This window comes from Triticum aestivum, chromosome 7D (assembly GCF_018294505.1).
Source record: "Triticum aestivum cultivar Chinese Spring chromosome 7D, IWGSC CS RefSeq v2.1, whole genome shotgun sequence".
NCBI lineage: Eukaryota > Viridiplantae > Streptophyta > Magnoliopsida > Poales > Poaceae > Triticum > Triticum aestivum.
In genome coordinates this window covers 182,126,477-182,198,156 of record NC_057814.1, presented here as the reverse complement: position 1 = coordinate 182,198,156, position 71,680 = coordinate 182,126,477, and the positions used below count along the sequence as shown (strand labels likewise).

The following is a 71,680-nucleotide window of genomic DNA, read 5'->3' as shown; positions in this document are numbered from 1 at the left end:
CCCCGACTATTACTTTGTGGCGGAGCGACAGGACAGGTTGAGACCACCTAGGAGAGAGGTGGGCCTGGCCCTGGTCGGCGTCCGCGGATACTTAAAAATAACACGCTTAACGAGATCTTGGTATTTGATCTGAGTCTGGCCACTGGCCTATACGCACTAACCAACTACGCGGGAACAGTTATGGGCACTCGACGTCGTGGTATCAGCCGAAGCCTTCGTGACATCAGCGACGGAGCGGCGCGCGCCGGATTGGATTGGAACGCCTGCTAGGCTAGGTCTGCTTCCGCCCGCCCTCGCAACGTGCAGGTGTGCAATGGGCGATGGGCCCAGACCCCTGCGCCATAGGATTTAGACCGGCGTGCTGACCTCTCTGTTGTGCCTAGGTGGGGCTGCGACGTGTTGATCTTCCGAGGCCGGGCATGACCCAGGAAAGTGTGTCCGGCCAAATGGGATCAAGCGTGTTGGGTTATGTGGTGCACCCCTGCAGGAAAGTTTATCTATTCGAATAGCCGTGTCCCTCGGTAAAAGGACGACCCGGAGTTGTACCTTGAACTTATGACAACTAGAACCGGATACTTAATAAAACACACCCTTCCAAGTGCTAGATACAACTCGGTGATCGCTCTCTAACAGGGCGACGAGGAGGGGATTGCCGGGTAGGATTATGCTATGCGATGCTACTTGGTGGACTTACCATCTACTCTCTCCTACATGCTGCAAGATGGAGGTGGCCAGAAGCGTAGTCTTCGACAGGATTAGCTATCCCCCTCTTATTCGGCATTCTGCAGTTCAGTCCACTGATATGGCCCTTTACACATATACCCATGCATATGTAGTGTAGCTCCTTGCTTGCGAGTACTTTGGATGAGTACTCACGGTTGTTTTCTCCCTCCTTTTCCCCTTTCCTTTCTACCTGGTTGTCGCAACCAGATGCTGGAGCCCAGGAGCCAGACGCCACCGTCGACGACGACTCCTACTACACCGGAGGTGCCTACTACTACGTGCAGCCCGCTGACGACGACCAGGAGTAGTTAGGAGGATCCCAGGCAAGAGGCCTGCGCCTCTTTCGATCTGTATCCCAGTTTGTGCTAGCCTTCTTAAGGCAAACTTGTTTAACTTATGTCTGTACTCAGATATTGTTGCTTCCGCTGACTCGTCTATGATCGAGCACTTGTATTCGAGCCCTCGAGGCCCCTGGCTTGTATTATGATGCTTGTATGACTTATTTATGTTTTAGAGCTGTGTTGTGATATCTTCCCGTGAGTCCCTGGTCTCGAGCGTACACGTTTGCGTGCATGATTAGTGTACGATTGAATCGGGGGCGTCACAAGTTGGTATCAGAGCCGACTGCCTATAGGAATCCCCCTTTCCAACTCCTTGGCCGAAGTCGAGTCTAGTCATTGAAAAACTTTTACTAACATGGTTGTGCGGCTTACGGGCCCACGTCGCCATTGGGCGGTAGTAGGATCTTTTATTCCTCGACCTTTACTCTGGGACTCTAAACTCTCTTCTATTCGGGTTAAATGATTTTTCTAAAATCTAACTTTAGGTTCTCGAGAATACTTCTCCCGGAGAGCCCCTTCCGTCTAGATGACCGCCCGCTGCACCAGAAAATTTTGAAGATACTCTCCGATGTTTCCCCGAGACCCTGGTGCCCTTCGCCTTTGCAATCCACTGTCACCGATATATCCCTATGGATATCTATATGCACTTGTCATTCTCTTGATCATCCCTTGTCGCTCTTGTTGTTACAAGATGCCTTGAAATGTTCGTCGTTGCCCCGAAAATCCTTGGAGTTTACTGTCTTGCAGTTTTATTTCGCATGAAAACCCTTACGGGTTTTTCCTCACATTTAGCGAGGATCCGTTCTTCTCAATTGTTCATGTGTCTCACATAATTCTTCGGAATACTTTTCGATCTTTCGAAAATCCTCTGTAGTCGGTTATTCTTGAAATTCTTGCCTGCTTGCATTATGGTTAATTCCATATGACTAGTAGTCCTCGATAACATCCCTTGTCTTAGTCATTTTGAGCCTATTGATTCAATATGTGTGTACGCACGCAGTCATCAGATTATCCTTTTAAAATTTTCTTCCCGACTCAGACGTCATTCCGGACATGAGTTGGTTCTCGGCAATTCAAACCTTTATTGATTGTCCAACTAAGTGTTTTCAACTTATCCATCCTTGATCAGAGCGTCTGCTTCTGATTCTTTGTTTTGGAAACCATAAATTCTTTGTATTTAAGCATCAAACTAATCAGGTGATTCTTGAATCTGATGCCTCTGCATTCTTTCTTCCTCTAAGTGAGTACCGATACTCACATTAGCTCCGTTGCGGATCGCCCGATCGATTGTTGGATTGTTATCTGATAGTGTCATTCATATTCAATCACCTTGTGAGTTCTTCCCCTGATACATAGTGCCTTTGGTAAAATTGTATCCTCTGCTTGGCCAACCATGCTTTGCTTTCGAGCTTGTGTATCTACTTTTGAAACTTGTGGTATATGTTTCTAAGATGCCCCGATGGGTTGAACCTACGCCTTCCCTAATCATTGTGAACCCGAAAGATTTCACGGGTCATACTTATCTGGTATTGCATCAGGTAAAAACTTTCAACAACTAATGTCATTTTCGAATACGAGAGGTGAATGAAAGGTTATGCGTTGAACAAGTGGGAGTCGACCTTGAACCCTGTGTTCATGCCCATGGACACGATGTATACCTTATCATGGAAGCTTCTCCTAAAATAATTATCCCCTTGTTATAAGTTCATCTTGTATCCGTGGTTCGATCATTTATGATCGTGGTTTCCGACCATGTTCTCCTTTAAATACCATTTCTTGGACAAGTTAAATCACTTGTCTTCTGCAGGTCAATACGCCTGCCCAACCTCTATTATGATCTACCTTTGAGTATTACCCCTGGTATCTCGAGGATATCTTACCATTGCACTACATCTTACAAACTTTGATGAAGTACTACCTTACCTTGTCTTTGTCACTTCATGGGTTCTGGGTTTTTTGTCAACCGAGAACACCGAATAGTGAATCGAGTCTGCACTCTGATTCAATAACTCTAAGTTATTTTTGTTGCTTACGCGTTTAATAATCATTTAAGTCATTCCTAGTCTGATCGGCTATATCATTAGCGTGCTAAATTTTAACTGTGCTACCTGGTCCTTAACCCCGGAGCACAACTTTCGATGATGAGCTAAGCTTATGCCGATCTTCCTCTCATACCATTTCACCTTGAACAACAAGCTTGATTTCAAGTTTGTGTCCTACCCATGGTTCCAATAACCGTCTGCTTCATCATTCCTTTGACTTGATGTCGTCGCTGATTGATTACATCTTCATGAAACCTCTCGACAAATGTGTCATGATCATCATCAGCATTCAGAGCTCTTCCAGGATATCAATTGAATTCATGATGAGAAATACCATCCTTGCCCTCGATGATTTGGGTTATCATCGACAACATTATTGCATTCCCCCCCAACACAAAAACTTGTTCTTGTTTTGTGTTGTACCTTGAGTTCCTTGCTATCCAACTTATGTTATGTTCTACCGTGGAGTATTACCATCTTTGAAGTCAAGAATGTCGTGAGCATTTCTCCACCTCTTAGAAATTCTCGGTATGATGATACTTCTCACCATCACCATTCTTCCATGGTCCCCATGTTGTTTTTAACTAGGATACCAATATGCTAACGATGTTGTTTGAGTTCTGTACTTCTAGCAAACCTATTGCTTTGAAGTTAACGATCGACAGTTCGTTCTTAGACTATTGGTTATTGAATCATCACTCTAACATTGATCTTGCTGCCTAAGGTCATATTCCGGGCACACCTTTCGACTAATGATTGATGGTGTATGTTTTCCTAGAGCATACAACATTATATCATTTGAATTGACAAGTGTTATCTCCTTGTTCACATAATTGTGGAAATCCATCTTTTGGAAATTTCGATGAATTGTCCTTAGCCCATCAGCCACCTCCTTGTCCTCTCCTTGGGTTAATCATGAGCTCTTGTTAATGGAAATCACTTCATAGTTCATTTCCCGAGAATCTTACAGTGTCATCCCGTCAATTTGTCTGGCACCATTTCTTCTCAGGCATCCTGAGTCTAAGGTTTCCTAACACCGATTAGATCTGAATCTCGGTCAGCTATGATGGTTGGAGCATATTTTCAAGAGTTATAACATTGGTCTTTATATGACCCGATAAGGTGATGTCATGCCTAGCACACTTGACTGGAGGACCTATTGTTATAGTTCTTCCTTTCAGCAAGGTTGTCCATTCTTCCATGAGGAAATTGTAAGACTTATTCTACAAGTTATTCCTGATGCATCCATTGAGTATCCAAAGTCCGACCCTTGCTTGAAGACCATGTCAATGCTATCCCGAAGCATGTCTGTGTTACTCCGATTTTCGACAAGAACATTTGAAGCCCAATGCTAAATGTTTTCTTGCTCAATTATCCAAACACCGCTGTATGGGTAATGTCATGAAATTTCTCTCCCCTTACCTAAAGAGTTTTCTACGTTATATCCCTTCATGGATATCATGCTTTGCTTGCCCTTGGGAAGGATATACCCCTGAAATATGTGCTTAAACACATTTTCCTTTCCATTGTTTTGTTAATCTGATAAACACCTTTTCCTTTCCATTATTTTGTCTAACCTTTCTGGTGATCATTATGATCTAAGCAGTATTAATTCCCTGCTTATGTTAACACCTCAGTGTACAATTCTGTCAGTAAGACCCTGTTGCTTTTGTTGATGACATTCCGGTAACCACCGATGGACGAGAACCTTGCCTATTGGTCCGCCTCGTTCAACGAGCAGGAAAATGGTTCTCTTCGTCCCTCGCCCTTGGTACCGACGTTGTTGCCGACATAATCGACAGGCTACCCTCTGACATGCCTTGCTTGCATGATCACAAAAGACGTCTCCGCCCTTCCTACTTTTAACCCACATGGTGGGCCCATAACCCACAGTTCCACAGGATCGAAACCTGACTCTCCTATACCCCATGTTTCCAAACTTATTCCTCGCGCTTGGCTTCGTATTTAATTCACGGGACACCTTCCTAGTGCTCTATTCTGGTATCAGACGCAATACTTACTCTCGCTACTTTGAACCCCTTTCTCACTCTGGTTCAGACTTCGAGCAACTATCTATCCGCTTGGAACCTCTTATTGTACCTTTGTACCTTACTCTCGATGTATTTTATATGTTCAACTCGAGAGGTAATCTTATGCTCATTCTTGGGTTAACCCCAGATTGTTTCCCTCAAAAGCATTCTGTCGTAGCTGAGCTGCCCCTTATCCTTTCGTAAGTACGATGGAGTTCCCGAAGAAAGGACGACAACTTTATCATGATGCATTGGAATAAAGAATTGAAGACATCAACGAAAGGGATTAACTTCTTCGAGAAGATCCGTTAGAATATCGTAACCAGAACTTTCCCCCTTACTCCCCTCTTAAATCTCGGGACGAGATTTCTTGTAGTGGAGGAGAATTGTGACGCCCGGATAGTTAAGCTACAGTAATTCCCTGCTAATGATGCCACGTCACCACGGTTACTGTTGTCGATCTCGTGATGGTTCAAAATTGATACAAATTTAAATTTAAAATAGAGGCAAACAATAAAAGTTTTCAAATAAAGAAAACTAAACTAAAAATTGAAAACTAAAATGTTCAAAATTTAGAAAATAAATCATGGATGATTGTGGTGGAGAAACCACATTTTGATAAAATGTTTAGATGCAAGAAATTAATTAAAACAGGGGCTAAACAATTACTTAAATGCTTTTAAAAAGAATAAACTATTACAAACCATTTTATTTTGAAGAGCTAAATTAATAGTGGCAAAGGCACAATTTGTAACACTAAGTTAGGTGCCACTTTTGTATTTTATTAAAACTAAAATAAATAGAAACTATAATAAATCGAAAAAGATAAATAAAAACAAAAACTTAAACAAAAGAAAAGAAAAGAAGAGAAACCCCCTCCCACTGGGCTTCGGCCCAGCAGGCCACCAGCCCAACTGGGCAAAGGCCCAACCGGCGAACCCCACTCCTCTCCTTATCCCCTCACCCCCCGCAACCCTAGCCACCACCGACACCTCCCACTCGTCCCCACTCCCCCCATGTTTTCCCTCACCCCTCCTCTGCCCCCCGATCCAGATCAGGGGGCATCGACCCCATCGCCGTTGTGGCCACTGGCCGCGACTCGCCGCACCACCGTGCCGTGGACCTCCGCTCGCCTCGCCTTCGACTCCCACGCCACTGGATCGGAGCCGGGGAGTACCTGCGTCGCCACTCGCCGTCTCCGGTGCCACCACGCCATCGCCGGACTGCCTCCCCGCCGCCGACGCGCCATCTCCGTCTCCTCCTCGACCCCCACTGCCCGTGCCCTGCAAACTCCCCGTGAGCCTCGACCTCCTCCTCCCCTTCCCTCTGCCGATCGTCGTGGCCGAGCGACGGAGCTCGCGCTCCGGCCACGCTCGCCTGTGCCTCACCCACGCCACCCCGGCGCAGCCGCCGCAACCCCCTGCTTCCCCGCGTCCCGTTCCGCTCACCGCCCCGCGCCGGCGCTGTCGAGCCGCGACCGCCCGCCGGTGGCCTCGTCCCACTTCACCACCCCCCCCCCCCGCGCGCGCGTGACCTGGCTACTCCGGCCACCGCTCGCCCGGCCTCCCTCGCCGCACTCCACCCGCGTCGCAGCCGCCATGCTCGCCGGCGCTCCCGCTCGGGTGAAGCCGCGCCCGGCGCTCGCGCCCATCGGGCGCCCACGGCCCACCCGCTAGCACGCCCGACCCGCAAAGCCCCTGTGCCACTGACCTGGGGGCCCCACGGCCCAGAATGTTTAAAAAAATGGAAATTAAAAATAATAATAATAATAATAATAATAATAAATGAATAATAATTTAATTAGTTAATTAAAGAATTAATTAACTTAATTAATTTTGATTAATTAAACTAAACAGCTAATTAAACTAATTAATCATGATTAGTTAGTCTAGTCAATGACACACTAGACCCACCCGTCAGCTTGACCCAGTCAACACCTCTGTTGACTCATGATGTCATGCTGACGTCATGCTGAGGCAGTAATACCATTTTCGAATTAAATCAATAATAATAATTTATAAATTGAATAAAATCTTTAAAAATTAATATAAAATAAACCGTAACTCGGATAAAAGTACTTTGTACATGAAAGTTGCTCAGATGTGACGAATCCGGATACGTAGTCAGTTCGTCTGCCACACATCCCTAGCATAGCAAACACGCAACTTTCCCCCTTCGTTTCATCTGCCCGAAAACGCAAAACACCGGGGATACTTTCCCGGATGTTTCCCCCCTTCGCCGGTAACACCTCCTACTATGTTAGGTCATCTCTAGCACCGCGCGTTGCCATGTTACGCTTTGTGATACTTTGATTGCTCTGTTATTTATTGTTTTTCCCCTCCGTTACTTCTTTCCGGTAGACCCTGAGACTGCCGACGACCCCTAGTTCGACTACGGTGTTGACGACACGTCCTTCTTGCCAGAGCAACCAGGCAAGCCCCCCCTTTGATCACCAGATATCGCCTATTCCTTCTCTATACTGCTTGCATTAGAGTAGCGTAGCATGTTACTGCTTTCGGTTAATCCTATTCTGCTGCATAGCCTGTCATTGTTGCTACAGTTGTTACCCTTACCTGCTATCCTAATGCTTAGTATAGGATGCTAGAGTTCCATCAGTGGCCCTACACTCTTGTCCGTCTGCCATGCTATACTACTGGGCCGTGATCACTTCGGGAGGTGATCACGGGCATATGCTATATACTTTATATTGTTACATTACTTATGATACTGTTCAGAGATGGGGGCTGAAGGGGCAGGTGGCTCCATCCCAGTAGAGGTGGGCCTGGGTTCCGGACGGCCCCCGACTGTTACTTTGTGGCGGAGCGACAGGGCAGGTTGAGACCACCTAGGAGAGAGGTGGGCCTGGCCCTGGTCAGCGTCCGCGGATACTTAAAAATAACACGCTTAACGAGATATTGGTATTTGATCTGAGTCTGGCCACTGGCCTATACGCACTAACCAACTACGCAGGAACAGTTATGGGCACTCGACGTCGTGGTATCAGCCGAAGCCTTCGTGACAACTAGAACCGGATACTTAATAAAACACGCCCTTCCAAGTGCCAGATACAACCCGGTGATCGCTCTCTAACAGGGCGACGAGGAGGGGATTGCCGGGTAGGATTATGCTATGCGATGCTACTTGGTGGACTTACCATCTACTCTCTCCTACATGCTGCAAGATGGAGGTGGCCAGAAGCGTAGTCTTCGACAGGATTAGCTATCCCCCTCTTATTCTGGCATTCTGCAGTTCAGTCCACCGATATGGCCCTTTACACATATACCCATGCATATGTAGTGTAGCTCCTTGCTTGCGAGTACTTTGTATGAGTACTCACGGTTGTTTTCTCCCTCCTTTTCCCCTTTCCTTTCTACCTGGTTGTCCTAACCAGATGCTGGAGCCCAGGAGCCAGACGCCACCATCGACGATGACTCCTACTACACCGGAGGTGCCTACTACTATGTGCAGCCCGCTGACGATGACCAGGAGTAGTTAGGAGGATCCCAGGTAGGAGGCATGCGCCTCTTTCGATCTGTATCCCAGTTTGTGCTAGCCTTCTTAAGGCAAACTTGTTTAACTTATGTCTGTACTCAGATATTGTTGCTTCCGCTGACTCGTCTATGATCGAGCACTTGTATTCGAGCCCTCGAGGCCCCTGGCTTGTATTATGATGCTTGTATGACTTATTTATGTTTTAGAGCTGTGTTGTGATATCTTCCCGTGAGTCCCTGATCTCGATCGTACACGTTTGCGTGCATGATTAGTGTACGATTGAATCGGGGGCGTCACACCCCCCAATGCCCATCTTCTGGCATAAGGTGTCTTTCGCCCTGGAAAAAATCAGAAGGAAGTTTTCGGGACGAAGCGCCTCCGTCTCGAGGCGGAACCTGGGCAGAACCAATCTAGTGCTCCAGCGGAGCTGGTCTGCCGGGGAAACATCCCTCCGGGAGGGGGAAATCGTCACCATCGTCATCACCATCGATCCTGTCAGGGGGAGGGGGTCAATCTCCATCACCATCTTCACCAGCACCATCTCCTCAAAAACCCTAGTTCATCTCTTGTATCCGATCTTTGTTTCAAAACCTCAGATTGGTACATGTGGGTTGCTAGTAGTGTTGATTACTCCTTGTAGTTGATGCTAGTTGGTTTATTCGGTGGAAGATTATATGTTCAGATCCTTTATGCACATCAATACCCCTCTGATTATGAACATGAATATGATTTGTGAGTACTCACGTTTTTTCCTGAGGACATGGGAGAAGTCTTGTTATAAGTAGTCATGTGAATTTGGTATTCGTTCGATATTTTGATGAGATGTATGTTGTCTCTCCTCTAGTGGTGTTATGTAAACATCGACTACATGACACTTCACCATTGTTTGGGCCTAGGGGAAGGCATTGGGAAGTAATAAGTAGATGATGGGTTGCTAGAGTGACAGAATCTTAAACCCTAGTTTATGCGTTGCTTCGTAAGGGGCTGATTTGGATCCATATGTTTCATGCTATGGTTAGGTTTACCTTAATTCTTCTTTCGTAGTTGCGGATGCTTGCGAGGGGGGTTAATCATAAGTGGGATGCTTGTCCAAGGAAGGGTAGTACGCAAGCACCGCTCCACCCACATATCAAATTATCAAAGTAACAAACGTGAATCATATGAGCACGATGAAAACTAGCTTGACGATAATTCCCATGCATCCTCGGGAGCGCTTTCCTTTATATAAGAGTTTGTCCAGGCTTGTCCTTTGCTACAAAAAGGATTGGGCCACCTTGCTGCACCTTGTCTACTTTTGTTACTTGTTACCCGTTACGAATTACCTTATCATAAAACTATCTGTTACCGATAATTTCAGTGCTTGCAGAGAATACCTTACTGAAAACTGCTTGTCATTTCCTTCTGCTCCTCGTTGGGTTCGACACTCTTACTTATCGAAAGGACTACGATAGATCCCCTATACTTGTGGGTCATCACCTACTTGGGATAGAAGTCGTTACATTTTGTCTCATATAGGTAGTGCACAAGTGTCGTATCCGCCTATTGAGCAATCGAGCTAGCGTCTCTCTAGAGTTGTGCAACAAGAGCATTTTCCGTGGATTCCACATTTGAGCTCATTCCTTAGTTGTACGACCCCATTTATCTATCCATGTGTGTGTTTCCGTATGCCATTCATTGCTATTGGTCTACTTGTTTCACTTGCGAATTTGTGAATCTCTTTCAACATTATTGACTCTTGCTAGCATTTTGCATCAAATTTTTGTGCCACTATCCTCACCAAGCTACTCCATAAGCCTTGTGTAGGTGTGAGAATTGACAAGATCCGGTACCAATTGTGCTATTTCCTTGTTACATTATTGAGTGATCATTGATCCATCTTAAACATTGGTTAAGGTACATTTGGTCTAGTTCTTCTCTTTCTCCCACTCACATTTGTTCAAGTCTTGTGATGGATAGGCAAGGCATTTCACCTTCGGTCTACACCAACAACAACAAGTTCGATGCCACGAAAAACTCCACCGACAACAAGATGGATGTTCAAATGGAAGAGATCAAGGCCCTCATCAAGTCCTATAAGCGATCTTCCTCATCTTCGAGAAGATGCTCAAGTACACATGCTTCCGAGCTACCATCTCCGGCAAGGTCACATCGGCATCAACACCATCACCAACAAGAACATGAAGGTCAAGATCTCAACACCAACAACCGCTCAACGACTTCACCATCTCCCTTGGCATCTTCGCCAAGCGACTTCAAGGCATCTTCGCCTACGGACATACGACATCTTCGCCAACAAGCACCTCAAGACTACACTCAAGAGAAGCTCCCCAAGCTCAAGTCCGTGACTTCCACAAGCTACTACGGCCTCGACACCGACCACGAGATTCCTTTCTATGGAACTCAAGAACCCGAGGAGTATCTCGAGTGAGAGTGCCTCATGGATGACTACCTCAAGCTACATCAAGTTCCTCCCGAAGATCAAGTGAAGTGCGCCACAATGAACTTCCACGATTACGCATCCACATGGTGGCTTCACACACCTTCGGAGAGTTATGACATGAGTTGGACCAAGATGAAGAGAGCTTTGCATCAAGAGTTCGTGCCTCAAACTTACACGGAACAACTTCTACGTCAATTGGAGAACACCATCCAAGGATCCAAGTCCATCGACGAGTACTTCAAGGAGATGAAGCATGCCTTCTATGATGTTCCACTTCATGATGGGATTGCACAACAACATCTCCAAGATTATCTTCCTCGAGAACTACAAGTCCCTCGACGACAACTACATTGGTGCTCTCAAGGCGAACAAGAACTCATGAAGGCCAAGGTTTCTCAACCCCAAGCACACCTCTCAAGGACCAAAATCCAAGACGACGAGCATGAGGCTAGTACCACCAAGATGTCCAAGTCCGACGAGCTCCAAGATGATGCTCCCAAGTTCGGCTTCACCGCCATCCCTCTTTGTGGCATTGATGATGCCGAGTCCTCCACGGCTCTTTTTCAAGATGGTGCGACGACGACTACGACTACAGAGACAATCAAGGACCAAGCTTTGGAGGCGAGCGACATGGTGACGAGCAAGGATGATGCTTCCATCTTAGGAGGCGAGAGTGATGATGTGCCATCTTCGGCCTTCATCCATGGCGACGATGACGAGATGATCGAGCATGGGATTTTCCCTTCGGTCATGGAGGAGAGTGATGATGTGCCATCTTCGGCCTTCATCCACGGAGACGGTGATGAGATGGTTGAGCATGGGATTTTCCCTTCGACCACGGCGACGTATGATGACTTGAGTGACTTGTGCCACCATATTGAGAGTGAGAGCGAGTTCACCCCTATCCCCATATATGATGTGTTGCCCCAATTCCCATGTGAGGAGATCCACAACCCCCACCATTTAAGTGAGATGAGTGACTCCATCATATGTGACTTTGAGTGCACCTATTTTGAGGGAGTGAGTGAACCACCACATAGAGAGAGTGTGATAGTTGATAGGGCATATGAGACCACTTTGATTTCTAACAACTTAACCTTCACCTCTATTGTGTCTTCTCATTTGGTGCTAGGTCCCATATATGATGACGCGCCGATCCTCGACGACTTCGTCCTTCCTTTGGACAAGACGATGACCATGGTGGAATATGATGCACCCCCCACATGGTTCCATCACGATGATGATGACCACCATTTGGTCTTTGCCACCTCACCTACACCACATGAGTGGAATGAGAATGGTAACATAGGTGAAGGTGATGCTCTAGTCCCACTAGTGGACATTCTTGACATTAATTGCTTGCATGATGTTGATCAACCTATTTCCATGCTTCATGCTAGTGCGACTTCCTCATGTGATGATTTCTTGCCCATTTACGATGAGTATGATGTTTCTCATGTGGAGTCTATTAGTTGTGATGCCATGTTACATAGGATTTGTTGCGACAATTCTTTACGTCACATCATGTTTGACAATCTGCTTGACTTGTCATATGCTATGCATGAGATCAATCATATGTCCTATTTGCAATCTCTTCATCGTAGTGACTATGCATATGCCATTAAAATTAACCCAATTTGCACTTATGGCATAAATGACAAGCCCATGGTTATTGGCATTTGTTTTTCTTGTGATGATATTGATATGTTCCCTTTGCATCATTTATCTCATATGCCATGCCATGACCACCTAGCTCCGGATATGCATTGTTTGGGTGTTGCCCATATTCTCCATATGATGTTTCCAATATTGCTCATGAGGAGACCCCCATAGTAAAATCATACATGTTAGGAAATTTTGATCCATCCCATCCATTGTATGATCCCAATACTTGTGTGCACAATATGCTTCCCATGAATAAACATGATATTGATGTGCCATATACTTGCATTCTCAATTTGTGTCCCCATCGTGTTATACATAATAACTATTCCTTCATGATGGATGACATGTTCTTATACCATGCATCAAATTTCTTTGAGCGATGTTTATCTTGTACTAACTCACACGTGCACATACACATCAAGATGGATGATGTGTACATTTACCACACACACAATTTCTTTCGTTTGTGTATTTGTTGTGTAGGTACCCATGCTTACTTGTCAACCTCACAATCCCATGAGTTGACAAAACGAGCTCTAGAGAGCAACGATGACTTGGGATCCCATGGATTGTCTTTCCCACCGCTCTCTTCGCACAAAGACTCCGCGCATTTTTTCTACATGGCCCTCACTTGGCTATGGGTTATTGTCCATTACATATTATATGCCCATCTTGCCATGTTCACTTTGCATGACATGCTTATTCATATGCCTTTACCATGCATTTGTGACCCATGCTTTGCATTACACAAGATGATTGATTCTACTACTTGTATGTGTATTTGCAAGCTTGGTGGAGATATTGCTTGTTATTGCCATGTTCCATTCATGACCCATACCTATGATGATACTATGATCTTGATTTGCTTTCGTGCTTGCGATATGTCATGTGCATTTCCTATATCAACTATCTGCTCACATGACATGATTGCCATGATTTCCTCTAGTATATTGCATCTTCGCACTACTAGCTTGCACGACTTGATTAATATGATTGCTTGCCTTGTTGCATCACCGATGATTCATACTTGCTCATTTCATGTGGTTGATGACAACCATCTACATGCTTTGCACATGATTCATATTGCTTCTTGTCATATATCTCCATATGTTGCATCTCTCATGCTAGATTTGCCATCTATTTGATAGCAACAATGATTATAGTCTTGCTCATGAGATTGCCCCCATAGCATTCTCGCATATATTGGGAGATTTTGACATATTTCTTGTGAAGCATTCTTGTCTTACCTCTTTGCACCATATACCTGGTGCCATGAATATTGCCATTGGTGCGTCATATTATTCATGCACTTGTGCTCCTAATGGTTATGTGCAAGAGAAGAGAACCATCATGATGGATGATGTGTTTATGTACCATGCGCATACGTTCTTTGGTTTGTTGTGTGCATGTGTAGGATACTTGGACTTTGTGTCGACTTCCACTTCATGTGAGTTGACAATCCGAGCTCTTGAGAGCGAACCACCTTCCACCACCATGATTCTACATCGCACTTGCTTGTGCTTCGGCATTGTGAAGGACGCACGAGGACATGCTTTCAAGGTGATATCCTTCTCTTTTGAGAACCACCAAACCATGAGCATGGATATTGTGGCTCATACTACTTGTGTTGCTTGCACCATGAGACTTATTGGTCATTTTGGACCATTTGATTGCGCACATGTTAGAGATCTTGCTTCGACTTGTCATTTTCACCTTTCCATGCCTCATGACACATATACCTTGTGTGTTGCATCCGACTTGTGGTTTACTTGCTCCTATCATATGTTTGGTTGCAACAATGTCATTTCTTCACATATGCCATGTCCCATTGCTTGTCACACGATTGACTTGATTGCCTCACACATGATGAATAATTGCTCTTTCTATTGTGTTGAGTGCCACACTATCTTCACTACACCCTATGCACGTTATGCTTGGATTGTCTTGCACGTGACCCATGTGTTTAGACATCTCATTTTCTTTGGTGTTGTGAATGATTCTTATGCCTACCATAGACCTTTCATTGAGCAATTTGTGAATGCTTGCTATGACCTTGAGGTAGATGCTTATTCTCTTGTCAAACATATTTGCATCTCTACCTCACAATTGCATGCTTGTCCCCATGATATCTTTGCTTGTGCTTGATTGATATGCTTACATGCCATGTCACAATCCTTTGTCACAACCTATGCTATGCTTGATGACGACACTTGTTTGGTGAATCACCTCTTGAATGCTTGGTTTTGCACTAACGCTAACCACATTTGTTTTTCCAAGTGTTTGTTGTCCTTACTCCTTTTGAAGGAATCACAAGACGGTGCGACATTAGAGAGTGCCCATTTCGAGCTTCAAGATGACGAGTGCTTGGTGAACGTCCACTCCTACACGGCGAAGCCATCTCTTTCCCATGGTGATTTGGTTTTCGATCCGAGGTCGGATCTTTCCCAAGGGGGGGAGATGATGCGGAGCATCCTATGGACATCACCATGTCAAGAGTCCGTTCGGCGAGTGATACATGCGACATCTACTTCACATACACAAAGGTGAATCATCTCCTTTACACATGCTCACTTGACCCCTTCGACGATGGTATACTACTTGACACTTCTCCCGTGTGCATGCATAGGTATTGCCGGAGCTTCACGGATGTTGAGGAGGAGTGCAAGCGCCAAGGAACAACTACACCATCCGCGAGGGAAGCCTGGAAGCGACGATGGAAGAAGACGGAGCTGCTGAAGCTATAACGGCCGGACATCCGGCGCCTGGGCAGCCGCGCACGAGCTGCCCCAATAGACGGCCAACAACATCAGCGACCGAACATCTGGCGCCAGCCCGGACATCCGGCGCCTCAGCAACGCCCGGACATGCGGCGGCTAACCCCGGAAATCCGACGACGACTATCCAGAGAAGACTGGAATGGCCTGTTCCAGGCCGGACATCCGGCCCGTGCCCCGGACATCCGGCCTCCCGCGAACGGCCAGACATTCGGCCCCCAGCCCGGACATCCGGCGCCTGCCTGCGCGCAGAGTCGGGCCAGAGGCCCATGTATCCCCTCCTCACTTACCCCTTCGTGGCTTAGACTATATATAGACCCCCTCCTCCTAGTTAGGGTTAGTAAAGGATTAGCTCATTTGAGATAGAGCTTTGCTCATCCATACAAATCTACTCCATCGAGAGAGACCGCGGCCTCTACGGAGAAGATCCACCTTGGATTCAAGACCCCTTCATGGGATGACCCCTCAAGACCTCCTCACGGAGATGAACTAGTTACCGTTTGTATCGTCCTTTGCTGGATTTGGATCGTGTATCTCTTTGTGTTTCGAGGATCTAGCACATGTGTGATTGTTTCTTGTTGATTTGAGTGATTTCTCTCGTTTCCCCTCGTGTTCTTTGTGTTCTTCACGGGACCCGCTCCAATCGTGAAAGATCAGGCATCTAGGGTTCTACCCTACATCACCGTCCTTGTCCATGAGTGATTTCAAAATGATTCAACGCGATTAACTCTCTACCTAACTCTATGCATGCCTAATTAACTGACAATTAAATCAAATAATTATCTGGATAATTGGGAAAAATCCCTACTTCGAATTTCTTGACATTTGAATGGAACACTTGATTTGAGAATATATCCTGGCTGGCTATCTGTATGACTGACAAGGAATATAATATGATCGCGTCCACAAACACATGTACGTGGCGGTCCGATGACCCGCCTTCCTCCACGGCCGTCCTCGACGCCAAGCTCCCGCCATGGCATTCTCGAGCATTGCATCGGCGTCAGGCCCGGACATGGCGTCCTCCATGGTGCCGCGCACGGCGTCCCTCCGCAGGGGCGCGCAGATGCGTACGCCCATAAGATTTTTTTGTTAGGAAACTTGTGATTGTCAATTAATAATAGAGATAATGTTAATAATAAATGGCATAATGCGGTATTAGCCATTTGCTATTGAGGAATATCTGAATTTTTTGGAAGGTTATCGAGAAAAATCTTGTCTCTCTTTTAGGCAGGTGATCTCAGATGTATGGTATGATTTCTGAATCCTTATTTATCTATTATTTCTTACTCAACACCTACCAAAGTAAGCACGAAACCGTATCTTCCCCTTTAATGGGATTTGGATTTTTAATGGGAGGGAGAAAAATTCAATGACAAGGGGTGATGAGAGGTGAGGTGTAAAAAATGAGACAAAAATAAACCGGTGATGAGAAGCTATCAACTCCCTCTTTAGGAGTAGAGATTTCTATTTCCAATTATCTATATGCTTAATTAACTATCAACATAATTAATTAATTTCATTAATAACTCGGTATTCAAATTGATTCCGTGCTAAAAAATTCCAATTGAATGGACTAAATTAATTGCATAAATAATTGCATTAATGGCTTGATTATTGTTTTGGCATCCGGTTTCCAAACTATTTTCACCTTTGTCCTCGAAGGGGGGTCAAAACCTTTTATCGTGAGTCCTTGGTTGTCCTCGCCTATGAATGTTTGGCAACTATGAGCGTATGGACGTCCTATAGAGCATGGTCATCATCCATCTTACCGATCGCTTGGTCGCCCACATCAAAAGCGTGTGGTGGCCGTTTTTCATATTCGAAAGCACTGGTCGGTGATGTCGCTGAAAGCCCACTAACAGTCGATGAGAGCCTGCTGGTCATCCTCAGCAGCAAGCGCTTTCAAATTGTTGGACACGCTTAACTGTTTGCCTAGTTAATTAATTACGGAATAAATTAACTGCATGCCTAATTATCAGAAGGCCGAATTAATTACCTACCTAATTAATTAATTGCCCACCAAATTGGAATAAAATTCTATTTCCAATTATCTACAAGGCTAATTAAATGTATGTCTAATGAATTAATTGCATTAATGGGTTGGTTTTAAAATTGATGCCGTGTGAAAAATCCTTATTTAAATAAACCAAATTAACTTGCACCCACAATTAGCAATCAAGTAATTAATTGCATTAATGTTTTGATTTGTTAATTGATTCGGCAGTCGGTTTTCAAACTATTTTTGCATTAATGACTACGTGCGAACCAACCAAACGATGTACAAACTCCTCCATTAGGAGTAAAGAAATGAATCAAATTAACTTGCACCCACAATTAACAATCAAGTAATTAATTGCATTAATGGTTTGATTTGTTAATTGATTCGGCAGTCAGTTTTCAAACTATTTTCACATTGATGACTACGTGCGAACCAATCAAACTACGGACTCCTTCATTAGGAGTAGAGATACTATAATAGAAACGAGATCCTTGACGTACAAACAACATACAACAGAGGAACGTCGTTGCATGTCGTCCGTTGCTTGCGCATCCGACGATAGCAGTTGGATTGCGTGGCAACTCAGGGCAGGAGTCGGCCCAAAAGCATGATACAGCACATTACTCCGGCGCTCCAACAAAATTTAATAAAATTGTTGCGAAGAACTATACAGGGAAAGCTTGATCAAGTTCAAATCAAAACTAATGACGTCAGGTTGATCAATCGCAATTCACATCAAAGGAAATCAGAAGACAGCTTAAAAAACAAAAAACAAAAACAAATCGGAAGATGGCAAGAGAGAGGCAGAGACTTACGTACAAGACCTTTTTTCGAAAAGGAATGGATTATTATAAAAATTCATCGGAAGTACAAAGCATCTCAAACATAATAAAAATTAAAAATATATATTTTTGTCTATCAACTCTTTCAAAAGTATAAAGTTGGTCCCTCAATTTCAAATCAGCAAAATTTAGTCCCTTAACTTCTCAAACCGGATAAGTATAGTCCCCAATACCACTTTGGATGGTTTCTGTCAGACGTGGACACGATTTTATGTGGACCCACCTGCCAGCGGTTGAAAAAAAAAGAAATAAGAGGAACACTAAAAAATATTAAACCATCTACAGCAGGGCGCCCCAAACCCGCCCTATATGCCCGGGCGGACGGCCCGGTTACGAAAAATCGACCCAGACAGGCGCCTCAAACGGGTCTCAAACGCCCGGGCTGACGGGCACCCCCCCTATCCAGCCCAAATATGATGCGGATATGGGGGCGCCCGGGCACGTCCGCCTACCCCGCTGCAGGTCGTAGCGGTCCCACCTGAAGCGATAGAAGCTCCTTCCTCTCTCATTGACGCACCAAAATTTTAATCCCACATAGCTGCGCGAGGCGGACGTTGAACGACTGAAATAGCCACGCTGGCGGATGGTGGCAAGTTTCTCTATTGTTATGTAGGTCTATCAATTCTCGCTGTGTGAACAAGATAACTTGACATTGGACTGCATTGCATCAACTGATAATGGTTCATCAGAGTGTAAAATTTGTCTCGTTCATATATGTTGACACCCCTACTACAATGACAGTAAATTTTTATTTTGTTCATCGATTTTTATCGACACAATGATGTGAAAAGTTTATCACTTCTGGATGACCCGACTATTTGAGCCGGTCGACTAGCTCGTCACGCAGTGATGTGAGACTAATACGGGTGTCAAAATCTTAAGTATGAGCAATTTTTGATGTGTTTTGACAGCCCGACCGGCCCAAAACGAATGGGATGATCGTCGTGCATGGCCCTGCATGTAATAGATATTTCGGAAATACGGTATATGGTTGCCGGTTGTTCGATCAATAAATGATTATAATCGGTCGACCGCCAAAATTTGGACCGGTTGACCGGCGCCTAGCGCGAAGAGCGGTGTTGCAAAGGACGGGCACCATGGAGCCCCTTTTTCAATAAATAAATAATTATATTTAAAATTCCAAAAAGGTCATTTTTTTCTATAAATACATATGCATGTTCTTCAAGTATGCATAAAGTTTCATCAGTTAATTTGATTATTTGCATGCTGCACAAAAAAGATAAATATCAGTTCCAAAAATAAATAAAAAGAGAAAGAGGCGTATTTTAATCCATGTATTTGTCTTTTTTTTATATACATCCCATATTAAGATATATGTTTCTAAAATTTTATACATGTATACTACAAACATATGTCTATTCGGCTTTTGGGCCGACTCCTGCACTGTTTTTTCACGCAGTGCAGTTGCTGTCGTCGGATGCACAAGCAAGGGACGACATGCAACGACGTCCCTCTGCAGTAGGTTGTTTGTACGTGAGAGGATCTCGTTCCACTACGATACTAGCAAAACTTTTGCAAAAGTCCAAATTGTATAAAAAACATGCACACGTCTTTATTGCGTGATGTGACCGTTCGTATAGCCCCGCTGCACCGTGCGAGAGTCCCAGGCTAATGAATGAATTTTTCCTTACTAAAATCACATAGCTTCGGAGCCACTGATACGTAGGTCCGCTACCAGGCCGGTCCACATGTCAGCCAGGCGACGGACGCCCCAGATGGAGAGATAAGTCCCGTGCAGCCACGCCTCTTGCATGCCGGGTTCTGTTGGATCCTTTGCGCTATGTGCTCGCACCCCTTCCCCCCATATCCCGCCCCTCCAGTGTCGCCGGCTGCGGTTCCTCCCAACCTTCTTCTGCGCTACGTGCTCTGCCCTCTCCCCCCTGGGGTTTCTGCGCTCGGAATCCAGAAGGGGAGGCCTTCCATCTAGCTCGTGGGTACGATTCTGGTTCATCTTGATTCATCCGCCTGCCTGTTTCTCTCGATCTATTCCAGTACCACTGTTCCTGGTCGTTTTTTTTCCCGGAGTTCCTGGCCGTTTCTTTTCCGGGGGTCGTTTCTTCGCGTCTAAGCGAAGTCAAATGCGGCGATTTTAGTTCTTGCCGACCAATGTGGGTGGCGTTTACTCCTGATCTGTACCACTACCACCTTCTCGAGCACCGTTCTTGGTCTTTTTCTTTGCGGTCTTGGTCGTTTCTTGGGGTCTTTACGAAGTCAAACTGCGGCGATTTTGGTTCTTAGCGGCTGCCTACTGTCCAAGCGTGTTATTAGTCAGATCTGTTCTCTTTTCTGATGGTTTTCTTCGAGGAAGACGCTTATCTTGGCGGGATTATTTTGCGAAGTCAGGATATTTCTTCTCGAAACGTGTCCTGGGATTCCTAGGGCCTGTTCTCGCACTTTCTGCTATTTTGTGTCTTGCAAAATATTAGATGCGAATGGAATTTTTTAGTAACCGCTTAAGGGGTTTACAGTTCATCTTCATCTTTCGTATAAAGTTTTAAAACACAATTTCCTGACTTCGCAGTTCAGGATGACCGGATCCTCTGACTGTAAAGCGGGGAAGGGAAGTCAGAGGAACAGGATTCGCTGTATATTTATTACTGTTCATAGATCCCTGTAGATAACTGCTGTTCATAAATCATCGTATTAGATTGCAGTTCAGGAAAATCAAGCGAAGGGAAGTCAGGGTACTGTAACTTCCCTCACTTCCCTCCCTTAGGATCTGGATACTGGAGGGGAAACCCCCCTGGATTCTGATGCGCCAGGAAAAAAACTGCCATGTTCTTTCTCCGGCCAAGGGATTACCATGTGAATAATCAACTCTTGGACCATATGAATGCTGGCGCTTCTCGTAGTGGGGTTAAAGGGATTACCCCTTCGGTAGTTTGTAATTAAGGCTAGTCATAGTGGGGAGTAACTTAGACTAGTATACGTTACTACCTTCATAGTGGGGAGTAACATATGAGTGGTATCATGCAAGACATCATTTATTAAGATGTAGACTCATTTTTTCTTGAGATGCGTTATGTTACAAATTTTTCCAAACACCTCTCTCCTCATTACGTACATGCCACATAAGCAAATTTTTCTTGGGATGTGTTATGTTACTTGCTAAGTTACTCCCACTATGACCAGCCTAAACAGAAGAGAAAAGCAAAACAGGGACTCATCTTGACCGCCTGTGCTGATTGGTCACGCAATCGACAATGGAGCTTCATCTTCGGGCGAGCAGATTGGTGTTGCCGCCTGTTGCCTGCCAGTACCATAAATATTAGTTTCCCCACGATGATGCCGGAGCTCGTCCATCTCATTATTCTTGGTGTGTCGGAGTCAATCACCATGAGTGTGTGCTTGTGCTCGCCGATCCCCGTTGATGAGATGGACAGCTTCAGCGGGTTCGCTCAGCTTGATTCACTAGGAATGGGTCGCGCCATGTGGTCAACTGCGTCGGCGGCCATGTGGTCGACTGCTCGTCAATGTCAGCGTATTCTTCTGCGTCTCAGTGAAATGGGATGGCATGGAGCCATGGAGGGCAGCTGCGTACGCAACAAGAGCGGCGGCACGAGGTGGGGTGGAGTGATGGAGGCCATGCCCAGAGTTGGCGTTGGAGGGAGCGAGAGACACAGGAAAATTTGTCCACGAGTCGGGAGACGTTTATTTCTGGCTCGGGGATATGAGAGGGACCGGGCCAATTTCTCCTCTCCCCTGATCCGATTCTAACCAAATACACAGGCAGATAACCCTGATGCAAGTTTCCATGGGTGGGAGCTCCCACCCATGGATTTGCTAGGGTCCCGCCCTTTCCCCTGGACACCAAACAATCCCTTACTGGTTTCCACGGTTCCCCATCATTCATATGGCCCAAGAGTTGATCATTCATTTTCTACTATACTCAGATCTGTCCTCACTCCTTACCGTTTTAATAAAAAGATGGTTTCCTTCCTTTTCTGGTTTGTGGTTTGCTTTGCATTGGTATTATGTTCTAAGGTCAATTTGTGACTTCTCATTGATGTACTTCTGCGTTTCCAGTGACTCCAGTGAGACTCAGATTTGTCTCTGCTAGAATCTTGCAATGACAATTTTTGACGATGATGATGATGCGGAGCCACAACTGAAGGTCGTTGACAACTACTATTTTGAGAAAGCCAAGGACGAGTTTGTTTGTTTCAGCACCTTGCCCCTTAAGTTTGATGAGAATGATAAAGTCTCCGGGAAGGGTATCTACTTGCGTCGATATTCCGCAGATGGCGCCCCTGCAGTATACAAGCAGGTTGTAGCTTGGACAGTAGCACTTAACCGTGAGCAGCCAAAGATCTCAGTGCTTTCAAGTGAGGGCTATTGGATAGAATTGGATCTATTGAAACCACGGAAAATCTATTGGAAGTTTGCTCGATCAGCATTAACGACAGTTCAAATGCTCCACTTTGTCAAAAGGCAACCCAGAAAACCGATGATAAGTCTTTCTGTTCACCTTCGTGAAGTATTCAGGTATTTTGTCCACATAAATTTTTTTCTTGGCTAACGCTAGCTATGGGCTCATAAGTTTTGCATTTTGGATGCTCATTTGTAGTAAATTTGAAACGGAAGAGATGGAGGATGCTTTAGGGAAACACCATCACATAATCAAGCGATGTGCAGAGAGGGATCCTGCTTTAATGAGGTCAAAGGTGTGGATATCAAACTTTCCTGTATTGAATGTAGTTGTTCAGTTTGTAAACTCTGTTGAGCTCGCTCTATTTTCATATGATTCCTTTTTTTGACACCACACTTTGTCGAGCTGAGCTCTAAACTACTCGAACTTTGGCAAGCTAGTATTACTTGGACTTACTATTTTTGTATGTTTAAAATATTTGTCAAGCTAAGTTCTAAGTCCTCTTGAGCCGTTGTTGCTGATTTAATGGTCAGCAATAAAAACGACATTTTTCTATAAACAACTGGATGTACTCTTTGGAAAGATAGTCACATTCTAATTGTCAATTTTGCCTCATGCTCCGTTCCCGCTTGTGTTTCTGGCTCCTGAGGTTCTCGGCTCTAGTGAGTTGTGCGATGATTTAAGTTGTTGATGTTTCTGTAGAACAGTATAAGAAAGCTACACTTAGGTGTATATCTTGTTTCTGTAGAACAGTAGAAGAAAGCCCATTGGGCCCATGTAGCTGCATGTATATCTTCTTCAAAGGAATAGAGAAGAAGTGATTTTGCCAATTCCAGTTTCGTTAACATGGTAACAGAGCTATGCCATCTCCACCGTAGACCTAGGTTCCAGCACGTCACGGTCGCCGGCGAGTTGCTGGCAGCCGTCCCCATCGCGTTCGTGCGAGTCCAGGTCTGACTCGGGTGAGTCAGAGTGTGCAGCAACGCCATCCTCCGCTGCCCCAGCTGCGCTATTCCAGGTCAGACTTGGGCGCCGCCGCTGCCATCATCCGTCACCCCAGCCACGCGAGTCCAGGCTGAGCTCTGCCGCCGCAGCAATTTGTTGCTGTCTGCTTTCTAGTCATCGTGCTGCAGCTGGTATCATCTGAATTATACTCTTAAACACCCCCCTTCAAACTCAAGGATGGTCAGAAATACAAGCCTTTGTCAAGAAAAAACTTAGCGAGCAATTCAAGATGTTGGCCATACTGAGGAGGGTTACTATTTCTCTCAGCATCGCTACACTCAAGATTTGGTTTCCCGCTCAGCTCTTTCTGATACGCGCACTGCTCCTACCCCAATGGAGCTCCACTTGCAGTTGTGTCCTAGTGATGAAATTCGCCTTGAGGATCCTTCTCACTATCGTCATCTTGTGGGCAGTCTTGGCTATCTCACTGTGACAAGACCTGACATTGTACACGCTGTCCACATTTTGGGTCAGTTTGTCAGTGCTCCTACCTCAATTCATTAGAGTCACTTCATGTGCTTCAATACTTGAGGGGGACATCTTCTTGTCAGTTGTTCTATGCTTTCTCCAATCAGCTCCAATCTTCTTGTCAGTTGTTCTATGCTTGCTCCAATCAGCTCCAGCTTCATGCCTACTCTGACTCCACTTGGGCGAGTGATCCTGTTGATCGTTGCAATGTCACCGGCTACTGTCTCTTTCTTGGCACTTCTCTCATTGCAAACAGACTGCAGTTTCCCATTCCACTGCTGAGGCTGAACTTTGATCCCTAGGCACTACCACATTAGAGATTGTTTGGCTTCGTTGGCTCCTTGCTGATCTTGGTGTGTCATGTAATGCTATGAAGGACCCATACAGTGACACTGATACGTGGATACGGGTACGGGGATACAGGATACGACAATTTCTAGAAACAGCAATACGGTGATACGGGACACGGCAATTTCTAGAAACAGCAATACGGCGATACTGCGAGTATATATAAATAATTAATAAAATAACATGCAATAAAGACAAAAATACTAATTGACTGCATGGGATGGGATCATAATACTGCCCCACTGGTTGTCTCCATGTCTCTTTAGTCAGAAATGATCATCAATATCCTCAATCTTCGTGGTGTATGCAAAATACATCATATGATAGTATTAGCATTTTTTTTCAATTTGGCACATAACACTCAGCAAGCATGCCTTTCCCTCTAGCGCCAGCAACAACTACAGGTTAGCAGCAACCTTTTTTATGAGCATTGGTCAGCAGCAACTCAGGAACTGTATGAAAAAACATGGCTAGCGTTAGCAGCAACAGCACGTCAGCAGCAGCCATGTACAAAAAATGTCTTCAGTCGTGAGTCTGTGACTCGCGACTAGTAATTGCTAGCCAGCAAGGCAGCATCAACAGCAGCTCAGCAGCTAACTCAGGCACTTAGCGATGGAAGGCAGCACCAACTAGCACGCAGGAAGAAGAACCAAGCCGGCAGCAGAAAGTTACCTTGCTTGCTGCCGATGGAGATTCAGCAACAGCGGTGGCGGTGGCAGCGACTCCAGGCGGCCGCGGCGGCGCGTGCACTGGACCTCGTCGCGGGACTAGATCGAGTCACTGGTTTTTTGATCGAGGAGATGAGGACCGGTGGGTACCTGTGTAGTGTTAGGAGTGGGCTTCTACTGGGCTCGGGCTGTGCTCCCGTCATTCCATATCTCCGACGTGTTGACGGCGTATCGGATTTATTTTCTTTTCTTTTTAAATCGGAAATCACGTTATCACTGAGATACTCGTATCGGTGCCGTATCATGTGTATTGGCGCCGTCCTGTACGGGGACACACCAGTTTTTGACGTATCGGTGCTTCATAGATGTGATGCACCCACCTCGCTCCTTTGTAATGGCACCGCAGCTATTCAGATTGCCAATGATCCAGTTAAGCATCAGCTAACCAAGCACATTGGCGTGGATGCATTGTTCATGTGTTCTCACTGCCAATAGTCAACTATTCTTCTCCAGTATGTTCTATCGGAGCTTCAAATGCCAGATTTCTTCACCAAGGCTCACTGGAGAACAACATAGACTTAATGTTCTCAAACTATGTTTCTAACCCCCTTGAGTTTGAGGGGGGGGGGGTGTTAATACTTAGATGTATGTGTATAACTTAGATGTATATCTTGTTTCTGTATAACAGTACAAGAGAGCCCATTGGGCCCATGTAGCTGCATGTGTATATCTTCTTCATAGGAATAGAGAAGTGATTTTAGCAATACCAATTTCGGTAACAGTTGGTGTTTAAAGTTCGGTCTAGCAGCGAGTTCAAAGGAGGGCATTGAATGTCGGAGGTTGTTTGTGATGATGCGGACTAGATCAAGTTATGTTTTGGTACGTTAGCCGTTAGGCAGTCAATGTCGGCACCGGCTAGAGCTGTTGATGCCTGAGGGAGAGGTTGACGATGGCAGGCTGCTATTATCACAAATATCCCTCCTTTTTGGGTTAGTGCTATCAATGCGGGAGCAGGCACGTTGCTTGCCAACACTATTCAGATGATGGAGGAATTGAACCAAGTGCTAGAAATCTGCTCGTTTTTTAAAACAAAATTGCTGCCTGCCCTATATGTGCTCTATAGATAATTATCTTCTCTCATAGTGGCGATGCTGAGGCTCTATGGTGGGTAGCTAGGTTATACTCCCCCCTTTTCCGTAACAGTTGTCTGTTTGAACATTGACACAATATCCAAAATATAAATCTTATCAGTAATTTGTACCTTAACATACTATAAGATCTAATACAGTTAATATTGTGGAGTACTTTCTGAGACAAATTTATGCATATGATTTTCTAGTGCATAAGCCAAATGTTTTTGAAGATATTTATAGTCAATGACTGGAAGGTTTGACTTTACCAATGTCTAGAGCTGTCAACTTGATCAGGTTGTTACAGAATTGATCCAACAGCTAGGAGTTAAACTAACCTTTTGAAACAAATCTGACTGTACCTGTTGGGCTGGCGTGTTACAAATTGTTGCCGTCATGTTAACTGACACAACCAAAGTGGAACTGCACAGCACTAGTCATTGAAACAGTTAGCTTTAATGAAAAAATAGTATTGCAACATCCTTTCATATACAGGTATGGGCTATGCATTGCCGTTTATTTTAGTGTCCATTTGTATGCTGCTTGCCGTGTCTGCATTCCCATTTACAAAATTCCACTATGCTTCAATTGATACATGATTTTTTTTCCTTTCTGCACATACAGGTTCTGCAAAGCTTTATCAAGGACACTTCTGGGAAATACTTTGAGGTATCTAAGTTCATAGTTTGGAGCTTTCTTTGGATACGTAGTGTTTTTGGCATGCAGGCTAAATACACATTATTTCAAACCTTCTTAAGCTTTATTATCACACCATTGTTTACATGGTGTTTCGAAATTTCTCATGTCTTGTCTAAATGTTGTTACTTTTCATATGAAAATTAGTGCATATTAAGGAGTCTGAGCACCAAGGAGTCATTCATTGTTGTTGCTGAGCCTCTTGCAAGTGGGGGTAAAGGCAATTGCGATACAGATAGTGATGGTAACATAATCGGCGATGATGGTGATGGTACTGAGCCAATATGTGCAATATGTGACGAAGGAGGAGAATTACTTAGGTATATATGTGTTTTTTTATACTTACGAGATGATATCTTTTTAATGCCTCTCACAACATTGTGGGTTAGCATATGCTCCATATCTCACTTGACATCATTATAGTTATTCTAATAGTGTTGTAGTGTCCTATTTAACATGCATTTGTGCGAGTCGTTATTGAAGCTTTCCTTGCAAGCATATGTTTGATAGTTAGTTTAGATTATACCTTCATGTTTGTTGGTACGAGAATACTAATCTGTACTATATTTGCTCTCGTTCTGAGCCCTTCTTTGTTTCTTTGGATCCTAATGATCTCAAGAACAACAGCAAACTTTGGTGCTATGTTTTTCTGAAGACTTTACATCTGGTGTAGGTTATGTGTGTTCAAACTTTATTATAAGTTAATCTGGTGCATTATGCTTTCTGTAGCTAATTATTTCATGTGTGTGTTCATGCTTTTTGTTGCTTCTTAAACCTAAGTCTCTTGTTGCTTCTTCTGATCTTAAGAATGTATTGAGGGGGTTTCTTCGCCCTCCCTATCTGTTCTTTTATGTTTTCTGTTTCTAATGTTGGAGAAGAATGTGTAAATTTGTCAAGGGGTTGATCCTCATACCATTTGATATTACCTTGTTACCATCTACCATTTCATGGATAATTCATTTTTTGTGAAGTGACCTACATAATCTATTATGTTGAACTATCATGGTATTTTAGCTGACATAAATCTCGTAACTCCACCTGACGCTTAACACAATGCTTTGATGCAGCTGTAAAGGTCGATGCAAGAGAGCCTTCCATCCTACAATAGAAGCTGGCAGAAAGTCTAAATGTGTAACACTTGGTTACACTGCTGTACAAGTAAAGGTGGCTTTCTGAAGTTTTTACTGACTGATACTTCAGCTTTATCACTTAATTTTGTTGTCACATATTAGTTACTGTCATTTTTACATATTTACAGGAAATGAATAAGTTCATATGCGAAAACTGTAGATATGAACAACACTAATGTTTCAAATGCGGAGAACTCGACTCGTCTCATGAGCCTAATGCCAAGGTGACATATTGCTTCTTCCTTAGAAGACTCTACCTGTGGTAGAGAATATCGGTTTTTGGTTTCCTGATTTCTTTTCCTGTGCCCTTTCTTCTTGTCTTGGGAATGGCAAAATGCTGCTTGTGTTGTTATTCATCTTTGTTACATCCTGTGCCCTACTGATCATTAAAACCATAATAATGCGCTTCAAGTATCTTTGCCTCTTCTAGTCCTAAGTTTGGAAACTGTATGTTGTCAGGTCTTTCAATGTTGTAAACTGTTTTGTGGCCACTTCTACCACCCCAAGTGTGCTGCAGAATTACTTCAGTCTCACAGTAATGGAGCCTGTGAGTTGGAGAACAAGATTGCAGCTGGGATGCCATTTCCGTGTCCTGTACATTGGTGCTCCAGACCTGATTGTAAAAAAATGGAGGAAGGGACTGAAAGAGCAATGTGGCTTGCTGGCTGCAGACGTTGTCCAAGGTCATATCACTTAGATTGTTTGCCAAGGTATGGTGCAGTATTCATCTGGGATGATTTTCCTTTCCTTAATTTGTGGATTCTTGGTTCTGCATGGTTGAATTCTTCTCATCACGTATATTTATGTTTCACAGGGAGATATGCTTTAAGTATGGTAACGGAGGTATACGTGCTTGGTTTCTATCGGAAAGAAACCTATCTAAAAGACTCATCATTTACTGCACGTAAGTTAATTCTTTACCCGTTTCCCTACTTCCTCCACACCGGCTACTAACTTCTGTTCATACCATGCAGAGACCATGAGATAGACCCAGCTATGGGAACACCTTGCAGGGATCATATAAAGTTCCCTGCTCTTCTAGAAAACAAAGGTCACGGTTCAACAGAATCCACAAAGTTTCAGCACTCTGAGGTACTTAAAGATTAAAGTTGCTAGCATGTGAACATACATAATATTAAGGTTGCTAGCATGTGAACGTACATAAAACCATAACCTAACGGAAGTCAAACTCCGACTAGTTAAATGTGCTTGTGGTTGCCACATTGTTGGCCTTATAAGCTACCCCCTTTGATCCAAAATAAGTGTCGTGTTTTTAGTTCACATTTGAACTAAAACCACGACACCTATTTTGGATTGTGGGGGGGGGGGGGGGTATTTTGCATGATTCTGTAAACTGGTAATCAAGAATAATGCACAAAAATAACCTCATGGCACTCACCATGTTGCTTTCGTCAATTATAAGTAAATAAATGGAATCAAATGTGGGCTTCTTGATTTATGAGTATCACTTTGTAAAGGTTGTTTCTTGAGCTTCTATAATGACTCGAATGGTAGCTTGCTTTTCTTTAGCACCCTCCCAAGGGCCTCGATACTTTCGGTAGGGGTTTGACTAATGTCATAAAATGTAGAACTAAGATGTTAGTTTTGGTCATCAGACCATAATGTTCACAAGCCCATATAAATAGCTTATACTGATTTATCGGTAAATTAGTGGCATCAAGTGTTAAGGATATGCATGTGTTAGTTGGGACTATTACCCGTAGTTACCAAATTCACTGCTCCCTTGATTTGCAATTTGGGTTTTTATTGTGGAGAAAAGCCACATAAATTTTACTGGAAAGGACTAGGACCATGACCAGGAAAAAGAAGACTGACAGATAAAGATTTGGTGGACTCACATGGCATGATAAACACGAACGAGCAACGAATGTGGTGAACCCAGCAAAAAAGAGAAAGCAGAAGCTAGGAAGCACTCACCAGAGAATGATGCAGGGGCCCATTGTGTTTGTAAGGGGATCATGAAGGAAGCCATGCAGGTGGGATGTAAAAAAGAGTAGTGTTGAATGGAAACTAATGGATGGACACCCACTTGATGGAAGGTGCATGTGTGAGACGGAGTTGGCAAAATGGTCAATGTCAAGAATCAGCGGACAACAAGGAAGAGAAACGATGTTGGGCATCGAAGACATGGGACTCAATAAAATAAATATGCCTTGAAAGAGCACCTATCAACACTGGCATCAACACACGAGCAACTGTAGTAGGAGACTAGCATGCTAATAGCAGCACAGAGAGCCACATATGGGGTAGTAGGCATGTAGCAGCTAGCCGCCAGCTAGCCAGCAGAGGCAATGACCAGCGAGGACCGGCCTCCTTGAGATGGCGAGGGGATGCTTGTAACCGGAGGGTGTCTTGAGGAGTTTTGAGCGGAGCTAGCTGGGGACGAGAAGTGGGAACAATAGAGGGCATTGGCTGCCCAAGAAGTCGCAACAATGTCTTAAGGAGATCAGGGCGCAACATGTATTTGGGGCCAACAACCAATCTACTTGGTGGTGGATTGGTGCGGCAAGCGGGGAAGCTGTTGGGCTAGGCCTAGTGAACCGTGGAGGCATGGCCTATGGCATGGGGACCGGCCTCCTTGAGATGGCGAGGGGGTGCTTGTAGACCGGAGGGTGTCTTGAGGAGTTTTGAGCGGAGCTAGCTGGGGACGAGCAGTGGGAACAATAGAGGGCATTGGCTGCCCAAGAAGTCGCAACAATGTCTTAGGAGATCAGGGCGCAACATGTATTTGGGGCCAACAACCAGTCTACTTGGTGGTGGATTGGTGCGGGAAGCGGAGAAGCTGTTGGGCTAGGCCCAGTGAACCGTGGAGGCATGGCCTATGGCATGGGATTGGCGAAGCTTCGACTGCAGACGACAGTCGTCGATTTAAAGCTTAGAGATGGCGCATCAATCGGAGGCTGCAAGGATGGAGTGAGGAAGTTGGCGGCCTTTATTCGGGAACAAGAGCTGCCGAGACGGCTTGATCTGGTTGTCAGCGCGTCGTGAGTTGTGACGCGCATGAGAGGGTGCCTGATGCAATCATAGAATCTGTAAATGCCTAAGCAGCAACGAAAGCAGATGAGTCTAGAGGAATAATCAATCTGAGAAGGGAGTTTGAGAGGCAAACTCGATCGAGAAGTGGAGATAAAAAACAAAATGCATCTATCTGGATTGAGGGCATGAGTTGTGTGTGACCCCCCCCCCCCCTAAAAATGGGCTCCTTGATACCATGTTAGAGGATGCAACTTGAATGTATTGCATACCCCAAGGGACAAGTATATAATACATGGGACTTGGGAGTACAAGTAAGGGCATCTAGACTTGGGAGTACTCATACTACAAATACTCCTTGAGAAAATCTTGATTATAGTTTGAAGCCATTCGCACCGAATCTCGTAACTATGCTATTACCATATTGATCTGGTTCTTTTCCTTAGAATGGCAGCTTATATGTGGTCCATTGATGGGTAGCGTGATCATGGATGATGCAACACCATCTCATGTTTGCTAGGCCAACATTTCTAGTGCTTGCGAGTTGGGATGAGGATTGCGAGTCTTCTTTCCACCATGATGATTACAAACCTGAGTAGTATGAGCATTTTTGTTGGAGGCGCTATGAGCATGACTGGTTGGTCGAAGGCATAAGGATAATTATCCCCACAAGGTGCATGAGCCTAGAATGCGAAGGAAGGAAAAGTAGAGATCTCTGAGGGAGGGGCTTATCATGCTCGTGTAGTAAGTGTGAAATTAGCCGAGGTTAGATTATAGCCACGAGGTGGCCTCTAAATGTTGTGGAGGGTGCCTTGTCATACAAAGGGTTGTTTGAAGCCTAATCAACCACTTGTATTCAAGAGCCACGTAAGTCATGCAAGTTTTTCATGTTGTCAAGTAGAGTCGCATGCCTTCAGAGCAATTTATAGCCAAGCAGCCCCAACTAGTCATAAGGGATTTATAACACCGAATGAGAGGATGTCTTGGTACATGGGAGGTCAGAGGGTAGAGTTGCAGTAGTGGAGCCTACTAGGTGGTATTTTCATGGAAAAACTTTCAACTCTAGAGTAGCTCCCCAACTAGTCATAAGAGATTTATAACAGCGAATGAGAGGATGTCTTGGTACATGGGAGGTCAGAGGGTAGAGTTGCAGTAGTGGTGCCTACTAGGTGGTATTTTCATGGAAAAACTTTCAACTCTAGAGTAGCTCAAATCCAGAAAGAGGGAACAACTAAAATAGAAAGGCATGTGAAGTTTGCTAGTAAGACTCAATCAAGGCAACATACGTGAGGCAACCAGGTTCGAACTCAAGGAGAGGCCACGATAGAGAAAAATCCCTAGGCAAGGTCATGGATGTTCAAGTTGAGCGAAGGTGATGATAAGGGTTCGGCGTCCCTAGCCCATGAGACGAGTTGTGATATTAATGCACTTTGGCTTCTTAAGAACAACAATTTATCTGCACCTTCCTTTCTCTATTGATGTAGGATTATATATGTTCACCTTGTCCTTCACAAAGGAAGGCAAACGCTACAAAAGTAGAGGAAATTAGAGAAAGGCCTGAGAAGAGAAGGCTGCGGCACAACAAAGAGATGGGTTCGAGATTGTCTATAGAAGGAAATAAAAACATCAAGAGAGATTCAACATATGTTTTGTTGGGATCATCTCACAAGGCATCTAGGTAATTTGCTAAAGCTCTATTGATTTTGAATATACTTGTATCCTAACTCCTATCTCCGTGTTATGGCCTTGTCGCCTGAGGTCCAGGAACTTGCACCCGAAGTCCACTATAACTTGCTCCAAGTGTTGTCAATCTTGCTATTCACGGGAAACTAAACCAGGGACTGGGTTTTAACCCAAGTGCCAAAATTAGAATCTTTTAGAGATACCCTAAGGATTCCAATAGATGCTCCTCTTCCTTCTACCTTGATAACCTAGTCTCTTTTAAGAAAATATCTTGTTCTTTTTAACACACTCTCGCGTCCAATCCAATAGCATCAGATGCCATGGCAGTTTTGCTCAATCTGACTTGTCCTAGCCCTTCTCCTTTGCCCTCTCATTTCTAGCGAGTTGGGAACCCTCACAATCCTCTTCCTTGTTCTTTCCTCCTTTGGCTATAGCAGCCCAATCCCCAATGGCCAATCTGGGAAGCAGGCCAACATGGCCTCTACTTCGCTTGAAGTCAACCGCGTCAGAGTCCCGCACCTCCGTCACGTCATTTGTGTTACCCTTCTCCCTCTTCCTCTTTCTCCTGCATGTATGCTCTGCCAGTACATGTCGCGAGCATCCTTGGCCCACTAGCTTAATTAGCCCTGTGTGTGTGTTTCTCAACTCAATGTTCCCAATAATCCACTTTGCTTCTGCCGCGGGCACTCTAGTCGTGCGCAACTTCCCCACTCCCTTCTACATCCGCTTGGACTATGTCCAACACTTTCGCCTTTGTGTCCCCCCCCCACCCACCCACACACGAGTTGACTATCCTATCACTCAACCTCGTTGAATGTGCATCCTGAATTCCTCCACTGCACCCATGGACCATGCCATGTGTACTGGCTGAACATCTATACATTTGGTGAATTAACCTAGTCTGACAAAGTTCTCGCCGGCTCTAGTTTGAAATCCATGATCCCTTTGACCCCTAGCTCCCTGGTCATTGCCCTCATTGTTTTACTTCATCGGTTATGAGAAAGATAGCTCATCGACGAGCCCATGTTTGACCTTGCCACCTAATTGTTGTAATGCTCCATGTCGTGACTCCCAACCATCACTAGTCGGTGTTGAGCCTTTTTTGACGACATGCTTGCTCCCATAGCCTAGCTTGTCATCATTCAACCGCTAGGTAGAACTTTGATGAGCTCTTCTCTACCACCATCATACTTATTACTAATGGGTCCTACTTTCAACGAGCTTGTGTAATGGTTTAAATCTGACCGGTGGAACCCACCTAGTAGGTTCAAATCGTTACTAAAAGCGTACCCCTTTGAAATACTTTCCCTGTTTGAAAAAGTGTAACATTTGTTTAGTTCCACGTGTCATCATGTCATCATTTATAGTAATATAAATTGTGTCATCTTTTTATAGTAATATAAATTGTGTCATCGTTTATAGTAATATAGAGGGTTTAACTTAAGGCTACATGGTGATTGTTCACCGATTAACGCATATAATTTTTTACTCAAGAACGAAAACAAAAGAACATTAATATCTCCCATATTTAAGCCAATTTAGTGATTTATTATTTGTACATTCATAGAATTCATCACTCAACCCAACAATACCAATTTTTTTTGCATTATTTTGGGATTAGTTTATTATTTCTAATTCTTCCTCTTATCTGCGATTAGAGGAAACCATTGTGTAGAATTTTGATGATGGTCCTAAGGACTTTGAAGATTTTGCCAAACCAGGTAAGAACCCCGTCCGATCATGTTGATCCCATGGTTGAACCACTATTATTTTTATTGTTACATTACTTAATTCCCTATAAATGTTATTTGCTATGCCCTATTGTACCTAAACGCAAAAAACATGGGAATTGATAATAATAATCCTTGCCACTTAGGTATTGACACCCGCCCACTGTTCATACCCAAATAGGTGGGATTTAGAGACTAATAGTAACAAGTTTGGACATGCTTGGCACATAAAATCATAGGACATGTGAGAATCACTAATTAAGACTTGCATGATTTTACTACTCTTGGGGGCCATTTAGTGGCCAAGGTTTCTAGAAAGGAGGTTTTTGAAGTGTAGAATGATTCAGAGGATCTTTTACAAAACCTTAAGTCTCGGTCCTACCCAAACCATACATGTGTGAGTACCTCGTTTGGCCAAGCATAGGACCCCTGGTAGAGTAGGGAACCGTGCAGGAGATTGTATGTTGGCTCTCGGATAGGACCTTCGTGATTGATGATATGGTTATCTGGACACAATGATGGGTCTCATTGAAAATGTATTGATGATAGCAGCCCCTTCTTTGGGAGTGGCGTGTGTTCTGGCTAGTTGCTAAATATTTGTGTCGAGCCTAGTGTTGAGGGCAGTACCCCATTAAGCAGGTTCTGTGTTAACATTGAGTAGGGGATAAGTTATGTATTGTTCTTGGGTTGCAAACACCTATGGCACGACATGGCTGGCATGATCATATTGTGTCTTGTCGATAGTCGTGTACATGATCAAGGATAACTAGTGAGGTCACACTAGACTTGTGGATGTCTTTGATTTCAAAATAGGAAACTTGGGAGGGTACCATAGTGGTGTGTATTGAACACATGGAGTTGGAGATGTGTCACTTATATGCCAGATGTGGACTGAAAGACTTGTATTCCATTCCATGAATAGAGATTGAAACGATTATTACTTGGTTAATGATGACATAGTAATGTTGTAAGAAATGTCATTTTAACCATTATCGAGAAAAGTATATTTTTCGTCCCCCAACTCTTTGCGAAGTATGAATTTGGTCCCTCAACTTTAAAACCAGACATCTTGCACCCTTAATTTTTCAGACCGGACAAGTTCGGTCCTCCGACTTGTTCTAAGCGGTATCTATGATGACATGGTGTGTTTTGACCCCAAATGTACACATCCCCATCGCGACATTTTCTTGAACACCTAGTGTGCGCTCGAGATCCTCCCTTCCCATCATCCTCCCATTGCTCGCCCACATTGCTGCCTCTACTCGGCTCACCACCCCACTATTGTGAACGCTGGTGCCATTTTGCCCTGGCCTGCCCAAGAGCAGCACAGACGTGTTGTGCGCGCGGGAGGAGATGATGCTGCCACTAAAGCCGCCGCCTTGGCGCATGCCCCCTCGAGGATAAATGGTGCTATGGCAATGCGAGCGAGGTGAGCAACGACGACGGCGCGCTCAACATGTGGGAGTTATGCGTGCTCATGTTGCCTAACATGAGGATGAGGACAACTCTGGTTGGTTGCGTTGCGTCTCGACGAGAACGCTTACACGGGTATGCCTCCGAGCCGCCACCGCCTCTGGTGCTGATGGCGCCACGACGGCTTGTGGACAGGGCACATGGTGAGGAGGTGCATAGCGAGTGAAGGCGGTTGCTGCAGGGCATCGTGAAGCTGTCGCGGGAGCACGAGCTTGCCGCTTCCAAGCCTGTCGAGGGATGTTGACACTTCACGGTAAGTGTCGCTGCACTAGGTGGACAGAGGTCCGTAGGAGCCCGTGTATGTAAGACAATGGCGGCGCGGGGGTAGAGGAAGGGTCACGCGTGGGAGTTGACGAAGCGGGAGTTCGGGGTACGAGCGTGTTGTGGTGTGGTGGACATGAAGCATGCTGCACTTGGTCGCTATTCGAACATCCTTCGCCTCCTTGTTGCATTGCTCTCACTGGCCATCGCCGCAGAAGATGTTGTCGAGCACTGTCTGGAAATGTTGCAGGCGCGTGCAAGGTGCCTGGTAAAATGACAAATAGAGTTTGGACGAGAAAGAAAGAAATGTGATTAGCAGGAGAGATACTATTTCCATGTGGAAGAAGACCAGGAAAAACATGTTGTGTCTGCAACAATACTGGGTTTGCTGAGCCGAGGAACCAAATTTGTCTGGTTTGAGAAGTTAAGGGTGCAAGGTCTCTGGTTTTAGATTTGAAGGACGGAATGTTTACTATGCAAAGAGTAGTAGGACGAAAAATATACGTCTCTTTACAACCTAGTGTTTTGCAACAGGAATCTATCTTTCTGCAACAAATGGAAAATAGTATAGTGACCCCTCCTTTTTACTTTGTCTTCTAGTATACATTTCGTATAGCATCCTTGTTGGTTGCTTGTGAGTACATTCAGTGTACTCATCTGGCTTTTAATAATTGATGACCAGACATGGAGGAGAGACCAATACCAGAAGGAGTTTACAACATCCATGCAAGCTAAGGTGTTCTTGTCAACTACCTATAGGGTTAAGACATGTTGGTTAGGGTTCGAAGACATCTTTGAAGTTTTTGATTCAGACTTGCTTGATATTTCGTCCTTGAGCTATGTTTATGTTTAAGACTTTGCCATAATGGCCGTACTTATGTAAAAGTATTTGGTATGTATGGATGTAACTTGTGATACCAATTTGGTTGTAATCATCGACAAACTGATCATGCTATCGCTATTGTATGCAAATGGGCAGTCCAGTCAGCTAGGTCGGGTCCCTACACATGCCTACTAAACCGGTTTGGTTTGACTATGAGTGATCATGTCGGTTTCAAGCGGTTGTTTGGTAGCATGATTTGTTTTGCTAGTGTGCCGATTTTGTCGTTGGCGATTAGCAACAATAAACATGCTAACAAATAAGGCAATTTTTGTGGCTAAATGCCATTTTTATTCTGAGCTACATGCAAGGATTTGCTCCATGGTTGCTCCGTATGTCGGCTCATGATGCCTACGACATAAATGATGTTGGGACTCGTATTAACCATGCAGTACATGTCTTAATGTTGTGCAACTAAGGGTCATCACCCGTAGCGTTCTAAAATTTATGTGCATTCTGTGGCCGCGCAGAGATGCGAGGTACTGGGCACGACAGTGTTGCAGTCCATAGTGGCTGGTGGTATACCATTTATATGAATTTATGGCATAACAAGTTGGCAATTAACTTAGCAAACAACCCAGTTCAACATGATTGACAAATTCTTCATCAAAGAAAAACTAGATGTTCGATTATCAAGAGTGAGTATGTGAGTTCAGGGCAACAAATTGCAGATTGCTTGACTAAAGGACTAGAATAGAGAATTCAGCTTGGTGTGTGACAAGATGGGAATGATAGATATCGATCGCCCCTCTTAAGGGGAAGTGTTGCTTGTGAGCCCATATCTAGGCTGGCACATAAGGCCCATGCCCATGTACTTGACCTTGAAGAGGAGGTCGTGCATGTTTGAGGCATAGCGCCGCTCCCTTCCTCCTAGCTTAGCCTAACCCAACCCCCGCCCACTAGCCTCGCTGCCGGCATATTCTCGCCGCTAGCCCTCCATTCCTAGCCCTCCCCGCCCATGCGGCCCCATGGCGTCCCCTTGTGATAGCTCTGGCGACCTCAACCTTAGCCCCGCCAGCACGCACAACTAGATGGACTTCGAGGGCCAGTCCTTTGCTCGGTCCTACAACGACGTCGCCCCCTCCCCCGAGCTAGGCACAATTGCGGCTCCTTGGCGCGTTCCCGCCTCCGCTCGCCTGGGAACTTGCTTTGAGGTGCATCGCGTCAATGGAGGCGCGGAGGTTGACACAGGCGGCTTTCAGCTCTCGCGGTGCAAAAACCTGATGGCTCCGCTCCGCTCCCTCCTAGCTTAGCCTAACCCAACCCCCGCCCACCAGCCTCTCTATCGACATATTCTCGTCGGTAGCCCTCCACTCCCCGCCCTCCCCACCCATTTGGCCCCATGGCGTCCCTTCGCAATAGATCTGGCGACCTCAACCTCAGCCCCGCCGGTGCGCACAAGATGGACTTCGAGGTAGTCCTTTCCTCGGTCCTACAACTACGTCGCCCCCCCCTTGAGCTAGGCATAGTTCTGGCTCCTCGGCGTGTTCCCGCCTCAGCTCGCCTGGAACCTTGCTCTGAGGTGCACCGCGTCAATGGAGGCGCAGAGGTCGACACGGGTAGCTTTCAGCTGTCGCGGTGCAAAAGCCTATGCCGACGAGTGCAACGCGAGGCCGCCCCCAGCCCCCGCTCCAGCAGTGTCGTCGGAGCCCGTCCCCAGAGAAGACTGCCGGCCTCTGCTTTCGGCTGCCTTGACCCTAGCCACCCACCGTGTGATTGCACAAATGACATCCGTTGGTGCCGCTCTCTCTTCGTCGACCACGATTCTTGTGCCTGCTTGAAGTACTGTCGTAGTGTGCTTTGCATGCCCCCTTGCATTGCCGCCCCAAGTCGCTTTGCCTCGGATGGCGTTGCACCACTAAACGCCACCCCCTACACCGCCCCATGCTCCTACCTTCGGCCTATCCCGTCGACTCGCTGCGAGTCATCTTGTCGCGCTCTGTGGAGATGGAGGAGGTCAAGATTGTGTCATGGCGTGGATGGTGGCCTCCATCATCAGGACCAGGCCGATTATCACCTTAGACGAAGTTGAAGACCTCCTACCCGACGACTTCACTGCCCATGTGTATCATATGGAGGACTTACTCATCTTCACTAGTGAGCTAATGGCTAGCCCATGTTCATCAATGGTCGAGCCCTGGCTTCACTCTGTCGCTCCATCCATTGAACAAGCTAGCTCCTTCGAGCACAATATCCAGGTGGAGCTTCACGACATCCCAACGCACGCGTGGCACCTGTCAACCGCTGGGCACCTTCTTGGCAGCAGCTGCTGGGTCGAGCGGCTGCACCTGAGCACGTGGTCGCACGCTGACCTTGCCATATTCCGGCTGACAGCGCGCATGCATGATTCGGCTTGCATCCGTCGCAAGACCATCCTGGAGATTGCGGAGTCTGTCCTCGCCCGCAATCATGGCCTGCCGTCGACCATCCGCACCCTCACCAGAGCTGTGGCTGGCCGCCCTGCTTCGGCCAATGCTGGCAATGGCGGAGGCCCGAGCAATGATGCGCCTGGAGGTGATGATGGCGTGGCTGAATGCGGGCATGGCGTTGTTGGGGAACGTAGTAATTTCAAAAAAATTCCTACGCACACATAGGATCATGGTGATGCATAGCAACGAGAGGGGAGAGTATTGTCTATGTACCCTCGTAGACCGAAAGCAGAAGTGTTAGCACAACGCGGTTGATGTAGTAGTACGTCTTCATGATCCGACCGATCCAAGTACCGAACGTACGGCACCTCCGAGTTCAGCACACGTTCAGCTCGATGATGTCCCGCGAACTCCGATCCAGTAGAGCTTCACGGGAGAGTTCCGTCAGCACGACGGCGAGATGACGGTGATGATGTTGCTACCGATGCAGGGCTTCGCCTAAGCACCGCTACGATATGATCGAGGTGGAATATGGTGGAGGGGGGCACCGCACACGGCTAAGAGATCAAGAGATCAATTGTTGTGTCTAGAGGTGCCCCCTGCCCCCGTATATAAAGGACCAGGGGAGAGGAGGCGGCCGGCCAGGGGAGAGCGCGCCAGGGAGGAGTCCTACTCCCACCGGGGGTAGGACTCCCTCTTTTCCTAGTTGGAGTAGGAGGGGGAAAGGAAGGGAAGGAGAGAGAGGAAGGAAAGGGGGGCGCTGCCCCCCTCCTCCTTGTCCAATTCGGACTAGAGGGGGAGGGGGCGCGCGGCCTGCCCTAGCCGCCCCTTCTCTTCTCCACTAAGGCCCATCTTGGCCCATTAAACTCCTGGGGGGTTCCCGTAACCCCGCGGTACTCCGGTATATGTTCGATACTCCCCGAAACCATTCCGGTGTCCGAACATAGTCGTCCAATATATCGATCTTTATGTCTCGACCATTTCGACACTCCTCGTCATGTCCGTGATCACATCCGGGACTCCAAACTACCTTCGGTACATCAAAACACAAAAACTCATAATACAATCGTCACCGAAATTTTAAGCGTGCGGACCCTACGGGTTCGAGAACAATGTAGACCTGGATGCTCATATTGGCTCCTACATATTCTACGAAGATCTTTATCGGTCAAACCGCATAACAACATACGTTGTTCCCTTTCTCATTGGTATGTTACTTGCCCGAGATTCGATCGTCGGTATCTCAATACCTAGTTCAATCTCGTTACCGGCAAGTCTCTTTACTCGTTCCGTAATACATCATCTCGCAACTAACTCATTAGTTACAATGCTTGCAAGGCTTATAGTGATGTGCATTACTGAGTGGGCCCAGAGATACCTCTCCGACAATCGGAATGACAAATCCTAATCTTGAAATACGCCAACCCAACAAGTACCTTCGGAGACACCTGTAGAGCATCTTTATAATCACCCAGTTACGTTGTGACGTTTGGTAGCACACAAAGTGTTCCTCGGTAAACGGGAGTTGCATAATCTCATAGTCATAGGAACATGTATAAGTCATGAAGAAAGCAATAGCAACATACTAAACGATCAAGTGCTAAGCTAACGGAATGGGTCAAGTCAATCACGTCATTCTCCTAATGATGTGATCCCGTTAATCAAATGACAACTCATGTCTATGGCTAGGAAACATAACCATCTTTGATTAACGAGCTAGTCAAGTAGAGGCATACTAGTGACACTCTGTTTGTATGTATTCACACATGTATCATGTTTCCGGTTAATACAATTCTAGCATGAATAATAAACATTTATCATGATATAAGGAAATAAATAATAACTTTAGTATTGCCTCTAGGGCATATTTCCTTCAGGCGCAACCCAGCCACCGCCACAGCCGTAAGTGACGCCGCATGTATGGCGCTCCCGACGGCCGCGCCGATGGCAGGGTCGTCGATTCTGCTGGCTAGAAAGCTACTAACCACCATACACGTGTTGATGGTGTCACCGCCTCCTTATCGCGCCTCGAGACGTACGATGGAGCACTGGTCTGCCATAGGTGGTCCCTGGCGTTCTCGTCGCGTTTCCAAAAAGAGTAAGTGTGGTGGAAAGAAGAGGCGTGCTACAGAAGCTGCCTCTTTGTTTGCTGGCCTTCTCGCACGGCCTAGGTGCATTGTTCGGCACCAGATGACCATTGCCCATTGGTGGAGAAGCCTTGCTGTTTTCGCCACGTTTCCAGAAGGGGAAAGTGCAATGGAAAGAAGAGGCGTGCTACAAAAGCTGCCTCTTTGTTCGCTGGCCCGCTTGCACGACCTAGGTGCATGATCCTGCACCAGATGGCCATCGCCTATCGGTGAACCCCTCGTGCCTTGCCTTGGACCCGCCGCCCTTGTCGTCGAGCGCACGTGATCCCGGCCACGTAGACATCGTGCCATACTTGGTCAATCCTAGTGAGCATGGGGACAAGGATAGCTCCATGGGCCACCCGTGGTTAGACAACGAGGTTCTTGATTCGCCAGCAATGGTCCTCGAGGCCGATTTTCGTTGTCGTGGCAAAGCAACGCTTCGACTCCGTGAACCCTTGATGTGTTGCATTCCTGGCTGACCTGTCCACGGGGACCTGCTCCTCTTCGTGGGATGGCACGATAGAGATTCAAACAACGAAGCGCACCTTGTCGTCTGGCCAGGACGAGGAGCTTCTGGATGCTTCCACTGTAGAAGAGCTGAGCCAGGGCCTTTCTCCAGCGGCCCATCACGGGGACATGCTGCACCTAAAGTCCAGCAAGAGCAACAACCCTCCATGGAAAGCCCATAAGCCGGCCTAGGTTCCTCTCCGCAGAGAATCACCATGTGTTTCGCTTCGCCCCCGATCACAACGTATCGCTCTCGCCCGCATGCTGCTGTGACGACAACCTGGACCCTCGGTGACTTCCTTGCTGTTGCTACCAAGGAGATTGTCTTCGCCCTCTTGACTCCTGGGCATGTCAACTGTTGATCCTCGTCAGCTTTGGGTCACTTCCGGCGCGTGCTTAACGACCTTGCGCTCAAAAGACGCCACTACACTTGGTCGAACAAGCAATCGCCCCCGACCCTCATCCACCTTGATCGCGTCCTCTGCACCACGGATTGGGAGGAGCTGCATGGTAAGTGCCACCTCCGTTGCTTCACCTCCGTCATCTCCGACCACAGCCCCATCATGCTTGATCCGCCAACCGACACTTCCCCTTTGTGGACTTCTGGGCGCCCCTCGATGGTTTTCAAGATATCGGCACAGAAGCATGGCACTATGTCAATCACGCTGACCCCCTTCTAACGCTTCATGCTAGGCATGCAAGCCACAATGTGCAAGCTCACGAGCTAGAGCTCGCGGACCGTCGACAAGTGCGCCTCAAACTCTTGATCTCTTGGGAGCTTCTCCTTAGGCTTTGTCCCCGCACGAGGAATGGCTCAGGCGAAAAATCAAGGCCTCCTATCTTGGTCTTGCATCCCTGGAGCGTACCTTCACTCGTCAACGTGCTCGCCTCGCGTCCCTCAAGGACGGCGACGCCAACACGTCCTCCCACCGTCATTGCACGTATCGGCAACAAAAGAACCGAGTACACAACCTAACGTCGGAAGAGGATGTGATCACGGATCCATGCAACATGGTTGCGGCGGCCTATGCACATTTTGATGCCTTTGGCTCCGCGGTGCCCTGAGAGTGCACCCTGGACCTCTCGGCGCTCATCACGCCCGCCAACCTTGACGACCTTGATGCACCCTTTGATGCAGAGGAAATCAGGCAAGCTGTGAAACCGCTACGCCTGCGCTAGGCTTCGGGCCCCAACGGCTTCACCACTAAATTCCTTCGCACTTGCTGGCCCACCGTCCAACAAGACCTCGTTGACGTTTCCCAACAACTTTTTGCACTGCGGGGCCGAGGATTCAACTGCTTGAATCAGGCGCTCCTCATGCTGCTACACAAGCGCGCCGATGCTCCTGGCCTAGGCAATTACAGGCCCATAAGCCTGACCCACCTCGTCGCCAAGATCTTCGTGAAGGTACTGTCGTTGTGCCTCGCACCCAAGCTCAATGCCCTTGTCAGCGCGAACTAGAACGCGCTCATCCTGGGGCGCAGCTTGCATGGCAATTTTGTCCTTATGCGGCAGTACTCCGCAAACTTGGAGCCCCTCGCGTGTTGATGAAATTGGACCTGGCACACACCTTCGACGCGGGGACCTAGTCGTTTCTCTTCGAGGTCCTGTGCCAATATGGCTTTGGATTCGTGGACTGGCTGGCCATTCTTCTCTAGTCGGCCAGCACCAAGGTGCTCCTAAACGGCGAGCCCGGCCCGGCCATTTTGGCATCGACGCTGGCTTCGACAGGGCGACCCTATGTTGCCCCAGCTTTTGGTCCTCGCGATGGGCATGCTAGGTCGTCTGTTGGGTCGCGCCATCGAGCTAGGCATGCTGCAACAGCTCCACCCTTGGCGCCTTATCTTTGTCGTCTCGCTATATGCGAACAACGTGATCCTCTTTTTCCACCCTTCACAGGTAGATATTTTCAGCTGTTTGGGCGTGCCTCGGGCCTTCAGGTTAATTTCCTGAAAAGCTTCGCCCTCTTTACAACCCTGACGATGTAGCACCCGTTGTCGACCTTCTAGGTTGCCCCATTATCGATTTGCCCATCACCTATCCGGGCATCCAGTAATGATAAAGCGCCCCCACCGTGGCTCAGCTACAACCCGTCGTCGACAGGACCGCCGTTATGCACCCAGGGTGGAAGGCACGACTCATGAACAAGGCCGGCCGCCTCGCGTTCGCCAAGGTCGTGCTGGGCGCGATCCCTATACATCAGCTACTCGTGCTAGCGCTCCCAAAGAAGACCATCAAGTCGCTCGAGAAAATCCAGAGAGTATTTCTCTAGGCGGGACGCGCGGTAGCAAATGGTGGCAATTGCCACGTTAATTGGCGGTGCGTCTCGCAGCCAATCTCGCTTGGTGTCCTTGGCGGCCATGACCTAGAGCGCACCATCCTTGCGCTTCGCATGTGCTTCACATGCGTTGGCTTTGGTTCAGCCTCACCGACATCGCCAAGGCATGGGGTGGCCTTAACCTGCAGTTTACCGCCGAGGAACATGCCTTCTTCGCTTCCACCACCATGCAGATTGGCAACGGCCAACAGGCCCTATTTTGGGAGGACCACTGGATTGGCCAGCATTCTGTCCGCGAGATTACACCGCTCAAGTGAGCCTGCATCCTAAAGCGCCGCAAGCTGCAGACGACCTATAGGCTAACCGATGGGCGCATGACATGCACGACACCATCGGCCTCCATGGTATAGGCCAATACCTTCGGCTCTGGCACATGATAGAGAAAACGACGCTCTCCATCGAGGCAGATTGCCTACTCTAGAATTTGAACTTGAGCGGCTCTGCGCAATCTGCCTATATGGCCACGTTCCATGACTCCACCACCTGCAATGCTTCGAAGCTTACCTGGAAGTGTTGGGCTCCGCTGCGTCTCAGGTTCTTCCATTGGCTCACCCATCTTGATTGGTGTTGGACCACGGATCGCCTCTCCGCCATGGCCTGCAGCACCCCACAAGCTGCCCCTATGCGACCAAGGACCAGAGACCATGCACCACCTCCTCCTAGCGTGCCCCTTCTCTTCGCAAGTTTGGTACGAGATCCTGAGCTGGCTGAGGATACCCTGTCACTCGCCCCACGGCGACCGATCTCTCAATGCTTGGTGGCTCAAACCCTTATTGACTCGTGTTTTCTCGAAAAAGAAGAGGTTAGTATCCACGACCACACTCCACCTTGCAACTAAGTTGTCAATGGCCACCATTACAACAAGGCTACTACTTTATATATGTCATATACCCTCATTGGGCCACAATTTTGAAGACAATTCGACGCCCGGAGGGCATTTAGAGATCTTATTTTGCAATGTGCTAAGAAGCTACGAGAAAGGAGGTTGAGAGAGCTTTTGTGGTGCTACAAAATCACCTTGCTATTGTCAGTGGCCCTGTTGAGTACTAGGACCAAAAGTTACTGTGGGAGATCATGGCAACATGTTTGATCTTGCACAAAATGATCATCGAGGATGAGAGAGGTCAACCAAGGAGCTTTGACTATGACTACAATGGGTTGCACGTCCAACCATTGATATGGAGCAAATATGAACCAAAGACAAGGATCGAGAACTGAGAAGCCATGACCAACTCTGAGATAATCTTGTGGAGCACTTGAGGGAACTTCTTCCATTCTCTTCGGGGAACCTATAGAAAGATTATCAGACGGCTTTCATTCCCTTCAGGGGGGGGGGGGGGGTACCTTCAGAGCAGTCCATATCATCAGATGAACTCCCTGATTCATCAGTTAACTCATCACAATTCGTGTCGAGATCCGATTCATCAGTTGATGAATCATTAGATGAACTCCCTGATCTGGAAAAGGGGGCTGCCCTTGCCAGAACTCCTCAGCTCCCGGGGGGAGAACCTTTAAATCAAAATGAAGAAAAAGGGCGAGTAAATGATGGAGACTAAAAAAACGATTTACTTCATTTGGAAAGATTGATGGAATAGTAAAGAAAAAGTATAGAGTTAAGTTTAGGGTAAGGACTAGGTTCAAGGTTTAAGCGCCCAAGCCATAGGCCAGGTGCTTCCTCAGTTTTCCACTTTCTCAGGTCGGACCCCTAACTGGAACAAATATATCTTTCTTAGTACAACTCTAGTTTAATCTGCCACATTCCACTTAATATTATTTTCCAGCCCCTGATATGGGTCTTTTCTATTACTCATCTAATGTTCTTCCAGGGAAAAGCTAATCATCTGCTAATACCTTCTTATTGACAAACTTAAAGTAGTGTTAAATGGATACAAGGCTAATAGATTGTTTTATGCAGGTAGGTTTACCTAAATCAAATATGTGTTTTGTTCTATTCTTTTTTACCACATGTCAAACATTTGCTCAGTAAGAAAATCATATCTAACTTCTATTGTTAGAAAGTTCTGGTTGACAGCAATTCAGAAAAACCATTCATCTAAACCTTCATATCAGCGATCTTCAAATTGGCACATTTGAAAAGCAAAAAAATTCTCTACCCAAGTCTGCCTTCTGTGCCTCTGTTCTTAATGTTTTACCCGACATTATTGAATCTTCAGGAATGCAAATTGCTGATGGAAAGTGAAGCTTATGTCAACATCATTGTGTCCTGGTTGCCCTAGCACTACAAAATATCTACGGTTTGATGGTTCTAAAAGTTGGGGTATCGACAAAATTTCTAATTGTGCTTATTAATAAGTTATGCAGATACCTATTAGTCTATTATTAATGCTAACTTTGATGATGAAATGTGCTGGAAACATTCTCCTTATGCTCAATGCTCCTCAAAAAGTGCATACAAAACATCTGTGCAGGAGCCATGGCTGGAATCCGCGCATCTACTTGTGGTCCTTCGTATCAAGAAAATCATACTCCTAATGCATCTTGGAAGGATCAAACCATCCCTCAAGCCCTTCTGCATGGAGACTTATAAGGTGGGGTTTAGCAACTGGTAAGAGAGCATCTAGACATATTTTGAAAGGATGCATCCTATCCGATGCCTCCGTGAATCAGATGCTCATATGTTCCATTGCCCCTTTGCTAGACCAGTCTGGTTCTCTTATTTAGGCTTTAGATCAGATGTTTTTGCTCCTGGCGCCTCTATATTTCCTCCATGCTTAATTCTAATCATCCTGGTATCTCTGTTGCTAAATCATTTCCATGCTCTCATTTATGGAAATCCAGGAGTGATTTGCTTCTTAATTAAACAAGCTGGTCCATTGTGCAGGTTCTTCATGCTTCCTCGGCTATCTCTCCTGTAGCTCTGATATTGCTGATTCTTGTCGGTCCTGTTGGCTTTAATCTTGATTCCATGTATCTGCATTTTAGTTTGATTTCGTACATGCATGTAGTCGAGATGGTCTAGGGCATTGTATCCAGGTTGAACTTCACTTGAGCATACAGGAGGTGGGATGCGGAGCTAGCCGTGCAATGCGGCCGGAGGTGGAGCGTGACAACCTGTGTGATCCAGTCCTAGAGCCAACGTCCTGCAGTGTTCCCAGACGAGTGAATCGTTGATGCGTCAGCCAGTTAGTTCGTGGAGCTTGTTATCCAGTCATGTGCATGTGCATGTTGGTCATTGTGTCATTGTGTTGGAGTATGGCGTGCGTTTAGGAGGTAGTGGTCTGAGATGGGCTGCTATATATTCTGTAATCATATTTATTTGAAGAGGCAGAAAGAAAAGGTCGAGCTGTGAGAGGCAGCATGACGCCAAAACACTTGTCTCCATTTTTCTTGAGTGTGTTGTGAGATGCAACGTGAGGTGGAAGGGGAGCTGCGTGTGGCAGCTCCAACACCTTTCTGGAGACAAACTCTAATGCTGTGTTAATCTTGCCATGATATTTGCCTGCAGGTCCACAAGCATACTGCGATGCAACTTTTGTTCCTTCTGTTGCAGGAATAGTAGCAGGGCTGGGAGTGTTGCTCCACAACCCATCCACTTATGGTGCAAGATTTGTTCAAGCTACCACCTTCCATATTGGCTCCGCTCTTCAGGGTGAAGCTCCAGCGTTGGGGTTGGCTGTTATGTTGCAAATGCCCTCACCTTTCTAGCCAATATTGGTTCAAGGACCAGAGAAGTTTCGAAGATCCATCAACAAGGTTTTCCATGCTCTAGCAAGGAGTCCAATGTGACTTCCGTAGAAGTGCTCTTTCTGGCGTGCCGAATATGCAAAGCCCTTGAAATTTTGGAAATGCAAAATGCGTCCCTTTCTGGCGTGCCGAATATGCAGAGCCCTTGAAATATTGGAAATGCAAAATGCGGCCTGGGCTCGCATGCTATCTTTATCTGCGCACCCAGTTGCATCGGGATTTCCTGACCCAGGTAATGCAAGATGTATATTATGTACATTTTCCACATTTGGGCTGCATCTTTATTTGTGCAACCCAGCATCGGGATTGCTAGACACAGGTAATGCAAGATGTAAACTATGTGCATTTTCCACATTTTCTCTTTCCACTTGTCAGAACAAAGAACTGACATAGCTAGGCATTGTGCATTGGCGGGTATTCATTTTGGCTCCCAGGTTCATATGATGCTAAAGTCTGTACCGACCATGCTCGTCCTGATATGTGCTGGCTGCTGTATTCCAGGATCGTTCCACTATATTCCGCTCAGATGAGGCACTCGCCATCTAATCTGCCTCGCACCTGAAGCGAACCCTAGATAACTTTGCAGCTGCCACAGGTCTTCAAATCAACTTTCGTAAAACCACCTTCATCCTACTTAATGTGGACTCGGAGCTTACCACTAAAATGGCCTCTGACTTAGCCACTAACATCTCCTCCTTCCCCCAAACCTATCTAGGGCTCCCTCTCTCCCCCTACAAGCTGCCCCCGTCGGCCTTCCAACCAATCATCGACAGATGTGATATCTATCTCTCTGGCTGGGCTGCCCTCCTTCTCTCTCGCGGTGGTAAACTCGTCTTGTTGTCAGCCGTCCTAGATAGCCTGCCCACCTACTTCATGCTCTGCTTTTCTCTCCCTATTAATGTTCTTGAAGCCATTGATAAACGCAGACGTACCTTTTTCTGGTCTAATGATGAGATTTGCTCTGGGGCTAAGTGCCTGGTAGCTTGGGATAAGGTTTGCACTCCAAAAGTCGCAGGTGGTCTAGGTGTAAAAACTTACGTGCACAAAATTTTTGTCTACTGCTGAAATTTGCTTACAAGTTCATGCACTCCACCAACCTTCCTTAAAAGGATTGGATCTTACACCACTCGCCACTTCACATTGGTTTTGGTAGTAACAGCTCCTTCCTTCCTAAAACTATATATAAACAGTTGCAGAGCCTAAGAGAGATTTCTCACTGTTTCATTGGTAATGGACAGTCCATCTTCTTTTGGTTAGATCGTTGGCTTCTGCCTGAGCCTCTGGCTATCATTTACCCTGCTCTCTTCTCCCACCACACCAAACAAAATGCCCTAGTAGCTAACATTTTACAGGAAGGGATTGATCTTGCTCTTCGTAATCGACTAACCAATACTGCGGTCGCAGAACTTGCCTCTCTCAACTCTTTGTTGCAGGATGTGTCTACCTCACAGGAACCGGACACTAGGAGTCTGCTGAATGGCGAAAATTTCACCACGCGAGGCGCATATGCTGCCCTATCCACCCAGCTCAACGACCAAGTCCTTGCCTTGGTTTGGGACTCACGGGTGCCGAAGAGAGTTATGATCTTCGGCTGGTTATTTTATTTGGATCGCCTGAACACCAAGAAGAACCTGCGCAAGAAGCACATCCTAAGCTCCGACATCTGTCCTCGTTGTAACAACGCGGTGGAGGATCGTGACCAGCTCTTCTTCACTTGTCCAGCGGCTCGCAGGGTTTGGCGTGCTACCGCTATTCAACCTCAGTTCTCTCCGATCGCTGAGTTCTTCACCTCTGCCGGGCCGCCTGCTCTGCCGACCACAATCCATCCCTTCTTGCTACTTCTCATTCTCTGGAAAATCTGGGATGCTAGGAACAAAAAAGTTTTCCAGAGTCTCGAGATTGATGCGAGAGGTACGATCAAAGCGATTCTAGATGACCTTATTCTTTGGTCTCACCGTCTCAGGATGGCATTACTTAAGGATCACGCCGGGCTGTGGCGTGATTTCCTCTCCTCTCACACTGCGTGAGTTCTGTAAACATTTCACCCCTTTTTGAAATATATTCAGGTGGGGAGCCTTTCCCCTCCGGTGACCATTTAAAAAAAATATGTATCCATGATCTCAACTGTCAGCACATATTATCTGTGGTATTTGGAATGGCGCCGTCATGAGAACCCACTTGGTCTATAGATAGACGTCATCATGCTCACTTAGTCAGTTCCTTCCTCTCTTGCCTTGAGCTCCATCTCGCGCGCAGGAACTCTATCCAGTGTTGAATCACCTTTGCCTCGTGTTCGATGGAAAAGGACATGATTCACGACCGCTAGTTCTAAGTCCTCGCATTCCTTTTAGACGCACGGATCATCTTCCACTGCTGTCACTGTAGCCGGTGGTTCTCGCTGAGTTAGGGCAAGACGAACGATCCGTGTGCTCCTCGTCTTAGTAGCATTTCATTAGTTCATCTCGCGGTAACTTTTCTTTTTGTTTTCTTTTTTTTGAGCAATGAAAACAGCAGGAGACTCCTATTGTTGCTTTTATAAATATGTTAACCGAAGGTTAACAAATCAACATGGGGTTTTACATGGATATTACAGGAAATGAGGAAAGCCCTTTGGGCAGTCCCTCTCAGAGTAACTACAAAGCCTACTAGAGAGAGGAGTGTGTTTATGTTGTAAGAGAGTTCCTGAATCCTTCTAAAAAGGTCAGGTTTTGAGAGTTGATTCTATAGCGCAAAATCACAAAGTCTTCCTTGAGCTTCCTAAGCCAGTCAAAATGGGTGGCCGTCTCACCATCAACCACCACTTTATTTCTCTGCTTCCAGATATTCCAGGATGCCAAGATGGTCACTTCTTTGAATAGTGGCCTCTGCCAGCTTGCCCTAGCTTGATCATATTTTTGTTGCACTTCCAGCTGATTGTTCCAGTCGATACCAATTATCTTCCAACATCTAATGGCAAAGGGACAATCGTAGAAAAGATGTTCATTAGTTTCTAGGACCCCCATGTTGCGCCCTTATATTTGAGTGGGATGGTCCAGCGTTCGAATCCCACACGGGCTCTTATTAACTTTTTGCTAATTGTTGCCTTTCACTGAAAAAAGGATGTGTAGCTGGCCCAGCTCGGCCAGGGAAGCGCGCCGGCCCAGGCCAGATCGCGCAGGAAGATGCGTAGCTGGCCCAGCTCGGCCCAAGGAAGCGCGCCGGCCCAGGCCAGACCGCGCAGGAAGATGTCTGACGGTTCAGCAAGGTTTGGGCTGGGACTGCGGGTTCTATCTTTCCCTAATAATACCACATCGTTTATATTACGATTTTGTCTATACAAATCGTAAAAGCGTATTATGACATGAAAAGAAAGCGTATTATGATGATGAACCCACGGAGTCAATCCGTGCTTTATTATTAGGGAAAGATTTGAGCAATAGGGCCTTATTTTGAATTTGTAAATTTAGGACACCAAGCCCTCCTCTTTTCTTAGGGCGGCAGACCATATTTTTTTTTTGAAGGTCACCGGGGGAGGGGCAAAGCCCTCCACCTGAAATTTCTTGTTTTATTGGATTCACACCCCCGGGGGGAGACAGAGAGATCTACATGGGAGGGAGAGAGAGGGAGGGGGGGGGGGGGGGGGTTACACAGTCCACCAAGCACGGCGCAGGCTACCTCTCAGGGTGTGAGAACACCTGTAGCCATCTGTCAACGCACGCGCGTTCAGCTACTTTCAGTCATCCTCGCCACAGGGCCGAATCCTCCCTGCAGCAAGCTAGAAGGCGGGCGAGGGAGGGCACCGCCCCACGGAAGACCACAGCATTCCTGTGCTTCCAGAGCTGCCAGCAGCACAGAAGAGCGAAGGTAGCGCACGCAGTATCCCCGACCACTCCCCGGACGTCAAGATCCTGGAGCGCGGCCACCTGATAGCCTTTGTCGACCACCTCGACCCCCACCGCCCCCCAGAAAGATCGGGCGAAAGGGCACTCGAACACCATGTGATCCGCCGTCTCCAGCCCGCTCGAACAGATCGGACAGGAAGCTCCCTCCGATGTGATGATGGTCTTTCGCAACAGGACGTCCCTTGTGTTGACCCGTCGTTGGCGGCAGACCATATTCGACGCAGCGAGAGAATGAGTTTTAGCATCTCTATCAATTTCTTTCCTCCATAAGCAATGTCTTCTCGCTCTATCAAAGATCTCTATTAACTTCAGAGGGAGTTTTAGTACGCACATAGCAAAGGAGAGTAGCGAGGAGAGAGCAGAATTGATTAACTGCACTCGTTCCCCATATGATAGCCAGATAGCAGTTCCCGTCAACCTCGGTTTGATTCTATCCACTAGCGGCATCAAGTCTTTCACTGCGGGTCTGGTAGTCCCGAGTGGTAGCCCTAGATACGTGAACGGCATTTCTCCAACATGCTGGCCAGATCCATAGCTTTTTGAGCTGCCACATTAATTGGCATTAACTGAGATTTGGCATAATTAAATTTCAGACCAGTAGCTCGGGCGTAGGAGTCCAGTATCGCCTTAATTATTTTGACCTCATCATGATTGGCTGGAAGGACAATTAACGTATCATCGGCATATTGGATAACTGGGAAGTTTTCCGATGCGGGTTGGTTGATTGGGAGTGTAATGAGCCCTTCCGACCAGGCCTTGTTAATTAAAGACTGTAGAAGATCCGTTGCCAACACGAATAGTAATGATGATATCGGGTCCCCTTTTCTCACCCCCTGCTTGCATTTAAATTCCGTGCCAGGTATCCCATTGAGAAGTATTGAAGAAGATCCCAAGTCAAGCAGCATTTTAATCCACATGCACCATCTGTCATCAAACCCCTTGCACTTGAGCATGTTTAAAATGAACAGAGTGTTCCATAGTGTCGAAAGGCTTTTCAAAGTCAAGTTTTAAAATGACTATTTCCCTGCCAGAGTGCTTGCATTGATGCAAGTATTCAAAAGCCCAGCCTAGACAATCTTGTATTGTCCGAGATTTAATAAAGCCATATTGATTGCGATGTACCACTTTAAGTATCCATCTTTGAAGCCTTTCTGCTAGAATCTTTGTAATGACCTAAGCACACAGTTTAACAAAGATGTCGGTCTATAATCATTAATCATTAACCGTTTCTGTTGTCAATTTCTTTTGTTTTCTTACCGCGCGTTTGATCTTTTCTTAAGTCAATCCTAGACAAAGTGTTGTTTTTAGGCGAGATCTAAAGCACTTGCCCATTTTTGATCCATTCCTTTCTTTCAAAATTATTCACTTGCCCATTTTTGATCTATTCCTTTCTTTCGAAATTATTCACTGAGCGCACTTGACTCTCTGATACCTCATTTGCACAACAATTTTTTTAAACAAGCATTTGCACAACAATTGTATTGTACAGTTAATTTCTCAGTGAGTTCATCTTAAGGAACATATTTCAAAGTCTTCAGCTAAAATAATTTTCTTCAAATTAAGTTATGCGGCACTTGTGGCTGTCCCGATTCCCCTCGCATCTAATTCTTCACAGGTACAATGGTTTCAGGTGATTCTATTGCTGGCACGCACGTTGAGTTTGCCACTCATCTAGCGGAATCTAGAAGAATCTGGCACAAGCTCGAAGGGGGCGGGTGAAGCTTGAAGGGTCAAATAAATTCAAATCAAGCTGACATTTGGCAAATCAAAGCACCACAACTTGAAAGTACTATTTGGAGAATATCACATGGATTTAAAATATTTGGAATCAAAAGAAATTCAATTGCAAGTGTGTTTATGAGTGATTCCTAAATTAATGGGATGTTTTATTCTAGCTCCCTAATAATATTGGGAGGATATGTTCATGGGTTATAAAGAGAACCATCATGTGAATTCTCTTATTTTAAATAGATCAAAGCTGTAAGCAATATATTTATTTGCGTTTTAATGGCATGATGACATGATGATGCAAAAATAAAATAAAACAAAGAATATAATAGCAGTTAGGGAAAGAAATCTAGATAATTGGTCTGTGTGGCAGGGGGACACTTGAGAATGGGAAACGAGTGAAGGGAAATGAGTTCGTCTGTGTGCCCTTTTTTATATATAGGAAAAGAGTGTGTTACTCTCTGTAAGTGAAGTGCTTTATGTGGACCAAGCCTAAATAATGAAAAAATAAATTAGAATCTTCCCAACCAAGCAATAAACTCTGTCTAAAAAAATCAACATAGTAAAAATAGTTTTAAAAATGTACAGAGTTCGATATATATTCACACTTTCTAAAAACTGGCCAAAATTTAACAATAAAAAAGTCCAAATAATGTTCTCCTTAAAAATATTCAAGTTTCATAAAACATTCAGTTAAAAAAAATGAACATTCATGTTTTTTCAAAAAAGAATAATGATCCACAAATTATTCCACGAACCACTACTCTTTCATCAGACAAGGAACGCTAAGAAAGCTTTTCTAACGTCCAAACTTCATACTCTGAAAAACAATAATAGCAGATGTTTATCAGAATTAAATATAAACTATGGTATATAATAGCACATGGATCAGGCTTTAGAGTTTCTACGCCCGTTGCAAGACACTGGCATTGTACAGTGCATGCTAAAAAGAAAAGCATGCATCTAGACTGCAGTACACACTGTTTAGCTAAGCTCCAAGGTCGACACCAATCAAGCATTACCAGGCTATCAGCACCTAGTAGTCATACGCAATCATCACTCCGGCAGCTGCATTCCTTGACCAGATCCATCAGCATACTATTATCTCCACGGATGAGGAGGGCCCATGTGTGAGTCGCTCCTTAATCCGACGCCTGCGAGCTTCATCCACCTGGGATCTCGTCCTTGGGTCAATGTCATCAATGTCCATGGAGCCCAATTCTCTTCAACCCCATAGTTCGCTCCATGACTAGCTTTATGTAGTTTGTCACCTTGTCTTCCTCCTCGAACCCGGACATTTGGAGAACCTTCAAGTTCAGGTGCTTCAAATCCTTTGATGGCTCCCACACCAAATTGGTCTTCTCAGCAATGCCCTTTGCTATTTTGGCACACGAATGCCGTTCTCGAGACAACTTCATGCATGTACATAGAAAATAAACAATACATGTTACAATTAAACTCGCAACCAGCACATGCAGGAAAACATAGGAACAATGGCAGTTAAACATATTTCCCATTTAAAATTTAGCAACGAGCTCAATACTAGCATGTAGCATCTAAGCAAGTTTAGGCCTCTGTGGAGCTTTTGGAAGATCTGCATGAAATAAATCCTGGATTAAAGTAATTGAATATGTTTCCAGGATTCCTATGAAATCGCGGTCCCCTCACTAGTAGAAAAGGGGGCTTTTGTCCCGGTTGGTAAGGGCCTTTAGTCCCGGTTTTTGAACCGGGACTAAAGGGTCGTTACTAATGCCTCCTCCCTTTAGTCCCGGTTCTTACACGAACCGGGACTAAAGGCCGCGGCCACGTGGAGCTCCACCTTTAGTCCCGGTTCTTATACCAACTGGGACTAAAGGAAATTTTATGAATTTTTTTTGAAAAAAAATTTTGCGATTTTTTTTTTGATTTTCAAATTTCTGAATTATTTTAACCTCTTCGCCACCCCTCATCACTGCTCAATTTATCCTTTAATCTCTAATCATCCCTCATCATTTCAAATCATCTAACTTCCCGGACGGTCACCCATCCTCTCACTACTCCAGCCTGAGCATGCTTAACTTCCGGGTTCTATTCTCTCTCGTTTCCAAGTCTGCACTTGTTGTTTTCCTGATAATAATAAGATGTCAATCCTATTAACCCTCAGGAATTTAGCTTGAGCATGAAGTGACACATTTCACTGTTTGAGTTTGAAACTATTGTTTTAAAAAACAATAATTATTTAGTAACATCAATATTTCTGAAATAATTAGTTTGACCATTGTTTGACCACAGTTTGACCAGATTTGACCAAAATTAAAAAAACTGAAATAATTATTTAGTAACACTAATATTCTAGAATAATTAGTTTGACCATTGTTTGACCACAGCTTGACCACAGTTTGAATTTTTTTGAATTTTTTTGCCTCTCCAGATCTTAAAAGCCCCGTAACTTTTTTCCTGTTAGGTTTTTGAGGATTTTGAAAATGTTTAACGGGGTTTCCCCGGTTAAAATCGGATGTAACTTTCCGAGTAGATGATTTTTCATATAAAAAACTTTTTAATCCGAGTTCGTATGCAAAAGTAATGCCCATTTTACAAATTCCAGAGAGATTTTGCAAATAAAGTCGAAATTCATATTTGTAAATTTTCCCAACAACTAGACTACATATCACATGGGAAACTTATTTTATTTTATTTTTTTGACATTTCCATCATTTTCTTTTGTTTTTTCTAAAACTGAAAGGGGGGGTAGAGTTTGAAAATGGGACCTTTAGCACCGGTTCGTGCCATAAACCGGTACTAATGCCTTAAAACCCATTACTACCGTTGGTGGCACCAACCTAGACCTTTAGTCCCGGTTGGTGCCACCAACCGGTACTAATGGGCATCGCACCCTTTAGTCCCGGTTTGTGGCACCAACCGGGACTAAAGGGCCCAGGTGAACCGGGACTAATTCCTTAGCCGCACGAACCGGACCAATGCTCACATTAGTCCGGTTCGTGACTGAACTGAGACTAATGTGAATATTGCCCTGTGACGAAAGCCCTGTTTTGTACTAGTGCCTGTACGAAATTCAAATGGTGCATCGCGACTTCCATTTCCACTGCACCATCATTCCTATGCAACCATGTGTTCCTCATATCCAATTACAATGCGGCGTGTCTGCATTCTACTTGTAAAACTCTGTGCTAACTGGCTATCTAGAGCAATTGCTGCACGAGCGGCGTTTTCCACCACTGGATGGTTTTACTGTTAGCCTTTTTACCCCTGTTGGCTGGACAACCGTCCATCCCTTTTGCACGCACAAGCTCGGTCTAAGGTTGGATGGCCGGTGGGCCCGTTCTCTTATAGGGCCAGGGGACAGTGAGTGGGTTGCTCCAATGCTTGGTCAGCAACTGGCTGGTGATGGACGTGGGATGGGTTGCGCGGACCGAAGCAGTAAAACCTAACTACCAATCCTCTTCCATTCATTGGGGCGCAGCTGCAGAGGAGCAGGATCAAAGTGAAGACTGAAGGCGTTACAGCAAGGTCATCCCCTTTTTTTCTATTTCTTTGTTTGTCCCTGAATTTGGGGCTGCTGAGTTCGTGTTCGTGATAGAAAATTACGGGTTAGTATTTCCATTGGTTTGTGCCTTTGCGGGGTTAACAAGGCATCCATGCTTGACGAGGTCATTGAGTATCATAAGCAATTGTAGCTTCAAGTACATGTCTGTAAAAGCATGCTTGGATGGCTGGATGACGAGCCCCGCTTGAGGGAGACGGCGGTCTCATCGATGGCACTGCAGTTCAGCTCAGCAGCCGAGATCCGGAATCAATGGCGTAAAAGTTTCTATGGAGTTCAAACCATGGGAAGAGACGGGGCAACTCAGAAGGTGAGATCGGGCGGCTGGGCGAAACCCTAGCCCCCGTCACCCGCACCCCTCCCCTCGCCGCCTCTAAAAGGCGCCACTGGGCGAAGCCCGGCCGGTGTCGGTGTCGACGGGGCTCCCACAGGGCGACGCAACGGTGCCTCACAATGTCGGGATTTGGGCGCGGCGGTGGCTGCATGGCGAAGGTGACGGGGCGGCACGGTGGGATTGCTGGCTGTTGTGCCGGCTCCGTCAGATCCAGCAGCTGCAGCCTCGGGCTGCCGCGGCATGGACTGGAGGCGCTGCTGGCTCGGCAGGGCGGGCCTGCAGTGTGGTGGGGAGTGCGGCGGGCATGGCCTCGACCTCCCCTGGTCGTTTGGCGTTGTGGAGCACCGGTGGTGGTGCTGGTTCGGATGTCCTAGGCTTAGGCGTTGTTTTGCGGGCAGCCAACGTTGTTCTGTGGGCAGCCGACGCTACTGCTAACGGCTGCGTGAGCTCCGGTAGCCAACGACCAGCGACGATGCGGGACTGCTAGGGTTTTGGCGGTGCAGATCTGTCGCTTGGGAGGCGGTAGGCGGCGCATGGTGGATGTAGCGACCCTCCTCCTTGGGGCCAAGGGCTCGCGCTCGGGTGGTCTCAATTTGGGCCCGGGGCAGGTTGGTGTTCTCACGCCGAGTAGGGGGGTTGGGCGTGGTCTGGGTGGTGTCCACAGGAGGGAGGTTCCCTTCCTCGTGGATACAGTGGGTGATGGTGGTGACATCGCTGCTCCGTCAGGCGGATCGGCGCCGAAGGCCACAGATGTGACGTTGTGCGAACTCACCTGGCCAAAGTCAAGGGCTAGGGTCGAGGTTTGTTCAGTGAGGGTCGTCGACAGTCGCTGATTTGTCCCTCTCATGGTCCAGCAGGGCCGGTTGGGTATGCAGGTGTGGGCGCTGACCCAGAACCAATGGCTGATATCGGGCTAGGAGTGGATGGAGCAGCCTCCGCTCTTCCTACCATGGTGGGTGTGCCGTGAAGTGGGTGGTTGGCGGTGTTTCAGGCCTTGGATACCGAGATGGCGGCCTCGGATGGTGGGTTGCATAGTTGGCTCTCCGGCGGGCGCTATGACGGCAGTGGTGGCTTTCCTTCTTGGTCGTGTGGGCGGCGAGGGGGTACCGTCAGGTGGCTCGGGCTCATCCTCTAGCGTTGGTACTGGCGAAGCCCAGATTAGAATCTGGGAGTCTGAGCTCGTCGTGGTTGTCCTATAGACCTCGTGGTGACACGTGTGAGCTGCCGAGCGAAAGCTCCGCACCTTGGTGCCAACGACGGCGACGCTCATGGGCGTCGTTATCTTCTTGAAGATGTCGTTGTGGTTCTCCTCTCCATGTCAAGGTTCCTGGTGAAAACTCTTGTCCATTTCGGACTCCATAGCAATGACGCTTCGCGCTGTCTTCCCTCCTGGGAACGTTCTCGCGAAGCTTAGGTGTGCTAGGGCGTAGCATGGCTACCTCACCATCTTGCATCGTTCTGCCGTGTACTTTGTTTGGTTGTTGCTTTATATATAAAGCGTAAAGCGGGGTGAAAGCCTGTTTCAAGAAGGTGAGGTCGGGCGCGGGATGCTTCTTCAATGTTGCCCTTCTTCACTTGTAGGCGACGAGCGCAGATTGGTGGGCTTAACCTCCTGGACAGCTCTTCCTCCAGCCCATAGGTTCCATTTACTGCGGCCGGGGAGGCAGGGCGGTGGTGTCCTGGTGCGGCTGCGCGGGTGGCTGCACGTCGCGGGCGCGGCGGGGCATGCCTACACGGGGTGGCGGTGGTGGGCGTCCTGGCTAGAGTGGCTGCTCTGGCCGGCTGCCAGCGGCTGCGCAGGCTGAGGCGGCGTGGGCCGGTTTTCGCCGGTGGCTTTGGCTGCTGGAGGGGGCCGGCGTGGGGGCATGTTCCTTGGTGGGGTGGTCCGGCGGCTCTGCAGCTGTGGTGACCTCGTCCAGGGGCGTGAGTGGTCCGGATCCGTGGGGTGGTGGCGCTTGGTGCCGGATGTCGTGCCCCAGTCAATGGCGCTGGGTGGAGGTGCAGCGGGCCTCCTTCCCATGGTTCTAGACCGACGCATCGCTCGCGCTCGGGTGGATCTGGACAGTGCCTGGGCGAGTCGGTTCGTGCTCCGAGTAGGTACGCTTGGGCTCGACCTGGGAGGTGCCCGTGGGTGGTGACGTCCCTCTCCTCGCGGGTACAGTGCACGGTGGTGGTGGTCAGGGCTCCACTATCCTGTTGGGCAGATCGGCGTCAACGGCCACGGTCATGGCATCGTGCGAGCGTGCTCAGCGACGGTCATCGGTAGTCCTGGAGTAGGGCCTCCCCATCCACCGAGAAGGGCTCGAGACCCAGGCATGGATGCCTCCTACTGTGGAGGCGTCCACCTAGACTCTGTGGCTGATGTCGGGCTAGCAGCGAAAGGTGTCACCTTTTACTCCTTCCGTGATGGGTGCACCATGATGTGGGTAGTTGGTGGAGTCCTGGACATGGATGCCGGGACGGCGGCCCCGGATGGCGGTCTGCATGGTTGGCTCTCCGGCGAGCACCATGGCGGCGGTGATGGCCTTCCCTCTTGGCCATGTGGGCGGCGAGAGGTGGTGCAGCGGGTGGCTCGGACGCACTCTCTGCCTCTGGCGGTGGCAGTGCCCCGATCCGGATATGGAAGTTCTATGCTCGTCGTGCTTGCCCTGGAGACCTCGTGGTGACGTCGGGGAGCTGCCGAGCGAAAGCTCCGTGCTTTGTCGACGATGATGGCGGTGCTCGCGGGTGCCATTATCTTCTTGAAGACGTCGTCCTGGTGCTCCTCCCTATGTCCGGGTTCCTGGTGAAAACCTCTATCTATTGTAGACTCGGCAAAGACGATGCTTACCACTGTTATCCCTCCTGGGGGTGTTGTTGTGGAGCTTAGGTGTTATAGGGCTTAGGGAGGTGTTGCTCTCAGTTCCTCCTATACTCTATTTTGGTAGCGTAGTTGCGTTTTTTCTGCGTGATCCGATTATCTTGGGATCGGCATTGTATGAGGGCCACCCCATCTCCTTGTATCGTTCGGCCGTGTACTCTGGCCGTGTACTCTGTTTGGTTGTTGCTTTATATATAAGCGGGGCGAAAGCCTGTTTCGAGAGGTAGCCATCAATCTTTTCATTCTAAGAGTACATTACTATGCACACCCTGTACATCGGTGTATCCAAATATTATTTCTTACATTGTTATGAGGTGTTTATGATCCTGCATTATTTCAAAAAGGACGTACATCCAGTTTATTTGCTTTTAATCTGGTTATTGTTATATAACATTTGCAAATCCCAATTCAGATTGCACAGTTCAGACTGGCCCAGTCATTGGTTGTTAGCGGTGCAGTGTGATTATATAGTCTATGCAATGTGATTATAGTCTAAGGATCCCTACTGCTCTAAGAGTAATTACATGTCTCCTTTTCTTTTGATTTTATTACTGTGGTCAGTGTATAATTTGTTTTTTTGGTTGCGAGTTAACGCTGTTTAACTGCCGCACAGCCAAGCTCAAATGATTTTTCGGGTATAAAATATATTTCAATTCATCGTCACTGTAAATTTCTGAGGGGTACTTTCCATCTTTTGTTCAATTCATCACCAGTTCATTCCTCTTTGGTTTTTGAATGTGTATCTTTGCCCTGTTTTATATCTTCCTCAGTTCATTTAGATACAGGAGGACTAGCAACCTATTATTCTACAGCAAGCTTAAGCCTGAACGAGTTATCAAGTCTACTGAAACCATTCCTGTTTAGGATTGTCTATTGGTTTTGGAAGAGACGCTCTCTTAAGTATGCTTAATCAATTAGAAGGAGGGAGTCAGATTATTGCAATGTTAGTGCCCGAACTATAGGCTTGATCCACTATCACTTGCTCCTGCCACTGTCATAATATCTCCTTTTCATATGTATGACAGATAGTAACTGAATGATCATATTAGGAGTGCATTATTGGCAGCCTTGTGAGGTTTTCTTCATAACTTGTTCTCCTGTTTTTAATGTTTGTATTCTCTTTGTTGCAAGGTGGCTGCAGGTAAAGTTATCAAGTTAATCTGGTGCTTGCTCGAGCCGTTGATTACTGCTGCTTTGCTAGGGTTCAAGGTCTTAATACAGGAGAAATTTACTCCAATGCTTGCTCGATCCCTTTTCCATGATGACTACCCCAGAGGAACCTTCGATGTGTATAGATGGTGATGGATATGGGGACAGATAAGAACAGATAAGAACTAGCAAACTGGATTTCAGATGCCCTAAACTAGGAATCCTTTAATTATTGGAGGCTTTCATCTTCACATATCAATGCAAGGCGAGATAAGATGAAGGTGAATGGCCTCTGTTTTGTTTCTTTATGATTTTCTCCTCTATTTAATGATAGATGCAAGGCACAGGGTGAAATTCCTTCCGTGAGAACTGGTATAGCACTGAATCACGCAAGGTGTGAAGAAATGTGCTTAAACGCTTGTTCTATTTATGTGTTTACGGCTGACTATGTCATACAAGTTGCTACTTTTGAATCTGCCCTCTTTTAGGCACATGTCTGTCTCACATCTATGTTGGTAAACTTGCGCACTACATAGTTTTCTTTCTCAAGTCTGTATGATCTTTGTCATGGAAGCTTGCTGTCCCATTACCATCTATTTTCCTGGCATGAGGGGAAATCGGCCCTGTGTGCGGCTGGACCGTTGCGTTCTCAGGCCCAGGAACCCCCTGGACTTCTTACACGGTGCCTGTTGCTGCCCAGAGGGTTCCCTAACCCTAGTCTTGGTTCTCCTGCCGCCCCCGCCCAAGTGCGCCTCCTCATTCACTCTGCGTGTGGCCTCCGGCCACCTCCGCCCCCTCCTCTCACCCGATCCTACGCGGCAGCCGCGGCCATGCCTCAGGCCTCGCGATGGCGCGCCTCGCCCCAAGCACAGGTTCAACGACGACCGGCGCGAAGCCCCGTGCCCCTCCCCGAAAGGCTCACGCCTCGAGACTTCACTCCGCCGCCAGCTCCAGGATGACCGGGACGCTTCCAGCTCGGGCTATGGCTGCGACGGCCGGCGCTCCCCTGCCCGCCCCGAGCTGCGGGACCGCCCCCGCTCGCCGGAGACTTGGCAGTCGGAATCAAGCCGCTCCCCTGGACATCAACAGCGGGACCGGGACCGCGGGAGTGAGCTCTCCCGCTCACCGGTGCAGTGTCGCGGCCGGGACTGCCTGCCGCCCCCCTCTCCCCTGTCTGCTCGGACCGTAACTCGTCGTCTCCTCCGCGCCAGTACCAACCCCCACAGCAGCAGCCTCAGTTCCCCCCTCCGGTCGCAAACAACGGTGCCAACCGCTGGCGCCAGGGTGGCAAGAAAAAGAAGAAGATGGCTCCCCGCCAGCCGGCCGGCCAGGCTTCAGCAACCGACTCCTCGGCGCTGCTGCCCCCCCGGCTCCGGTATCTCAAGTCGGCGCTGCTCCGTGCTTCAACTGCGGTGTAGTCGGTCACTATCAAGTGGACTGCACCAAAGACCCCATGTGTTATCTCTGCAAGGAGTCGGGTCACCCCGCTATCCTATGTCCTAACCGGTGCGTGGAGGGTGTTGGTGTATGGCCACGGAATTGAAGGGGTTGGGTTTCTTCCACATGGAGCTGCCTGAGCCTGAGGAAGAAGAACCTTCTCTGATCGCGAGTGTGACGGTCTTAAGCAAGGGCTCGTCCTCTCCGGAACAGATTGCGGCCGAACTCACCCACCTCTGCACCACCGATGCCGATTGGGACTGGCAAGTGGAGACCGTGCGCATGTTCTTCAATGGGCTGGGTTATGATCTGAAGATCGCGCTGGAGCCCCCACTGCCACGCCGCGTCCCCCCTCCGATCTCCAACGAGGGTGGCGGCGATTCGGGTGCTAGAGGCCCCAAGGGCACGGACGGCCACGGTGACCACCATCCCCGCCGTGGCAAGCCTTTGGACGACGACGACGAGAACTCTGAACATGGGCACACCCTTCCTCATGCGCACCTGGTGCGCTCTCGACCTGTGGGTCGGGGGCATTGAGGGGGTTACAGCGACCCGAAGCTGCGACCCCCCGTTCTGGTTGCTATGCCCGCCCTGGTACAAACGCCCACCTCGCCCCTGCTCTCTGCTGACGAGAGTGATACTTCGAGCGTGGGACTCCTCGTGCTGGCATCCTCTTCCCCGAGATCTCCTCCGCTGCTGCCATCTGCCTTCGCGGAGTGCGCGCCCTCCCTGGAGACCGAGCCGGACGTACCTCTAGTGCCGATGGCGCTGTCTAGTAAAGGCCCTGAGCCTTTGCTTCTCATGGACGGGGCTCCCACCAGCCAACCGCCTGCCCGACCATCTCCACCGTTGCTGGTCGTCGTCCCAGATCTCCCGCCACCTCCTGCGGCTGCTGGGCTAGCTGGCCCGCGGCTGCGGCTCACGATCTATTGGGGGATGCGGTCCTGGTTCAGGTGGCCCAGGTGGGCAGCCTACTCCTGGGGGTGGAGGGCCGGCCCTCGCCCGCGACATCCCCTGCTGAGGTTGATCCTGCCCTGGTGGTTCGCTGCCACCTCTGCATCGCCCGACACTGCCTGCACCGCTGCTATGCTCCAGGACGTGCCTCGCCCGGCCCCTGCTCGCTACAGCGCCTGCCTCCCTGACAGGTGCGTTTGTGGAGGTGGTCGGGTGGTCGCACATCCCCACCCTCCACGGGCAGCAGCCTACTCCAGGCGGGTTCGGTCTGCCTCTACCGCGGTGACCACTTCTCGTCGCAACGGTTGAGCTCCCACCTGTTTGCCTCGCATTGGCTCCCTTTTAGTGGGACTAGAGGCCATTCAGGTGGCATTCTTTTAGGCGTGAAGGATGCCACCTTTGAGGTGGGTAGCATGGCAAGGGCGAGTTCTTCGTCGGCATGGAGGTTTTCGAGCGAGCCCTAAACTTTAAATGGGAGATCGTCATAGTATACAGCCCCGCCGACCAGCGCGCGGATGGAGAAGCCACCTTCCTCGAACTCGAATATGCAGCATGGCAGCTCGGAGACGGTGCCGGCGGAGACCTGTGGCGTGTTGCCCGTGATGGCAGCAACCAGCGCGTGGGAGAGCACCTTCTCGGCTTCTTCCATATCAACGAAGTGCACCATGATGGCCCGCGTTGGTTCAGCGGCAGCCGCCTGTGCAGCCAGAGCTGGCAGCAAAGGCAGTGGCGGGGGCGGAGTAGTGGCGTGTGGAAGGGCAGCACCAGGGCCGGCTGGACCGGCACGATTGGGAGCAGCCGAAGGGGTGCGGCCGGATCTCCGGTGGAAATCGACGCAACCACGTGAGTCGTGGCCGAAGATGAGGCAGCCGCGGCACCGGATATCATTGGTGCAGTCCCGCAAGCGATGGCGGTGGTTCGGGCATCAGAAGCTGGGTCCGGCGACCTCCTCCGAGGATGGACTGCGCGGGCGCTGCTGGGTTATGCTCGGCGCAGACGCGCTTCAGGGGCAGCGGCGGTTCCTGCGACGTGGTTGCTGGAACCCGTCAGCATCCACCACGGCACTCCCCGAGATGCAATGCACCTCGGAGCGGGGACCGATGCGGGCTGAGGCAGGCAGCCGCACGGTCGCCGCCGTAGAAGCAGCGCTCCGGGGAGCCGGCGGCGAGCGGGTGCCTCGCTATAGGAGCGCGCGGAGGACTCACCATCCGAGTCGAACCAACGTCCATCCCCGGAGGAGACGCGGTCGCCGGAGAGGGGGCGCGAGCCGGGTGTCGCCATGGGAGGGGGAGGGGATAGGGAGGAGGGCCACCGGCTGGGAGTTGACGGCAGCGAGGTTGGTGGAGGGGCTGGGTCAAGCTAGGTGAGCGGAGCGGGAGTGGAGCCATCTTCCGTTTGTGAGGACTCCATATTTTCTAAAGATGACCGTGTTGCTTGGATTGAGGCCTTGATCTTGGCGACGGGTGTTTATTCGCTCGGGTCACTCGGTGGAAGAATAACTTCTGTACAGAGTGTTTTTTCAGTTTCGATTGCAAGGCTTCGAAATCAAATGCACCAGGACGGTTTAAACAGTAGTCGTGTACAAGACAGAACAGGTTATGCTTTCAGAGTTTTCAAGCTACCGGAAGTAACAGAATCTGTGCTAGGTAAGAATGGTTACATATGTTAATTAGCAGGGCATATTCCTTGAGACCGTGTATAATTCTAAAGAAAATGATTATATGAAATTGATAGTAGCTGAAACTGCTTGTGATTAAAACTCAATAGTGGAACACAGCATATACTTATTGCTCATATATTACTGCTTATCAGCAGATCTCGTGTGAAACCTTTTAACTTTGTAAAGGTTAATCTCCTTGAAAAATTGAAACGTTACACTGCTCTTTTTGGTTTGATCACAGTGTTCAAAATATTCTGTCTGACCATTCTCAATATAATATTAGCCGGGAGTATATGAATTTATCAGCCCAAGTATATATGCTTCAAATTGAGTTCTCATCTCCATAACTAAAACAAAGTTTCCTAATTGCATGAAAATTAGATGCTATTGAGATGAGATAAAATGCTAGCATGGTTCTATTTGGGATCAGATATCAAATCCTATTTGAGCTCTTCAACTGCGTGGGAAGCTCTATTCAGCTGCTCGGAACGAAAGGATCCACGGCAACGTTCCCCAATGTTTCCAACAACTTTTAACACTTGTTGGGAAGGTAAACATCTTGGGCAAGGACATCAGAAATTATGATATGCCTTATATTTTGCGATATTTCTGTATATCTGAGGTTTACTTACAGCCACCTTGCGAAAAGTAAGTACTTGTTATCTGGTGCAATTGCGATAAAAAAAAAGAGACTGTTTTGCATGACGCTATGACTTCATGAGGCCAGATCTTCAAGTGAGTCTCCCGGTTGATGCAGTTGAGAACTATCCAAAGGGCAAGGGAGAAACTCGGTACTGTTACGAGAGACTTTCGAGCAGAGGCTTGTGGATTACTTCCAAGAACATCATGAGGATCAGGTCATCCGGATGTAGATCGTCCAATCACTACATGTTCATCTGCTATAGTTGATACACATTTCCAGCCTTAAATACCAGGTATTGATGCTATGTTTCATCTATGTGTAATAATGGTGACCAAAACACCCCAATCTCCACTACTGCTAAGTTCGAGCTTTAGCTGTTCAGCTCAGTTATGTATCAATTTAGCATTTAATTCTTCTCCTTGCTGATATTTAAGCCCGTGGTTACCAGTTCAAACACAATTAGCACATACCTCTATGCTATAGTGGGTTTTTGCATCAAGCTATAGTGGTTTTTTTGTGCCATTGGCACAGCGGGTCCTCTAGTTACTTCTAATAGAGTTTGATGAGTGACTGAAAATCGGATCAATTTCCTGGTACGTTGTTAATGTTGAATATTCTGGAAACATGCCATACTAGAAATGAGGATTAAACTTAGAGAAGATTAAGTACCAGACATACTCTGAAATTTTGCAGGGCAGGTGCAGCTTCAAGGATAAATATGGTCCAGCTCAGATCACACTCAGGAAAGATACCCAAAAGCCCCACATTGGTCAGGTTTCTGAATGTAAAAGTGAGCTGCTTCGGATGTTCCATCTGAATCCACATCTGCAACAAGAAGAGGAACACAAACAGACAGATGAAATTGCTGGAGAAGAAACACATACGATATTCAGATGCAGACAAAAACTCATGTGGCACATCGAAATTAACTCACCATTTGGCTGCCAAAATCGAGATACAAATTAGACCTCGTTGAATTTAAGCATCGTGAGCCACCGGAAGGCAACTGGACAGGCACCGGAGAAGGACATGAACAGCTGCCCCAACTCAGCACGCAGCCCTTCAGTGTTGAAACCAGTCCGTAAACTGTATGGCGAGCACGTGTGAAATTCAAGACATTCAATCTCACCGCGGGCGACAACGTCCTCGACGGCGTGGCCAATGGAGCTCAGGTCCGACATCGGGAAGAAGCGGAGGCTGAGGGTCTTGATGGCGCACTTGCACTGGGCCGGAGGAGGACATGCAGACAGTAAACTGCACAGCGCGCCCGTGAACGCCTCCATGACGTCGGCCACCGGAGAATTCCCAGTGATCAGGACCGCCGAATTGTCTCCGACGAAGTGGCGGACGTCGAGATGCAGGCGCGGGAGCAGGTGGGGGAGGTGCCGCCACCGCGTGGAGACTGCACGGGCGCGGACCACCTCGTGCAGGTCGAGGCGCTCCAGGATTCCTCGGAGGACGTCGTCGGGGAGCGCGCTGAATCTGTCCTCATCTCGGTCGATGTTGGGAGGCGGCGGCGGCCGGATTCGGAGGTTGACTGAAACCCTAGATAGAAGTGGAACCAATCGCTTGTATGCGGCCCGGAGCCAGAGGGGCGGCCTCCTGCGCCGCGGCCGCGGCTCCTCCGGTGCTCCGCTCCCCGCCTCCGATGTGGAACCCGTCGGTCCGGACGGAACGGCGGAAGCCCGCCCCGTTTCGCGGCCAGGTCCATGGATCCGACTCCCCCCTACTCCTCCTCGATTCCCCTCCTGCGCGCTTTTTCCGTTTGGTGCTTGCATTTCTGCCGGCAGTGGAAACTGATTCGGAACAGACGCGATCTTTCCTTCTTATTTCTAGTTGCTGGTGCTGTCACTTTCCAGAGGAAATCGACTACTCTTTTTTTTCTTTTTGCGGTTCAAAATTGACTACTCTTTTTTTATTTTTTTCGTTCAAAATTGACTACCCATTTGTTATTAAGTTCGCTGGGATTTGATTATAACTACAAAGTTGATGTTTTACATTAAGTACGGACTAGAGCGTGAGAGATGATTAGTAGCTACTGTACTGTACCAGAAGAAGATGCTCACGTACACAGGTTGTATATAGATCGATCGCTACGGAAAAAAAACCTAAATGATAAGTGCCACGCATGTGGCAGGAAGCAATTTGGCCCTGACGCTCGTATTACCGTTTGATTTTTCTGCACGAATCTTAAAGCCATTGAGGAAGACACGTCAAACTCAAGGATCTTTCGCTGTTAAACACATACACCCGAACAAATCCTTTATACTCTCTTCTCTCATCACCTACCCCCAACCCACCACGCACAAACTGCTCGCGCTACTACGAGTTGTCGGGCCGCCACTGGTTGGCGGAGCCGTCTCACCCGCGACCATCTCTCTTTAGCGCGACCTCCCTGCTCGGGGCGCCTCCACGGCGTCTCATCTGCAACTCCGCCGATCTGCATCTCGCGCCGACTCCGATGGCCATGGAACCGCAGCTCGCGCCCCCAACTCTCTGTCTCTAGGTACTCGTCGGCCCCTGTTCATTTTCTGCTTGCCCGCTCCCAAGCGACGCCACCGTACTCATCTTCTTCGGCGCGGCCTCCCTGCTCGCAGGCGCCGGAGTTGGTTATTCGTCTACGGGGATGAGTTGTAGCTGGACTGGAGTGGCCGCGAAGGGGGGTGGTGCGGAGCAAAGTGGTGGTGCAAGAGGTGTCGTCCTGCGCTCAGCGGCATGGCCCCGTGCCGCCACGGGTTAATGGATCCGCGGGCGCATCCAGGGCGCCGACGTGCTCCTCGGATGGTTTGAGGCACTGTCGCGCCTCTCGTTCTCCGGTGCGTCCGTGGGAGGCGACGACGGTGGGGTGCCTCTGCTACTAGTGGTGCTCGATATCGAGCGGCGGCGACAGAGAGCTCTTGACACCCGTTCTCAGGCCCTTCTCGGCGGCGAGGAGAGCCGCTCTGGCATACTGGTGGAGGCACGGTCGATCTGCTGGCCGACGTTTGGCTTTTCTTCACCTGCAGGTTGCTCCTCACTTTTCCCCCTCCACATTTCTTGTTGTTTTTTTACACTATGTTCAAATCCCCATGGCATGTACTCGTTTTCTATGTGCAGGACTCTGTCGGAATAAAAAAATGTCTGCTGTGCATTGCTACTTGTGAGCTGCGTTGGGATTTTCCTAAAAAGGAGAGGATGATGCAATATAGTAGAGGTAAGTATTTTCCTCAGTTAAGAACCAATTACCAATCCAGTAGGAGAACCACGCAACACCTCATTAACACCTATATACAAAATAACAAATACTTGCACCCAATGCAAATAAGGGGTTATCAATCACTTTGCGGTTAATTGTAAGGATCAAATCTCATAGTGATAGATAGATAAACAAAAACACACACAAAAATACGGTAAATAAATTACATTAAGGTATTTTTGGATTTTAAGATATGATAAGTATGGACCTGGGGTCATAATTTTCACTAGAGGCTCCTCTCTCGAACAAAAAGCATACGGTGGGTAAACAAATTACTGTTCGGCAATGATAAAAAAGCGCATAGTTATGATGATATTCAAGGCAATGATCATGTATATAGGCATCACGTCTAAAACAAGTAGACCGACTCATGCCTGCATCTACTACTATTACTCCACACGTCGACAGCTATCCAGTATGCATCTAGAGTATTAAGTTCATAAAGAACGGAGTAACGCCTTAAGTAAGATGATATGATGTATACAAAGTAAATCCAATCAATATGAATAAACCGCATCGTTTTATCCTTAATGACAACGATACAAATACGTGACATGTCCCTTTCTGTCACTGGGATTGAGCACCGCAAGATCGAACCCGGCACAAAGCACATCTCCCGTTGCAAGATAAATCAATCTAGTTGGCCAAACCAATAGATAGATCGGAGAGAAATACAAAGCTATAATAATCATGCATAAAAGAGTTCAGAGAAGACTCAAATAATATTCATAGATAATCTGATCATAAACCCACAATTCATCGGATCCCAACAAGCACACCGCAAAAAAGGATTACATCGAATAGATCTCCAAGAACATCGAGGAGAACATTATACTGAAGATCAAAGAGAGAGAAGAAGCCATCTAGATACTAGCTATGGACCCGTAGGTCTGTGGTGAACTACTCACACATCTTCCGAAGGGCAGCAAGGTTGATGTAGAGGCCCTCCGTGATCGATTCCCCCTCCGCAGAGTACCAGAAAAGGCCTCCGCATGGGATCTCGCAAGAACAGAAGTTTGCGGTGGCGGAAAAAGTATTTTGGATGGCTCTCTGTTGGTTTCCCTATTTTAGAGAATTTATAGAGTTTGAATTAGGTCAAACGGAGGAATGAGGGGCCCATGAGGCACATGGGCGCGCCTACCCCCTGTGCGCGCCCATGTGGCTTATGGCCCACTCCTTCGTCTTCTGGCCTCCTTCAAAAGCTTCTAGGGTCTCTTATGTCCAGAAAAAAATCGTCAAGAAGTTTTATGGCATTTGGACTTCGTTTGGTACTAATTTCCTGAAAAACCAAAAATAGCGACTGGCACTTGGCACTAAGTTAATTGGTTAGTCCCAAAAAATGATATATATAATTGCATATAAAACATCCAAGATTGATACTATAATAGCATGGAACAATAAAAAACTATAGATACGTTTGAAACGTATCATGCATATGATGATAGTGCTTGCATAACAGTTTGTTTCATTTTTTAGTTCATTCTTTTCAATTTTGCCATGCAATGTCCCAAGAATTATGCACAACCATTAATTGGTATGAGTAGTTGCCATGGCAATTTTCTATAGTAGTTGCAATGACAAATTTACTGTAGTGGTTTCCATGGCAACATTCTGCATTAGTTGCCATGGGCAGAATTTCTTCGAGTAGTTGCCATGGTTAAAAAAATTGTAGTAGTTGCCATGGGAAGAATCCTTACAAGTAGTTGCCATGGCAAATTTGTTTGGGACAATGGCAAACTTTTTAACCATCGGAGAAATGGTTAGTGAATTTGCCATGGCAAATTCACTTGATGTTCCAAGACAAATTCACTTTATTTCACATGGCAGGTTTCTTTTTTAAGATAACTAGCATGATGCCCGTGCATTGCACGGAACATCAAGATGCATTTTTTTTACAAAACACTTGTTGTGATTGACTCACGCGGGAGTAATCTAATACGTCTCCAACGTATCTATAATTTATGAAGTATTCATGCCATGTTTGCAACAATTTTATTTGGTTT

At 47.2% G+C, this 71,680-nt stretch overlaps 2 protein-coding genes and 1 long non-coding RNA gene across 17 annotated transcripts; 2 read left to right on the top strand and 1 right to left on the bottom strand.

Moving 5' to 3' along the window:
* The first annotated feature begins 20,135 nt into the window (after positions 1 to 20,135).
* Positions 20,136 to 47,743, top strand: LOC123168429 (protein ENHANCED DOWNY MILDEW 2). Of its 14 annotated transcripts, none has more exons than XR_006484347.1 (14): positions 20,136 to 20,306; positions 22,399 to 22,857; positions 22,940 to 23,036; positions 26,985 to 27,029; positions 27,204 to 27,376; positions 28,124 to 28,220; positions 28,315 to 28,410; positions 28,646 to 28,896; positions 29,001 to 29,090; positions 29,161 to 29,278; positions 34,522 to 34,584; positions 46,725 to 46,828; positions 46,980 to 47,099; positions 47,393 to 47,743. XR_006484347.1 is itself a non-coding variant. In XM_044586308.1 (11 exons), the coding sequence occupies exons 2-7, from the start codon at positions 22,442 to 22,444 to the stop codon at positions 28,360 to 28,362; spliced, it is 876 nt and encodes a 291-aa protein (XP_044442243.1). In that variant the 5' UTR covers positions 20,136 to 20,306; positions 22,399 to 22,441; the 3' UTR covers positions 28,363 to 28,410; positions 28,646 to 28,896; positions 29,001 to 29,090; positions 29,161 to 29,278; positions 46,980 to 47,743. The 14 variants fall into 14 exon arrangements, 2 of the variants coding, with proteins under 2 accessions (XP_044442243.1, XP_044442242.1); XR_006484346.1 differs by adding an exon at positions 32,665 to 32,858 and having other exon boundaries at positions 46,980 to 47,743; XR_006484351.1 differs by lacking the exon at positions 46,725 to 46,828.
* A 6,952-nt stretch (positions 47,744 to 54,695) lies between these two features.
* On the bottom strand, positions 54,696 to 68,248 carry LOC123165883 (uncharacterized). 2 transcript variants are annotated; one of them, XM_044583628.1, is made up of 3 exons: positions 67,377 to 68,248; positions 67,112 to 67,267; positions 54,696 to 55,276 (listed from the first exon to the last, which is right to left on the bottom strand). In XM_044583628.1, the coding sequence occupies exon 1, from the start codon at positions 68,218 to 68,220 to the stop codon at positions 67,405 to 67,407; it is 816 nt and encodes a 271-aa protein (XP_044439563.1). In that variant the 5' UTR covers positions 68,221 to 68,248; the 3' UTR covers positions 54,696 to 55,276; positions 67,112 to 67,267; positions 67,377 to 67,404. The 2 variants fall into 2 exon arrangements, with proteins under 2 accessions (XP_044439563.1, XP_044439562.1); XM_044583627.1 differs by having other exon boundaries at positions 67,121 to 67,267.
* Positions 68,249 to 68,724: 476 nt separating this feature from the next.
* LOC123168316 (uncharacterized) lies at positions 68,725 to 70,089 on the top strand. The gene is made up of 3 exons (XR_006484282.1): positions 68,725 to 68,948; positions 69,040 to 69,447; positions 69,539 to 70,089. It is a non-coding gene; the product is annotated as an uncharacterized lncRNA (long non-coding RNA).
* The last annotated feature ends 1,591 nt before the right edge of the window (positions 70,090 to 71,680 follow it).

Excerpts from the sequence above, each read along its gene's own strand:
- LOC123168429 (XM_044586308.1), top strand. The coding sequence starts at position 22,442 with ATGACAATTTTTGACGATGATGATGATGCGGAGCCACAACTGAAGGTC. Across the intron at positions 27,030-27,203 it reads CTTCTGGGAAATACTTTGAG|TGCATATTAAGGAGTCTGAG; the intron begins GTATCTAAGTTC and ends TATGAAAATTAG. Across the intron at positions 28,221-28,314 it reads ACACTGCTGTACAAGTAAAG|GAAATGAATAAGTTCATATG; the intron begins GTGGCTTTCTGA and ends ACATATTTACAG.
- LOC123165883 (XM_044583628.1), bottom strand. The coding sequence starts at position 68,220 with ATGCAAGCACCAAACGGAAAAAGCGCGCAGGAGGGGAATCGAGGAGGA.